Source organism: Dermacentor silvarum, chromosome 5, assembly GCF_013339745.2.
Source record: "Dermacentor silvarum isolate Dsil-2018 chromosome 5, BIME_Dsil_1.4, whole genome shotgun sequence".
Taxonomy (NCBI): domain Eukaryota; kingdom Metazoa; phylum Arthropoda; class Arachnida; order Ixodida; family Ixodidae; genus Dermacentor; species Dermacentor silvarum.
Window position 1 is genome coordinate 163226833 of NC_051158.1, and position 60948 is coordinate 163287780.

The window sequence follows — 60948 nt, forward strand, 5'->3', positions numbered from 1 at the left end:
GATAAGGTGTATCAAGCCGAATTTGCCGTACTTGCTCAATCCACTCACAACGTAATTCTTGGCCTCGATTTCCTACAACAGTGTGGTGCCACTGTTGACTGCGGTACTGGCGAGCTGTTCCTCTCTTCGCTTGCCGACCAACCTGCTACCTGTTCATGCACTCTCGCCGTCATTGAAGATGCAGTCTTACCGGCACGTTCCGTATCCAGAGTTCGGGTTGCTGCTTGCGGTGTCGACGCCGATACATTTGATGCAATTGTTGAGCCTGTGCCTTCGATGGTAGTGAAGAAAAGTGTGCTCGTACCTCGATGCGTCCTCTCTGTGGCCTGCGGAACGACTACATTGTGGGTGTCAAATTTAGCCTCCCAGTCTGTTGTGCTACCCAGCGGTATGCGACTCGCCTCTTTTGAAGTGGACACCAGACTCAGCATAGGCGCTTTAACTGATGACACGTCACATGAATCCCGAGAGCACGGGGCTGGCCCCGGTGTCCCTGAAGACTCGTTGCCTTTTCTCGGAATGATCAACAAGTCACTGTCTTCAGAGAAGCGTCAAGCCCTGGTCAGCGTCCTTAGCAAACATGTGTCATTATTTGATTTCGCGCAGAACGCTAACAAAGTTCGCGTTCCAACTACGCGGGCGCGCCACAGGATTGACACGGGGTCCGCGCATCCCATAAGGCAGAAGCCTTACCGCGTGTCCGCGTCAGAGCGCAAGATCATCGCTGAACAGGTCGACGACATGCTAGCCAAGGGCGTCATCCAAGATTCCTCTAGCCCTTGGGCTGCGCCGGTCATCCTCGTGAAAAAGAAAGATGGGTCCTGGAGGTTTTGTGTCGACTACCGGCGTCTCAATTCTGTGACGAAAAAGGACGTGTATCCACTTCCCCGGATCGATGACGTTATTGACTGCCTTCATTCCGCATCCTACTTTTCATCTGTGGACCTCCGATCAGGCTATTGGCAGATACCCATGCATTCAGCTGACAAAGAGAAAACCGCTTTTGTGACCCCAGACGGCTTGTTTGAATTCAACGTCATGCCTTTCGGTTTGTGCAACGCGCCTGCAACATTCGAAAGGTTTATGGACACGGTACTGCGCGGCCTGAAATGGGAGATTTGTTTGTGTTATCTTGACGACGTCGTCATTTTTGGCCGCACCTTTGCAGAACACAACCATCGACTGGACGTTGTTCTGACGTGCCTTGAACAAGCTGCCCTTACACTCAATTCAAAAAAATGTCACTTTGGCCAACGAGAGGCGCTAGTACTAGGACATCTGGTGGACAAGCACGGGGTACGACCAGACCCACAGAAGGTCGCTGCAGTTAGCGGCTTTAAACAACCGCAGTCACAACGCGAGCTGAGGAGCTTCTTGGGTCTTTGCTCGTACTTCCGACGTTTTGTGCCCAACTTTGCCGATACTGCCTACCCCCTGACTTCATTGCTGCGCAAGGATAACCCTTTCACCTGGACAGCAGATTGCGATTCCTCGTTTCGTCAACTGAAGTTCCTGCTCTCTTCTGGACCCATACTTCGTCATTTTGACCCCTCTGCCACTACAGAATTGCACACCGACGCGAGTGGAATCGGCCTCGGCGCCGTCCTCGTGCAGCGCTTTGGTGACGCCGAGCATGCCATTGCCTACGCCAGCCGTTCGTTGAGCAGGGCCGAACAAAATTACACCGTCACTGAGCAAGAGTGTCTTGCCGTCGTCTTTGCAGTCCAGAAGTTCCGGCCATATCTCTACGGGCGTCGCTTCACAATCGTTACGGACCACCATTCACTATGTTGGTTGGTTGGTCTCCGCGACCCGTCTGGCCGCCTTGCTCGATGGGCGCTACGTTTACAGGAATTTGACTTTGCAGTCCGTTACAAGAGTGGCAGACATCATGCGGACGCTGATTGTCTTTCGAGGCTCCCTCTACCAACAAGTGAATGTGACGCCGACAATTTCGATGAGTTTCTGGCCGCCATCGACGACATTCTTTTTCCTGATCTGGCCACCTTCCGGGAAGAGCAGCGTGACGACCGCAGCCTGGATGCCCTCTTCGCCTCAGCTGCTCAGCCAACAGGCAACAATGGCTTTGTCATCCAAAGTGGCCTGCTCTACAAGAAGAATTATGCGGCTGATGGTGCCCGCCTCCTCTTAGTGGTCCCTAAAAATTTAAGAACCCACGTGCTCCGTGCTATGCACGACGACTCGACCGCTGGGCACCTGGGTTTCACCAGAACATACCACCGGATTCAGGGCCGATTCTATTGGACCAGTATGCGACGGGATATAGAGAAGTATGTGGCCAGTTGTAACAAGTGCCAGCAATTCAAGCGCCCTAATACTGCTCCGGTCGGACTCCTTCACCCTGTAGCGCCACCATCATCTCCTTTCGAAATGGTTGGAGTGGATCTTCTCGGCCCATTCCCGCGCTCAACAAACGACAACCGTTGGATTATAGTCTGCGTCGACCATCTGACGCGCTATGCTGAAACCGCAGCGATGCCAACGGCCACGGCTCTTGATGTTTCGAGCTTCCTCCTATCCTCCGTTATACTCCGTCATGGACCCCCTCGTGTTATTGTGAGTGATCGCGGTCGCCAGTTCGTGGCCGACGTAGTCGAAGAGCTGTTGCGTCTCTGTGCTTGCCAGTTTCGCCACGCGACCCCGTATCACCCACAGACAAATGGTCTCGTCGAGCGCACTAACAGAACTTTGACCAACATGCTTTCGATGTACGTGGATTCCAGGCACAAAAATTGGGATGACATCTTGCCTTTTATCACATACGCCTACAACACCGCAAAGCATGAAACTACAGGCTACAGCCCTTTCTATCTTCTTTATTTTAGACCACCCCGCAACTTCCTTGACACCATTCTACCTTTTACTCCTCATGGGGACTCTTCTATTGCCCAGACTCTCTGCCGCGCTGAGGAAGCACGCCGCATAGCTCAACTCCGTACGTTGGCATCCCAGGACCGCTCCAAGATCCGCTACGATTCAAGACATAAGAATGTGTCATACGACAAAGGGGACATTGTATGGCTTTGGACACCACTTCGCAAGCGCGGCCTGTGCCAGAAGTTTCTGGCTCGTTACACCGGGCCTTTCGTCATCACCGATCGCCTAAGTGATGTAACCTACTCGATTGCTCGGCTCGTGTCCAATGGCTACCGGTCTAAGAAGACGCAGCTTGTTCATGTCGCTCGCCTGAAACGCTGTCATCCACGTGACTCCGAGTGGACGTAACAGTTACTCGCCCAGCGGGCTTCGTCTGTGAAGGGAGGAGTGTTACGCAAAAGCTACGGCAAGGACGGAGGAAGAGGAGAACGAAGTGCGCTTGTCTTGGTAGCGGCTCGGTGTCGGCGCGGCCCCTTATCATCAATTCATCTGTAAAATAAACGCACCCCATCGTAACAATATGTACATAACCGTGATCCGCCGCGTTCATTTAATTAAGAATACACATTGGACTGGTTTTTACGTTAGTAAATTAAAAAATGTCACAGTTTCGCCCTAAGGGCGAAGCAATGAATGCGATAGCAACACAGCAATGTCATACGAAGTAAGGTGAGCGGCTTTGGTAGCAATATGAATTGTAGTAAACATGAGCTGATTAAGTAAGCAGGTGTGCTGCGGCGTAAGTAGACCGACATGAAGAGAGACTCGATGACCACGAGAAGGCGCGTGTGAAACGGTGGTGTTGATGAGAAGCGCTTCCCGTGGGCAGCGCGTGCGAAGGGACACACCTGTAGCGCTGCACTGCCGATCCGGGCAGCATTGCGTGTGTAGCGTGCGTTGGAAAATGTGGCCCGACTATTACGAACTGAATGAACAAGCGTGGTGTGAGCGCGCACAAACACGAAGAGATCACACTGAATGACAGCAGACAACGACTGTCAAAACGCTGGCAGCAAGCATACGCCGCAGCGGGCGAAGGTACGTGCGGTCTATCGCTTCAACGGAAACTGAGCGGCGAATGCACTTAAAGGTCAGAGCCGTGTGGAGATGAGAAGGTGCGAGCGAGCGACGAGCGCGGTTGTTGGCAGAGAAGTGCGCCCCCCCCCCCCCCTTGCTCCTTCCGGCGCTGGCTTCCTGCTTCCTTGCTTGCGCGACGGCGACGGCGACGGCGACACCGACGGCAGAATTACGGTGGAAGTGTCCATATAATTGCTATCGCAATAAAATCAGCGCGTTAGAAATGGTGTCAAAGAGACGCTGCGCTAGCCACCCTAGCTGCGCGTTAAAAACAAGCCGACTGAGGCCGCGGCTCTGTAGCCGCCTTTAGGCCAACAGTAATAAAAGGTCCCAACAGATGGCGGGAGAGCAGGGCGAACGCCCTGCTCTCCCGCCAGGGCGTACCGAGGTGTTCGACTAGAGGGAGATGAGGCAATGGAACATATAAGAACAATGATGACAGAAAAATTTAAAGAACGAAACATAGCATGTGCTCAATCAGGTGAGGATGGACTAGTCAGTACAGTGGCTCCAATGGCACAAAGCGAGTGGGAAAGGGCAGAGAAGAGGGTTCCTAGTAGCACGTCGACAGGTCCCGATGGCATCCCAATTATGTTGATAAAGACATTGGGCCCAAAATCTAAGAAAGCATTAAGAGAGGCAGTGAGCAAAATGATAATAGACGGTAAAGCCCCCGACGGGTGGAGACTGAGCAGGATGAGCAGGATATATAAGGGAAAGGGGGACAAAGCTGACATAAACAACTACCGTCCCATAATAGTGACGTCAGTGGTTTACAGGGTGGTGATGCAGATTATAAAAGACAGACTGCAGGCATGGGTGGAGAGCGAGGAGGTGCTGGGGGAACTACAAAATGGTTTCCGAAAACAAAGAAGGTTAGAAGATAATCTGTTCTCATTGACGCAGTGTATTGAAATAGCAGAAAAGGAACACAGGCCCCTATGGCTTGCATTTCTGGATATCAAGGGAGCCTATGACAGTGTAATCCAAAAGGATTTGTGGGACATACTGGGCACTCTAGATGTGGAAGATGGAGTAAGAAATCTTTTAAAAGATATCTATAAAAGTAGCAAGGTGCTTATAAAATGAGAAAACAAGGTATCTGGGCCTATAGAGATACAGCAGGGGCTTAGGCAGGGGTGCCCTCTGTCACCTCTGTTGTTCATGCTGTATTTACAAGGATTAGAGAAAAAATTAGAGAGGAGCGGACTTGGCTTCAACCTTTCCTATTTCAAGCAAGGAGAATGGATTAAACAGTCATTACCAGGACTGGTGTATGCGGATGACATTGTACTTATGGCTGACAGCAAGGAAGACTTGCAGATATTAATGGACATCTGTGGTAAAGAGGGAGATAGCTTAGGTGTGAAGTTTAGTAAAGAAAAATCGGCAGTCATGACTTTTAATGATAATCAGGGCAGCGAACATAGGATACAGGAGGTTACGCTGGAGGTGGTGGATAAGCACAAATATCTTGGAGTGTGGATAAACAATGGGGCTGAGTACCTAACGGAACATGAAAAATATGTGACGGCTAAAGGTAGCAGAAATGCAGCTGTGATGAAAAATAGGGCACTGTGGAATTACAATAGGTACGAAGTGGTGAGAGGGATTTGGAAAGGGGTGATGGTCCCTAGTTTGACTGTCGGCAATGCGGTCCTGTGCATGAGATCAGAGGTTCGAGCAAGGTTGGAAGTTAAGCAGCGAGGGGTAGGTAGACTGGCTCTGGGAGCACACGGAAATAGACCAAATCAAGGGGTACAGTGTGACATGGGATGGACGTCATTCGAGGGCAGGGAATCTAGCAGCAAGATAGAATTTGAGGAGCGATTGAGAGAAATGGCAGAAAAGCGGTGGGCAAATAAAGTCTTCAGTTATTTGTACATGAGGAATGTTGATACAAAATGGAGGAAGCTGACCAGAAAACTGTAAATCAAATATTTGGACTGCAGGAGGGGTGCAAACCAGGAAACAGCGATTAAGAAAAAGGTTAAGGAAACAGAGAGGGGTCTGTGAAAAACGGGGATGCAGACGAAATCAGCACTGGGAACATACCGAACTTTCAAGGAAGAAATTGCCAAAGAAAATATCTACGATAATTCTAGGGGAAGCTCTTTGTTGTTTGAAGCCAGGACGGGAGTATTGCGGACTAAGATGTACCGAGTCAAGTACACACACAACGTGTCCACACGCACACGCTGTGCTGTGCGTGTGGAGAAGAAGAGGAAACGGCTGAACCAGTAGCGCACCCAGGATCTCTGCCAGGGGGGGGGGGGTTGACAGTTTGCCAATACCATCTAAACAGCAATAATTTCGATTTCTTCACGGGAAATTGTCAAAAAAATGCCCTTTTTGCGAGTGTGCAGACGATTGCGCGTCTTTCATCTTAGTTGCAGTACTCCAATGCGTAAGGAAAGAAAAGGTGTTAAACAAAGGGGCCTCAGGGGGGGTGGGGTTACAACCCCCGAATCCCCCCCCCCCCCCCCCCCCCCCCGTCGGTGCGCCACTGGGCTGAACACCTCATACTTTTCTGTAAAGGGCTTAACCCTACAGTGCAAGGCAACGGGGCTGATTTTTTCAAAGCATTGGGGTTTAGGGACAGTGAAGGCAAAATAGACTTTAGGCAGGTAGAAATAACCAAACAGAGGTTATCTGATTGGTGGATAAAATCAAGGCAGGGGTGAAATTTCACCCACCACAAAGTACAAAATAGGTTAATAGTCATGGCTAGGTGGCGTATGCCACCGCCCGGTTTAAAGGGTTCAGGCTCATCCATCCATCGCGGGAAACTTGAATTGAATTCAGCAAGCCTCATCCATCATGGGAGGAGTTAGCGGGGAGGGAAAGATCGTGAGGGGTGGGAGGGGAGAAAAGAGAGGGTGTTACGCATCAGGGACGGCAGAAGACTATCGTCTTTCGACATCATTTGCAGCGAAGCAAGCAGATATCCAGCAATTTTTTTATGATGAGCGTAGGCGACAGAAAAACACGCATTTCCTTGTTTTCTTTAATATATAACTGATGCCACCCACTGGTTTCGAGGCTACTCCTTTTCGGCAGTAAAAGAGATCGACGAACTCCGCTTCCAGAAAAGACCGCTTCTGAAAAAGAGATCGCTCCCTGTCGTGTCTGCGGGCGAACTTTTTCGGGAGAAGTCTTTTTGCTCAAAACACTTTCGAGGGCCCATGTGACAGGGGTATAAAGAAAAGTTTACCAAAGACACAATAATATGCTGCTTCAGCTCCTCTATAATATGATGCCCGAACAATAACAGCAAACATTATTTCGGACTGTGATCACACGTCATTATGACCGCGAACCCTAGGAGAGATCAGAGCAACACGCTGCAAATGAACCCTGCCCAAATTACGACGTCATGATTTCTGTGCTGGCACTTGCGGAGATTGTCATCGCATAACGCAGTAGCGCACCCAGGATCTCTGCCACGGGGGGGGAAGGGGGGGGGGGGGAGCAAGCACTTTGAATAATATGCAATTTCCTTGCTTTAGCCACAGGAATCCAACAGCAAATAAAATGCCTAATAACTATAATAATAATGACACCAATAATGATGTTTCGTTCTTCAGCGTACTTTACTCAAAGTAATTTAATAGTGCATGAATAATTACAAGACAATGATAGAGTGTTTTTGTTAATCGGGAAAATTCCATCCACCTCCTGAATTGTAACGACAATGTGAACATAGCACTGAAGGTACACGTTGGACTGGTGAGGCTGGACGCGGGGGGGGGGGTTACAACACCCTAAACCCCCGCCCCCCGTCGGTGCGCCACTGGCGTAACGATGTCTACCAAGGCGAAAATGTGAGCCAAGTGGCACGCAAGGCGCTTTCGCGCGCCGGCACGCGCACGTGTAGTTTGGCCTTAGCTCGTTCCGTACCGCGCCGATTGGGCATCGTTAGCGCTCCATCGATGGTTTGAAACGCCGCTTTCGACACCTTCCTCGGCGCTCACGGACACACTGCGCATGCGCTATCAGACGTGAAGGAGGAGAACTATACTTTGTTTTCTAAGCAGTTCGCTTTTTTCCCCACGAGGCGGTGACTTTTAAACGCGCTGCGAAGATTCGCAAGCGTCAAAGGAGAACGAAAAAATGAAAAAATGGCCGCCCGCTATCGATGGTTTGAAACGCCGCTTTCAAGACCTTCCGCGCCGCTCACGGACACACTGCGCCATCGAACGTGAAAGAGGAGAAACTATATTTTTCTTTTCTAAGCAGTTCACTTTTTTTCAACCCGGCAGTGATTTTTAAACGCGCTCCGAAGTTTCGCGATCGTCAAAGCAGAACTCAAAAATGTCCGGCTCCCGAAACGGCGCGTGCGCTTCCAGAGATCGTAGTTATCGCAATTGCGCTGCCTCTGCGGTTGATCTTATCGATACATCGAATAGCAGCTAGTCAGAGGACGCTGACTTTTCAACGGACTTTGAACGAGTCTCAAAGCGACGACGACGCCAACCAGCCCAGAACATTCGCGGCCGCAGCCCGGCACGCCAACTGTGGTGCTTGCAATTGAATTTTTGTAGCGGAATAAGTGTTCAATTAATAAGTTTGACTTTTTTCGGAGATATTTCCTACTAGACGGCAATACATCTTGTATATCTCATAATTTGCGTACCATTCCTTTCTTAGTAGATACCAAGCGTGTCTTTACAAACTTTGTTCAATTTTAACACACAATCTTAATTTTAAGAATTTATATCTTTTATGACATAAATCTCGCCAATAAAACATTTATGCGTGAAAAATGCATTCCTTTTGCTTTCTGTTTATGTACATTAAATATTGAGTGCAGTAGTTCCTACAGAAAAAAGCAACTGCCGTAAAATACAAAAAACACCTATTTTCCTCATGGTAGGGAAACAGTTAAGGGGCATCTTATCTAGCTCCCTGGGCAGAGACCTCATTGTGCAGTTAAAAAGAAACGGGGAGAGCACTACCTATGCAACTGCTATATGGTGTGCCACCTGGTGTAATAATATGCAAATTCAATGCAAGTGACGCACGTATAGACGCTACGCGGTACGCATGTCACATAGTGTGTAAAGCCCCTTTAAGGGGAGACCCGGGTCTTGGACTAAAAATTTTGTAGAATCTTTATTCTTTGACTTATAGGGCTGAACACTTGTACATATATGTAATGTTATGTGCTTATTACGAATAAAAGGTCAATTTTCATTTATCTCTTTAGGGGTAAAATTTTATGCATGTTTCCTTTATCTTCCAGAAAGGTTTGCCAATTATGTGTTTTTTAGTTATCACTAAATAGGGTATCAGCGGCTTGTGTATGATTCAAGGAGTGCAACAAAACCAACCTTATTGGTCTGCCGCACCTAGAACACGAGTTACAAGGTATTGAATTAGTCACCAGAAAAACTTTTTCGAGTTTCAAGCTTTGAAGTCTCGCAACTTTTGTTCTAGGTAAGGCAGAGCAATAAGATTCATTTTGTTGCACTCCTTGAATCGTACAGAAACCATTAATACCCTGTTTAGTGATATCTAAGAAACACATAATTGACAAATCTTTCCAGAAGATAATTGAAGGAAACTTGCATAAGATTTGAAACAAAAGGACATATACGAAAACAGACCTTATATTGGAAATAAGCACATAACATTACATATATGTACAAGTTTTCAGCACTATACGTCAAAGAATAAAGATTCTCCAAAATTTTTAATCCAAGACCCAGGTCCCCCCTTAAGGGGTCATAGTGGTGGCGATATTCCAGCGTTTTGAGTGCGTTGGCTCGTGCCTCAAACACACTCCTACCAATGCTATTGTCGTAGAAGTCCTCCCGGTGGATCTCTCTCTTACAGGCCCTGTACAACTGCAGCGTAGACTAGGTGTCCATGGCCATTCACCACATACCTCTTTCTCATTGGCGCACCTCATTACTTACCCCTTGGCCGACGTCCGGGCGTTTTCCGCTTTCATAGAGAAAAAAAAAAACTAACTGTCTGCGCAGGTGTCGCAGAAGCTTCATCCACCTTGTTCTCAAGTCATTGACACTCATGTCGTCGAACACCTCGCGTGCCCACCGGGGCTTTTCCATCGCCCGCAGTCGACCATCACGAAATCTTGTTGCTCGCCTCGCATGCCTCAAAGCTTGACCAGCCAAGGTCTTCTCCCTGGACGGCCTCGTTGGCAACGCTCCTGATGCGACTTCATTAGCGAAGCCGCTAGCTTTGTGGTACACTGGTGTTACATGGAAATAGAACACTGAACTTACGCACACAAGTGAGGCACCGTCAGCACACACCGACGGATATTAACCAGAATGTCCCAGTTGCCAACCGTCCAGGCCCAGCACACAGGGTCGCTGACACAACACTTCCCCCCCTAGCCGACATAGTCCTTCAGGTAGCTCGGCCGTCGTCTGATGCACCAAGGACGGCCAGGCTGCTCGCGTGCCTCGGATAGTTTCACCAGGTGTGAGACAGGTGGCGATAAGGGTGACTCGGCCACTGGTTCCTCTGTGGTGTCAACACCATCAATTGGCAAATTTTGCTCCTCAGATTGGTCACGAGGCTCCGGAAGCAGTGGCTGCTGGTCAATGGTCTTATTTAGCAACACAATTAGAGGTTGATCCGAATATTCATTTCACTATCGGCTCGTTATCTGATCCACATGATGCTTCCAAAGACGACTGTCTATGGTAGGAGCCTTGTAAAACAGATGCAGTGATGTCACATACAATACCAGACAGCCATTTTGGGCCTTCCAGCTGCAGGCAATTTCGGATGAACACAGGATGTTGATATTCAAAGTACCACACCTTCTGGTTGCCTTGCTGCAATAGTTTTTCTTGTTTATCCACCATCTCCCTCAGCAGCTAGGTCTGGGTGCAGTTTACCCAGTGGTGGGGAGTCTTCTGCCCATCAGCATTTCAGCAGGACTCTTGCCTGTTGTCGAGTGTGGAATAAAATGTTGGCTTACAAGAAAACGAGCCAGTTTTGCGGCCATGTGCCCGCCACTCATGTGTCTTAGAACCTGCTTTGTCATTCCATTATTGTCATTGCATTGTTGTCATGCAGCCGTTACGCATTACTTGTCGTATCGTCATTGTGATGTCATCGTGGTCGTTTCATCGTCCTCATTCCTGGTTTGTCATCCGATTCTCGCCGTACCATTGTCGTCATGCTGTTGTGGTCATGCATTTATCACACCACTGTAATCATACGCTCGTCATTCCATTGTCGCACCATCATCTCACTGTGGTCGTTATACTACTGTCAGCATTTCAGAATCATCATTCCATTGTCATCATCACGTACTCGTCATACTGTCATCATTCCGACTTCATTCTTCGTCATTATGTTCATTCTTCATCATTCTATGATCACTGCGTCGATGTCATGCCGAATTCTGGTGAGCATGTCATAGCGAACTGGGCCAATCCCGGAGACTGTATTTAGCATATAGCCGACACAATGGAGATCTCAGAATAACCACTACAGATCGTGAATAAACGTATCTTCAGCAATACGGTGTGTCGCTAAACTGCTTGAATGCTGATCTAATCGCATTAACATTGAGTAATCATGATAATGGTTCTCCTGAAATTTTTATTTACTCATTTTGTACTTCAATCATTCAACTGCGCCATCAGAGGTTCATTTTGCAGTTGTATGTGGGGCCAATGCCATGCACCTCTGCCAGGCACCTAAGTCAGAAAAGATAAATTTTTCTCTTTCTGAATCCCAAAATGTTACAGCAAAGTAAGACCAGAATTGAATTCTGGCGTTTTACATGCCAAAACAACCACTTGATTATAAGGCACGCCGTTATGGGGGGACTCCTAATATTGACCACCTGAGGATCTTTTACATGCCCCCAATGCACGGGACAGGGGCGTTTTTGCATTTCACTTCCATCTAAATGCGGCCGCTGCGGCCGGGATTTGATCCCACGATCTCGTACTTAGGAGAGCAATACTATAGCTGTTAAGACGCTGCAGCAGGCGATGGTACGACCAGACAGTGTCCAAAAAGGTAGGCCATTTTATTTTTGATGTGTCTATTTCAGAAGCACAATACACAGTTCAGGGAATGTGTGGTTTTTTCCAAAGCAGAAATTTTAGCTTTATTCAGTGTCATTCGATTACTTTACATTCCTGAACAATTTGCTAAAAGTGCTTTGGCATGCAACCAACATAAACAGTAGAGAAAAAGTACTCCAAAATTTAGAACAATGGCGCTGTTGCCAGTAAACTGCAAATTGTTGTACTATTCCATATAAATGTACCAATGATAGTGCATTCGACAGCAGGCATAAAGATGTCGTACAGTATAGAACACTTATAACGTAACCTGGCTACAACGTGGCCTTTTCTGACTCCCGTTTACCCTCCCATAGAACTCCATGGTGTTACACATACGCATACCGCGCATACCGATTACAGTGCAGCCCCGCGAGATGAAGTACTGGTTATAATGGGGCTTTTGCGGGAAAATCCCACTGACAAGCACGGGAGCGGGCACGCTTCTCAACAAGGTGCGCCTGTCGATGGTAGAGGACAGCAACGGGGGCGATGCGGAGGAGCATGAGATGCGGAGCGAATGAAAAAAACAAACAAAAAAAGCAAAGTGCAGATATTGTGCGTGCAATGCTGTCAGTTTAAGCAGTGTTGCGCAAATTTAGATTGGAGCTATTAGGCTTTATGTGCACTTGTGAGTTTCTGCCGTTTGTACCAGTCTGCACACATACAAACTTGGTAGGCATTTGCAGTAGTTGCTGCGGCTGGTCGCCCGAGGAACCAAACTCCGCTTTGTACGCATTGCTGTCAGTTCAGCCCATGCACGTTATTGCGTGCATAGTCTGTATGTAATCATCTAGGGGTACGAACATATCAAGGGCGAGCGCCCTGCGACAGTATGCTGTCCAACACCCCCGTCGGCTAGGCCTAACCAGCGCGCCTCGTCGGCGACCAGAGTTGTGGTTTGGTGTCGAGCTAACGAAATGTGTTGCAATGGCTGTACGGCACATAGAAAGCGGAGAAACCACCTTGATAACGAAAGTGAGCGCACGGGCAACACTCGAATGGTGGCAACTTAGCCTGAGGTCGCCATGTTTTCAACACCATGTATACGTCAATCAGTGTGAGAAATCGGATGAGAGACTACTACGCCCGAGATTTCAGTCGCCGTCATTTATTTTAAAAAATTATTATTACTTTGCCTGCTTCATGTGAAAACCACGGGTGCATGAACATTAGCCTTTCAAAGTTCGTAAATTTAAACGGATGCAAAACTCCCAGTCGCACACTTCAATTCTCGGTTACACGCGGCTGCTTGGTCTACATGTTTTGCATATGTGCAGGCCTTGAAAACAGTTGTTTCGGTTATAGTGCAGATATACACGACTCACGCGACTTACATTATAAGTGGTCTACATTGTACATTGTTATGCTTGAGAAAGTTTATTCAGAGTATTATTTAAGCCAGAAAAACGTTTTGAAAGTTGGCTCCCTGCTTTAATTACCTTTACAGTGTCATTGATCAACAGTACATTTTCCCTGCAATGCCATGCGTTTTTCCTGCGCGAACACTGCAGGATGTGTAGGTTTCACTGCAATGCAACACAGTTCCTCCTACCGTGTTTTCCAAATAAGGATTAGTAAGAGCATATGGGGACACTTTGGCTACTGGTGCAGCAGAACACCATGCAGCACACTACACATGGCTGTAGATTCTTAATTCAAACTCTAATTCAACATAGCTGTTCAATTACTTTGCAGTACCACGGTGCTGTGTTCTCTTATGTCTTCTCAAGTAATCAGCCCGTGCAAAGGACTCAGTGCAGACGGTACAATGGTATGGTCGGTCACCAGTATGAATGCGCAGGTGTTGTTTCATGCTGGGCTTGCGTGCGAAGCTCCGAGGGCATGAAGAGCATTGAAATGGCTTCTCGCCCGAGTGGATGCGCAGGTGTGACTTCATGCCGGATTTGTGTGCGAAGCTCCACGGGCATGAAGGGCACTGAAATGGCTTCTCGCCTGTGTGGGTATGCAGATGTTCCTTTAATGTGGACTTGCGTGTGAAGCTCCGATGACATGAAGGGCATCGAAATGGCTTCTCACCTGTGTGGGTACACAGGTGCCTGTTCAGGTCAACCTTTCTTGAAAAGTCCCGAGGACATGAAGGGCATTTAAACAGATGCTTGCCAGTGTGGCTGAACAGGTGCCTGTTCAGGGTGTTCCTTTTTGAGAAGCTCATAGGGCACAAGTGGCAGTTAAACAGACACTTGCCAGTATGGACCTTGGTGTGTTCTCCTGGACGAAACAGTTTATCAGCCTCAAAGTCACAAAGACGACATCGGTGCAGGCATCCTTGCTGCGAGTTGTCACCTTTGGCAGTTGATGGAGAAATAGAAGGCCTTGATGCTGCACAAATAAAACAAAAGTACAAGTTATTATGAAATGCAAAAAAAAGAACACATACTAAAGTTAATATCAAGCATTTTATTTTTTTTTTTATTTGGGAGACTTGAGGGTGATTTCAAGTATGATGGAACAAAGGACGCCTAATGGTTCTTTTTTATTGACCTAAAATGGTGCACAATTTTGTTAAATTGTGTTTAATATCCTCTGAACTGACTAATGTTCAGTCGATAAGAACATATGGTCACAATTGTACTCGCTGCATACGCGCCAACTCTCCCGAGTTTTTCATTAACGAAATCTGCGTCGTTTTATGAAAAATAGGTTCAGTTCGCCGAAATGCCTTAACCCTTACCCACTTTCCGGCTGTTCTGGTCCGAAACTATTTTGCCAGTTTATAGCGGCGCGATGAAAACCATAAACTGTGGATGAAAAACTCATAGAATATTTATTTTTTCTTTTGCATTCTGCAGGCAACTTCTCTACCGATATTTAAGCAGCATGTGATACCGCCCGAAGCATTCTCCTGGATGCAGGCCAGGGCTGCTACTGCAGGTTTTGCAGAATAACACAGTTTCCCTCCTGCCTCTGTTTGTTTTTCGATCGCTACAAGCAGCACAGTCCTTGCTGCTTCGGCCTGGGAGCTTGTAGATGAAATGGATCCTTCGATCTAGCCTTTCCTCGCACTCCTTCTGCGCAGACAGGCCCTGCTTTTTGGCTCTAGCCCTCACGTCACCCACCAGCTGTTGGAAGAGGTTGCGGCGGTACTGCAGGTGTCGCTGTTCTTTCTCAGCATGATTCTGCAGCTGTGTGCATCTCAAAATAAAGCTATTGACAATGGAATAAGCTTTCATGAATGAATAAGCTTTCTCTATAAGCTTTCACTAAATGCGCCACTGTAAAACGCATGCAATGAAAAAGTGGTCATGCTTCTCAGCGAACCGCGCGAACATGCTGTTCCGCACACAAGTGAGAACGCTCTGGTATCCAGAAGCCTTGCTGAACATTGTGCTGCACCCTAGTGCAAAGAGAAGTAAACTTCAACAAAGTTTATTTATCCCTCAAGAGATGGCGCATCGTGTACACAAAGAATGCACACGAATTGCAGTGAGAAAAACTGCGAAATTTAACCCCCGAACCTCCTTGTCGGGTGATTCCCGACAGCGGACTGCTACGGCCGTGTTGCGTTGTCGGGCCCTGCCCGACAACGGACCGCAAAGGGTTAAAGGTGCTGAAGAAAGGGGCAGTGCCAGATGACAAAAAATGCATATAAAAACGTAATTGTGACAGTATCTGTGTTGCTGTTTCGTGGTAGAACTAGTCGACATATTAGTGGGGCACTTGCCTCAAGCAAGATTATTTGGAAGTTCCTGAAGCCGTAGAAGCCCTCAACAACAGTCACTTGCGAGTTTAAAGGTGAATTATTGTTAACAAAGTGTGTAAGCATTCCATAATAGGCATTTGCTCAGGGCACACTTACAGTGGTGGAACAGACAATTGCCTACTTGGAGCAGTTCTCGGAGAAGGAAGAATGCTGATTTGGAGCAGACTTTCCAACACTTGGAGCAGGTGATTTTGGCTCACTAAAATGTCTAGCAAGAACTAGTACTCAGAGCCATCCAATTCCGAAACGTGCAAATGAAAAAAAAAAAAAAACATTGAGAGAGCAGTACAGACTATAACAAGCTTGTAAGCTAGATTTTCTGACAATTTATTTCAAATGCAGAAACACCAATTCAACAGAAAAATATAGCACAAGCATAACATCATAGTTGTCTGCTTGAAAGGTTTAATACTCCTTTTTCTGCAAGGACTGAAAGTTTGCAAATGCTTCGGAAAGCTTTCTCTAGATTTCTTTAGAAGAGCCTGGCCACTCTGCACATGAGCAAAACACTTTTTGCCCGTGCCTCTTGAGATGAGAAGTTCAGCATTGCTCAACATCATCCAGTCTATCTGAACGGTGATAAACAATGCTTTCAGTTGCTACAACGCTGAATTCATCCATTAAAGAGGATAACCTGATGAGGTGGAATTACTTAAAGTTCCTTTGCAGTGCCTCATGGATGCAGCATAAGTTTCTACCCTCAGAAGGATTGGGTTAGGGCAGCCGAATTCCTTCAGCACAGATCTTCCAAGTGGAAGCTTGGAGTGCAGGTATCCAGCTGCCTCGATGTAAAAGCTCCTTGCGCCAACTCAAAACAGTTTCTTTTCATCCAGTGCCCAGTCCGATAGAGCAGCTTCAGTGTTGGAGCCAATTTCAATGTGTTCTTTCCAGTTTGATAACCGTTCAATACCAAGAAGCTTAAGTGCTTCCCCAGAATTTTCTTGGTAGACTTCCCTGCGTGAAAAATGGCCAAGGACCTTCTTGACCAAAACTTCCATTTCGGAAAAGAAGATGTGTAGCAGTGGCTCTGTCTTCTGGAACAGGGTCAAAAACCCAACAAACAACTCTGTAGAGTTACGCAAGAAAAGTGCCTTGGCCAGAAAAGTTCCATCTGTGAGAAACACTTTCAGGCGGTTATACAGTACACCACCATAGCGAGCATTTTGATCGCACAGTGCCACTTCTTTCACTTCTGGTAGCTGTTGAATCAGATGGTCAAGAGCCAGGCCAAGTGTCAGCCAATGTGAGCCAACGTGCCGAAGGAAAACATTCTCAGACCGGTTTAGGGCATTCTAGTTGGTTTTAGAACACTCACTTTGCGATACAGTTTGTGGGGTCTCACATGTGCTCTTGGGACAAAGGAACGACAACGCAGTAGTGCAGACAATCAAAAGGGCATACATACTAGCCGAATTACAACCAATTGAACATTCACACGGGCGCGCGACAAATCAAGGAAGTCCGACTCACCGCGACCCGATAGCGAGCGAATACGTTCGCCCCATGCTATGACACCATCGCCTAGTCGTTCACGTGTACAGTCACGCGAACGGTGGCGCGCTCGATTGATCCGTGTTCGTCCATACCGGTGTCCCGCTCTTAGCCTCGCGTGACGGTCGCGCGAAGCGGGCCGGCGCACGCGCGAAGCGTTCGTGCGTGTTGGCCGCCGATCCCCAGCCAAAGAGAGAGCGCCTCCGACCTTTTTCCCCCAAGTGACCCCGCCGTTCGGTGGCGCCAGCATCGCGACACTAGCGCAGCATCGCGACACTAGCGCCATCTCTCGCAACGCGCCGCAACCACCGCCGGGCTTAGCCACGCAGAGAAGCCGGACTACAGGAGACATGCCGGGAAAACAACATCATGGGACGCGTGAGAATCGCGCATCCCCACAAGTTTCTGAAGTAATAGTTATCTACCAGTGCTGCTTCTACATCACTGCCAACTGCAGCCAGTGCATGTCTAAAAGCATTGCGCACTCTATGCAGTGAACACTCCCTAATATCAACAATGTTGGGGCTCATATGTTCTATTGTTTTATTTGTTTTTAGGCTTTTCATGACATTAGGCCCGTCGTTGTACAGCACAACTTGTCTCTGGGAAGATCTTAAATCACTTCCCTCACAGCAATAAGTATAACGTCTGAAGTTGCACGCCTGAAGTTGAAATGATTGCAAATGTTCAACAACTCTTCTTTGTTGCCCAGAAAAGTATCTCATGAGCACATCAAGCACTGTTCCAGAATTGGCGTCTTGTCAATCTTAATTGTGAAAAAAAACTTCAGGTCCATTCAACTCCTTGACTACAATGACCTTCAAACAGGGACCAAATCCATCACAAACTATGCAAGAAACTTTTTTTCTTCCAAATGCGAAGTTCTTGGAAATCTCCGAGTCAAGGAACATAAGCAAAAAAATTGCAGAGGCCGTGTCTACCGAACAGTAAGGTATACTGTACAGCACAGTGCCAAGGACAAAGTAGGCATCTGCTGCTGCAGCTTAAGCGATATCAAGCAATGGAGCTTTTTCACTGAAACACGCAGCGAGCAAAGCTTGCGAGGTAGCTGGTCGCTTCAATGTTTCGCCAAATTTCCATGTGGTGCTTGGCATGTTGTTGTATGGCACTGCTGCCATGGTTAGAGCTGTTGATTGTGGAGTTGCAAAAAATGCAGTACACTTTTTCTTCACTGCAGCCTCTTCTGCACCAAATAGAGATCTTGTCCGCATTACTTTCAGTTTCCACCAGCCAGCCTGGATTATAAGCGCTATGGCACCCTACAGGGATACAAATTGAGGGCATTAAAAAGTAGATGAATGAGAACACAGAGTGAATAAAGCTAAGCAAAGGTGACCGGTTCAGTTTTGAAAGGAAGCTTTCTATAAAAGTTGAACAGTGGTACAGCCAGGCATATTAAAGCGCAGAGCCATGCTTTTGCTGCGTGGCCTAGTAGGATGACAATCTGCAGCTGAGCAGGATGATGATGGCCACAAGCAGACCTTCTTACACCAACCACCAGCACCTTAAATCGCTTAAACTCATTGACCGCAAATGTTACAAGCGTCGCACTTCAATATAAAGTGGCGGAAAAAAAAATAGAATGCTATTAGTGTTTTATTAAAAGCATATTTGATTGCAAATATGTATCACGGCAGGCATAACAAATGCAGGCACAGTCCATATGGCAGGCATTACCAAATCCTGACAGGGAGCTTACCATTCTCGTTGAAAAGTGTACAATCATTGCACTCTACCGGTGCTAACATATGGGGCAGAAACTTGGAAGTTATCAAAAAAGCTCAAGAACAAGTTAAGGACTGCACAAAGAGCGATGCAACGAAAAATGTTAGGCCTAAAGTTAAGAGACAGGAAGAGAGCTCTGTGGATCAGAGAGCAACCAGGGATAGCCAATATTTTAGTTGACATTAGGAAAAAAAATCGAGCTGGGCAGGCCATGTAATGCATAGGATGGATAACTGGTGGACCATTAGAGTTAGAGAATGGATACCGAGAGAAGGGAAGCACAGTCGAGGATGGCAGAAACCTAAGTGAGGTGATGAAGTTTGAAAATTAGAGTTAGAGGTGCAAGTCAGAATCAGCGCAAGACAGGGGTAATTAGAGATGACAGGAAGAGGCCTTCGTCCTGCAGTGGGCATAAATATATAGGCTGATGACGATGATGTATCACGGTTATCGGGATTAGGTGATTTTCAGCGATTTCAGGCGAGATAAGTACACAAGCTAGCAGGCATGACTATTTTGATTCTCACTCCCAGCTTACAGTCATTGATCAAAATGAGCTCACATTGATTGGGTTGTGTCGTAAGATCCAAAGCCTAATCCGCTGTACTACTCCTTTGCGTAGGCTCCCAGCAGTGGGCCTCTTTGATTATCCGTTCCCGACAGTCCTGGACTGCCCGAGACAGTGGTTTCAGCCGATGAGCGTTGCATATGCAGTCTTTCGGACAGTCCGGGACTGTCAGAGACAGATAATCGAAGAGGCCCAGTATCCCAGCCAGCGTTATGCGAGCACATTGTAAAAGCTGACACAATGCAAACGCAAAAAGCTAGTTGCAGCTCCGTGAAGGGGGCCAGATGCACGCTTACTTTTCACACTTTTGTCACGTGGTAATTCTGACCAGAAACTACTCGCCTTTCAATTTTGACGGCAACATTTCGGTCACATTTGCGAGGGTGGCTTACAGCAGTGGACGACAGTTTCGAAAAACAACACCTAGTAAACTTTCTAGACACACAATAGAGAGGATGGCTAGTCAGTAAGATACTACAGTCATTCACGCCCATCATGCTCAAACAGGAAACAGAACATCAGAAATGCCCAAGCACCACCTCAAGGAGAATGACGGTGCAACAATCCTGGTTCCCGGTATCGTTCCCGGTAGAAGTTGTGTTTATTTCCAGCTTTAGCCCAGGGTCTTTTTGGAGAAGACATGGAGCTATTATTTAAAGAAACCAGCTTTTGGAGCAGCATAGAGCAGGTTGTTCCTTTTGGTGCAGCTTGGCGCAATTGGCACAGCAGTTCCACCACTGCACTTAAAAGCGCGATGAGGAAGTGTCATGAGGTTTTGTTGGAAATGTGAATAACACAGAATCACACATGCTGCTTGCGGTGTTAGTAGGAATCCCAATGTTAAATTGGTAGAAAAAAACGGTTCGCTTTGCGGTGGCAATGCGGTACTAAGGCTGAATTATTACCAGGTCACCACAGAGCACAATACATAAGTCGGTTGTTATTGAGTGCTCCATACCTATTGCTTAAAACCACTTCCTTTATATTGTATAGGAACCTGCACTTTATTCTAAGAGTATTACAATTCAAGGAAAGTTCACGCTTACAAGCATCGCTACATATGCGGCAACGAGTAGAACAGCAGAAGTGCGGCAGCTCTCAATTCATGGCAGTGCACATAACGCTGCTTCCCACGCTAGTTCGCAGGAATCTAAGTTCTGATCGCGCATGCGAGCTAATGTTATTTGCTTCTGCTCGCTCACATTTTCAAGAGACAACATGCTTCCAAACGACAACACGCTGAACTGTACCACGTGTGCAAAAGTACAGTTCACCGTTTTGAGTGTCATTTCAAGTTCAAAAGGTTGGCTTGGCGAAAAAAAAAAAAAAAAAAACTTGGCTTAACTTGTATATGACCAAGGGAGCTGGACAGGGAGAACAGGATGTAGCAGTTATTTCTCAAATAATGCAGCAGTTCAGGAGCCATAAACTGCATGAACATGACCTTAACAAACAAAAGATTATGTGCTACGGCCACACTCATCATATGCTTCTCACCAAAGCCCTTGTACGATCGCTATCACATACACCTCTTACTGTTTCAAACATGGGGATTGAGAATTACAAACACAACTTCAGATAGAAATATTCTGATAAAGAATGCTCCACTACATTTACCGCACCACCACTGCAGTATTGGACACCGAGTTTGGTGAGCTTTCCGTTGGGAAAACGAAAAAATGGGTACCATAAATACTGGTTGTCGGTCCTGTTCATAAAATGTTAGCTCTCACCTCTGCCCCCCCCCCCCCCCCCCTTGTTGTAACAGCATAATTTTTATGCATTTCAATGTTCACGAGTTGGCAGGTATTTATTTCCCTGAAGGACCAGAATGCCGTGAGCTTACTGCAGACACATTTAGAATTCTAGTTTCAGTTCTTTTGTCTCTATCCGGCATACCACGATGGCTAGATATTTAGGGCTGCTCACTTTCAGGTTTTATACATAATTTTTAATTCGGGAGGTAAAAATCGGGCGCTATTTTGGTGAGAAATCAGTTTTTTTGTGGCACCATTCCGAAATTCAGGTTTTTTGGGTTAAATTTACAAATGTACTAAGTAATACATTACATATGAGTTTTTTGTTTTTTTCATCAGACGGTATCACCAGCTCCATCACCGTGGTAAAACCACGGTATCACCAGCTCCAGGGATCTGTTTCAAGCTGGTTCTCGATGGGACAATAGGGTTTTCTAGCAAATACTCCGAAGATCGCCGTTTGTTTGGAAATTAATAAGTAATAACGACAGTAAGGAGCATTGATAACTTCTAGGGAATGAAACATTTTATTCACCAAAAGCTGGTCGTCGATTTTTCAAATATCTTGGCTGACATACGATATCTGCATGCACAACATGTCGATCTCCATCCGAGATCTGTCCGATCTTTGAACGCATGTCAGCTGAGAGAAAGTTTTCCATTAGCTAGGTGCACCAATGTTAGAGCAGAATTAGCCAGCCTGGGGTAGCGAGCAGTATAGTAATGCCAATGCTCAAAGAGCTGGACAGCTGCGTTAGTGAGGCTTGTTTCCAGCAAGTACTGGTTAAACTCGTGAAGTGAATTCATGTCGTCAGTTACGGAAACGAAGAGAGGTCATAGTCATCAAATGACTGGCTCTGTTGCACTCTAAACCAACCGCAAACTCCGTGCACAGTAAAAAAATAGGTTTGTATGTGATTTTGTGATTCGGGGAGAAATTGGGTATAATTAGATTCTCCTGAAACATGTTCAAGGTGTAAAAATTAGGCAGAATCGGGTCTTACCCAAAAATGAACAACCCTATAAATATTCCATGACAGTGCCCCCTTTCAACTCAATGCGCTTCACCGCAATACTTTGTGCATGTTTCACTGCATAACACGACTCTATTGCAGCAAAGCTGAATGAAGGAAACCGTCGATTTTGCACCCAATTTAGACCCATGCAGGCCCCAAAATAAATGTATCCCTATGCTCAGTAGATCTGGCACAGTGTGCGTGGTTCTTGGTAGGTTTTCACTGTTTCACACTTCTTCGGGTGCTTCACCAACTGCTTTGTGCATGCTTTCTCGAATATGCTTGTGCAGCACCTGGCTTGTGCAACTTCGGTCGCTGATTGCAAACTTCGGTCACTTGTAACTCACGGGTCACTTGTTGCAACATGTCGGATGCTTTTGGCAACGTACTGGCCGGCTGCATTGCTACATTTACGTGACCGCTGCCTTAAAAGGCAATGTAGGATGCGGGAGCATTACAGAATGTCAATACTGACGCAGAAATAAACACTTGCCATAATCAGTAAAAAAATTTATTTTTTTAATTATCAATCTTTTCCTGATTTTGGGGAGTTTATTTCTGCTTCAGACTGTATCCTCCTCGCCAGACTGTAGCGGGCACGCATACTCGATTGGTCTTGCGGTGAGCCTTTGCCCGTAAGCGCCGTGACTGTCGCACTGTGCTGCATCTTGGGTAATAATAATATAGTAAACCCTTGTCTGTTGGCGAACTGACTCCAGAGTCTTCTCTGCGCCGTGTCAGAGAGTTGACGAACCGTGCCGTAGCGCCTCTGTGCATTGTGGAGTGGAGGAGCTTCGTGCCCTTCTTTCTGGGGTTTTACGTGCCAAAACCAGTTGTGATAATGAGGCACGTCGTAGTGGAGGGCTCCTGATTAATTTTGACCACCTAGGGTTCTTTAATTTGCAGTACAACGCAAGCACATGGGCGTTTCTGCATTTCGCCTCCATCGAATGCGGCTGCCGCGGCCGGAATTCGATCCCGCAATCTCGTGCTGAGCAGCGCAACATCTTAGCTGACTGAGCCACCGCAGCGGGTAGCATCATGCCCTTTCCTGACCATCACTCGTAGCGTGAGCCTTGTGCAAACCGATCTCCATAGGTGCTATTGATGGGAGACCATCAAAACAAGTGTACAGCCAGCAGTCACCTCATCAGTCCTACATGTTGGCTGCAATGATCACTGGCCTGCACCTCCAATGCCCAGTGTGTGCTGCTCATTGCCAAATGACAGTGTTGCACGTGCCTAATCCTGCTTAGTCATGATCAATAATGTGCTGTAGGATGTCGTGACTCAAGGCTACCCCAGAAGAAGAATCCTGACAGTTCCCGCGCAGTTTTCGCCTCCCTCAATGAATAAACATACTGATAAAATAAAGTATGTTTTGTAGTTGCCTCCATTAAAAAAATTGTTTTGTCAATTTTATTCACCTTAAACATGGGGGTTGATTTACATGCTGTATTGATCTATATTTAAGTTTTTACTCTAATACACTGACTTAGGCATAACTAAGAGACTCACTGGGTTTAACGTTATCATAAAGCAACACAAGGGCTACAACAGACACCAGGGCAAGAGGGCTCTGGATTAAGCTCTACCAACTAAGGTGCTTCAATGTGCTCAGTAGAGCAGTATTTTTGCATTTTGCCCCAATCAGAATGCAGACAAGAACTGCAAACCAGCTCATTTGTCCTCAGCCGTAGAATGTCACACACTTGAGCAGGTCATACCAAAGTAGGTCGACTTTGCCATTTACTACAAACTCACACAAGCAAGTAAAAATAAGAGAAATGCCGGTCATTGCCCACCTGAGGTGGAGCTTGACTGATCCACAGTCTCTACAGTCTGCACGCTCCTCGACTGGCTGCCTGCTTTGAAGGAGCACCCGACGGACTTGTCAGTCAGAGGCAAGCTGCACTGTGTGCCAACCTCGACCTGACCGACAACCTTGGAAGAGGCGGGGCATGCCGCTTTGGCAAGAGTGATGCATTCACCAAGGCTCATGGCATTTGTGAGGCCTGCAGAAAATAATTGGAGTGATTGCAGTCCTGTTACAGCATCGAGAACAAGAGGTAAATACAACAACAAAAAAGATGCAGGGGCAGATTACAATGCATAGCCATGGAACACAATATAACCCTTTCGGTTAAAGGGAAACTGAGACATCCACCCAAATGTAGCAATTTGCTACAATGGAAACCCAACCGGATTTCCGCTGAACTATAACATCAAACCCTTTCGGTTCAGTATTCCTAAAGCGCTATAGGCTACAATCCACATAAAATACCTGAAAGCAGGGCAACCTTTTTCTGTGCAAGGTTTATGACAGCAGAACATATCTCAGATTTGTTTTTCATCTCATACATTTTAACGCTATTTGTGGAGTCCAACATTAGCAAAGTGATTGCAAGATCCTAAGGCCATCGCTATCGGCCTATTTAATGTCCACTGCAGAATCTCCAATTGCCCTGTCTTGTGCATACCATCCCCCCTACGCTTGCAAATTTTATACTTGACTTGGAATGGAGTCCTGGTTGAGTGATGAAATGCCTGATAATGAAATGTTTCCGGTAGGCTATACGTACTACCGTAAAGATAGGAATGCTCATGGTGGAAGTGTACTTATTCTAGTGAAAAGTGACATTGTATCTTTTAAACTTCATGTTAACGTCGGGATATGCAAGTCTGTCTGGTCTCAACTAGAATTGGCAAACAAGAGATTATTGACTGTGTGCAGCTGTTATCGGGCACCTGATTCGCCAGTGGGCGTGACGTCGCAGCTAGCAAGCGCCACTGATGCAATCCAATCGGACTTCCTGATTATCGGAGGGGACTTCAATTTACTAAATATTCAATGGAATGAGGATGCAACTGCCCTCTCGGCTTCTGGTGCTTCTGCTCAAGGAATGAATATTGTCGGTCTGCATGCACTGCATCAGATGGTACTGCAACCAATACGTGGAAATAATATTATGGATTTATTCCTTACAAACCAACCTAGTTTCGTAAGGGCTACGTCTGTCATACCTGGGATTAGCGATCATGACGCCGCGTTGTGCGAAATGAATATACATTACATTAAAATAATGTGCGACCAAAAGAGCGTATACAACTATAATAAAGTTAATGTTGAAAAAATCAACAAATCGCTGGATAATTACTGTGTAGTTTTCGAAACTCTTGCTGAACATGAGAGCATTTGATGGTTTATGGATCGTTTTGAAAAATAATATGATTGAGTTGCGAGATGCATTTGTTCTATGTTGGTAGCTAACGGCAAGGAAAGCAAAAAGTAAGCTGTGGTTTACGAAAGAATTGCACAGACTTGCGCAAAAACGGCCGAGAAGTTATCGTGCTTTTTGTGTTAATTTGACCGACGTTAATAAGAGATGACTAAAAAATCTAACACAAGAAGTTAAAACATGTACCCCATAAAGCAAAAGCAGGTTACACTGAATTTTTACAGTCCTGTCTCAAAGATAAACCAAAAGAGTTTTGGAAACATGTTAAAAGAAACGGTAAAGACAGCGTGTCTATCCCATTGCTTCTTTTAGGTGATGACGTATTCCATGACGACATTGATAAAGCTGAGTGCCTTAATTGGTATTTCAGTTCTGTTTTTACGCCACTGATAGCCCCTGGAGACGGTCGTCACCAGTTAGACCTTCCAATTCATAAATCTGGCCCACGGAGTGATGTTTCTAATAACCGACCAATATCCCTCACTTGTGTAGCATGCAAAATACCCGAACCTGCATTATATACTAGTATGGTTGAACACATAACTAAGTATTCAGTATTTGTGCCACGGCAACATGGGTTTCGCCAGGGATTCTCATGAACTACACAATTTACCAAATTTGTGCATGACATAGCGTACGCGTTAGGCAAACGAAAAACAATAGATTGCATTTTTTTAGATTTGAAGAAGGCATTCTACACTGTACCACACAGCTTACTTCTGGAAAAAATGACCGCGTATGGCAATAATTATCAAGTCATTTCATGGATCGCCGATTACTTGACATTGCGCCAGCAGTTCGTTATTGTTAATGGTCAGCGCAGGTAACGTCGGGCGTCCTCCAAGGCTCGGTGTTAGGACCGCTTTCATTCCGAATAGATATAAATGACATAACTAAAGGTATAGAATCTCAACATACGGATGTTTGTGGATGATTGCATTTTGTACTAGGAAGCTGGTGTTGCACAGTACAAGCTTTTTAATCAAGGAGACTTGGATAAAATTAGCGACTGGTTGGCACATGCAGTTGAACCTAAATATGACAGTTTACATGGAATTCACTCGTAAAAAGCTACACTCTCAAACTTCATATTCCATTAACCATGTTACTATAATTAAGGCTACAGAATACAAATATTTTGGAAATTATTTTATGTCTAATTTAAATTGGCAGCGACACGTAAACTATCTAACAAGCAAGACAGGGCAGTCAATCCTTTGCCGGAATGCCAAGAGCTTTAATATGTCAACTAAAGAAGTGCTTTATAAAACATACGCGCGTTCTGTTCTTGATTATGCGCGTGTTGTTTAGGACCCCCCAACAGTGCGCAACAGAGCAAAGCTTGAACGGGTCAGGAATTTAGCTGTTCAATTTGCTTCTAGACGTTATGAGAAACTTCCGTCCTATGCCCATGAGAGAATTATTGCAATGGGACACGCTAGATTATCGACGAAGCAGACTTCGATTGAAGTTCTTTCTCAATATCTATCATGGAAAAGTTGGTATTAACAGGCAATTTTACATAAAGGAACCCAATTATAATTCACATAGAGTTGACCACGAGTATTAGGTATTGGAATTCGCATGCAGAACAGAGTTATTCCACGTCTTTTTTTCCTAAGACAATGGGTGAATGGAATCTATTAGATAAGTCTGTAGCATCGTCTAATGAAATCTTTTTCGCACTTGTCAAATAATTCTTTCTGAATTTCAGTCATTGAGCATTCGTGCTGCTCCCTAGGATCGCTCTGTATTTATTAGGTTTTCTCGCGATTTATTTTTGTTTATAGCTGTTGGTCTACAGTAAGCTTTTCATTGCGCATTAATTTATATTTGCTTGTTATATTGGTTAGTTTATTGTAAGTTTAATGATGTACACATTTTGCTAAAGCACTAAGTAAGCGCCATGCCGGGATTGAATTGGGCCGAAGTCGACGCTGCCACCGTCGCATGCTTCAGCACCGAGTTTCTGCAAACTGAGCTCATTCGCCGCAGAATCGACGCTACCGGGTCAAGACACGACCTGATTCAACGTTTGACAGCGTGCCTAGAGGAAGCTCGTGCAGCGATTCCGAAACAAGCACCGAGACCGGCCTTCGCGCCAGTTTCCTCGACCAGCGTGCAGTTCCCTGTCTCGCACCTTACTCCGACAGTTTGTCAAGCAATACCAGGTGCAACGTCGCAAGTGTATGCGCCCACCTCGTACGTCTCACCGCCACCGTGGTCCTACCCCGCGCAGCCGCTTGTTAGCGACGCCGCAGCCATGCCTGCGCATGAAGTATTTTCGCCGCCACAGGAACCACAGCCTTTTGTAACAACACCGAGCTTTGTAACGGCTCCACGGTACCCCCAGCCGCCATTTGGAGTGCCATTTTCGCCAATGTCACCGCAGTACCAGGCCCCTTCCTTGCCACAGCTGCAAGTGACAACCATGCCCGACTTGTCGTCTACCCTGCCATTGTTCGAGGACTGCCACAAGCAAAGTGCGCGTTTGTGGATTCAGGAGATTCAACGAACACAGCAGCTAACTTCGTGGTCGCCAGAAACAACCCGCCTCATCGCAGCAAGCAAGTTGAGAGGCACTGCGAAAAACTGGCACCTGACTCTTGGCGCGCAGTTCCCGACTTGGGATACGTGGCGTAAAGCTTTCCTGGACGCATTCGCCGACGAGCTGACTCTACTGCAATGGCAGCAGCAAATTATGTCCCAAGTACAGTCCAGCTCTCAGTCACTTCGCGACTATGCCTATGCAAAGCTTCGAGTAATCGAGAAATGTCCAGCGCCACTGACGGAGCCTCAGAAGGTGGAATATCTCCTGCACGGCATTCAGTGCGCGGGAACCGCAACAAGCATAGCAGCCCAACGCCCATCGTCAGTATCCAGCTTCATTGATATATGCACCCAGCTTGACAGGGCTATGCAACATATGCAGATCGCAAGGAACTGGGCTGATCGTCCTGAGCAGACTCTTCGCAGTCAAAATAACGGGACTGCACCTACCAGACAAGTCTCTTCTGCGTCGTTAATGCCTTCAACGGCACCTCCAACAGTCAGCAGTTTCAATAAAAGCCTTGTGCCCCTGTCCCGCCCTGCCAGTCTTCCACATAGCCGTCGCATAGCAGATCTACCGCCTGCTGAACAGGAAGCTCGGTACTCGGCTCTGTCACAGCGTTATGGTGTCCCTGCGTTTCGCCCGGGACAGTCATTTAGCGAAGCTGTTTGCTTCAAGTGTCGCGAAAAGGGCCACCTAGCACCAAAGTGCCCAACAAAGCAAGAGACTGTCACACAGCAGCCAGCCACAGCTTCATCACTTCATGCAGCAGCCCCTGCGCTGCACACAAGCCCTTTGGAAGACGTCCATGGCTCCCATCTGGAGAGTTCATTCTTTACAGCTGACATTGCACTCTTGGGCCCCTACGACGCCTTCCCGGACACAGGGTCCAAGATAACTATAGTGACCAAGTCTGCCATCAAGAATCTTCCATTGATGCCCTGGACACGCGAGCCCTTAGCGGTTGTTGGTGGATCAAGTGTGCATCCCGAAGGCACAGTCTGCCTGAAAATTACAGTGGGCCCCATAACAGCTGTAGTGGAAGCCGCTGTGATCAGCAATAATGTCTTGCCAGTTATACTGAGTGAAGATTGGTTTCGTGCCAGCAATACAAGACTTGTGTTTGAGCCTCCAAATCCAGCTGAAATCCACCATCTGGCCTCTGGTACAGTCATTCATGCACACCAGAAGCTGTATCCACGTGCCTCATGCGCAGTAATTCTTCGGCAGTCTTTCCTAGCTCAAAGTACTGAAGTGCCATGTTCAGACGGTCTCCAGGAAGCACCTCTCCCAGGAATGGAGCCCATTTGGAAGCCTTTGTGCAAAAGCCTGCCAGAACAAGCCACTGTTGCTCAAGAAGGTACAGTAGCCATAACCATTCATCCTGACCTTCCTCCCGCTTTTGTTGCAAAGGACCTATCAGAGATACAACAAGCAGCTCTGGCTACGGCCCTTTCGGATCATCATCGCACATTTGTACACCCTTTGGTCCATGCTGATGATATTATGCAAGACGCCGCCGGAGCATCATACTTTGCATGTCTGGACCTGAAATCTGCCTACTGGCAAGTCAGCCTGTGTCCTGCAGATTATGTCAAGACAGCCTTCATCACACACAGTGGGACATACATGTATGCCCTTTGGACTCAAAAATGCACCTTCAACATTTCAACATGCCATGCAGCTTGTCCTGCAAGACCTTCAACCTCCTATAAGGTTGGACATCAGAGTCTACTTGGACGACATCCTCGTGTTTGCATCCACCTTTGAAGACATCTCGCTCGGCGTTACGTAGGTCAGAAACTGCATCTGCTTTTCAGCTGAACGAGCAGCACCCAGTCAGACAGCGCAGACTGCCCACCCATCTTCAGGTCTATGAAGTGGACTTTTGAAAGTGTTGTGCTTGTGCCTGTTGCAATTTCTTTAGAGTTTGTCGTTGCCTTTAGAGTTTGTCATCGCAATTTTGACTTTAATACATGTAGAACATTTATTGCCTTGCCTCGTCTGTTGATATTTGACTGTCGTATGCCTGTGTTTTCCTGCCTCGCCATTCATGCTTAGTATTGCCATACATTGCCTGTTGTCCATGTCTCGCGTTTTCTCCCCTTTGCCCAGCCTTACTTCACAATTGTAATCAAAGAGGACTTTGATCATAAAAGTGGGGCCGGATGTGAGGGGCCTCCGAGACTCCCACGTCCACTTCGCCAGCCGCCCGACAGATGGCAGCACCTGTCTGGCGTTCTCCCCGCTTTCCCGCGTTTAGCTTGGAGAGAGACCTGAGAGAGTCCGCCCCGCTGCCATGTAGGACTGTTGTGTTGAGTCGTGCTGGCGCGTGCTATCCCTTGTATTGTTGAGACGTCGACCTGCGTCGACGTTACTGCCTTCGTGTCAAGCCTCAAGCATCTCGCCCCAGCCTCGCCCTCACACTAATACACTCTAATACGTCCCCTGGTAATGCGACGAACCGCATTTTACGACGAATTGGTTTGGTCCCGGCAAAACCCCCAAATATTAAAAACCTCGATTATACGATGCAATTTGACGCCAACCCCGCCTCGTATGACGCCTCTCCGGTACCGTCCGAGGGGAAAATATATGGTTGATCTCTCTTTCATAGGAATCGGTGGAAACGAAAGTGAAACGTGTCTTCACAGAAGCATGTCTGCATCGTGAACTCACAATCCGCTGCAGCGAAAGGCGCACGACTTGCGGGTCGGCGACCATGTTGCAAGTTGGCCTGGCGCACGGCGTCCTGCTGCCGAGTCACTTCAGCAAAGGTTCGAGCATTTTGGTCCGTAGTGTCTTGGGCAGCCAGTTGAGCTTCGGGAATGCGAGTGGCAGAGTTCGCCGCGAACGCGCGCAGGCGTTCTGCTTCACGCTGGAGTGTCTCTTGCCGGAGTTTCGCCCGCCGACGTCGTTGCCTTTCTGCGGCGGTTAGCGCAGCAGTTTTCTTCATCGGTGGCATCAAAGTCCCATCGCAAGAGAAGCTGTAGGCAGCGTGTAAGCACTGCTGCTGATGCATGTTGACCGTAGTGTCTTGAGCAGCCAGTTGAGCTTCAGGTATGCGAGTGGCAGAGTTGACAGCGTGCGCCGCGAACGCGCTCAGCAGGCGTTCTGCTTCACACTGGCGGGTCTCTCGCCGGCCTAAAGCAAGTTTCGCTCGCCAACGTCGTTGCCTTTCTGCGCCGGTTAGCGCAGCAGTCCATCAGTTTTATGGTGCCGTCGCAAGCGAAGCAGGGTGGGAGCACAGAACACGCGGGAGTAGCTAACGTCCGAGCGAGCACACTTCGAGAGTTCAAAACGCAAGTGGATTCTCCCACAGAACACCCATAATCAGCGCTGGCCTGATTCTCCTACCAACGCCTCCTATTTTTCTATCTTTCTCCATGCATCATTATCATCATCACGTGATCATCATATGCGTAGTCGAAGTCATGATCGAAGCCATCACCGCGGTCGAAGCAGAGCCGCGGAAAGCCAGCTGTTGTCTGGCCAGCTGTTGTGTATGATGCCGGTGTTTCAAATAATTGGGAGTTGTGGTTCTTGGATTTGGTCCTCATAGGGAGGTGGTGTCCCGGTGTTCTCCCAAATATGGGTCCGAAGCTCATATTAACAGAAGAAGAAAAAGAGGCTCGTAAGAAGCGTCGCGCAGAGCAGGCGAGAATCCGTTATGCAGCAAAATGCGGCGCCGCGCGTGAGCAGATGCTCCAAGCGATACGGGAAGCAAGGTGGCGTAAAAAGTCGGCGTTGGACGATTCGCAGCGAAGAGCGATGCTCCAGGCGAGATACGAAGCACGTAAGAAGAAACGGGCTATGTTGGACGAGGAGGGACGAGAAGCGATGCTCGAAGCGCACCACAACAAGCGGGCGACGTTAGACGAGAAGCAACGGGAGGTCATGCTCGAAGCGAAGCGTCAAACAAGGTGTCATAGGAAGTCCGCTGAGCAATGTAACCACAGACGAGAAAGTGAACGCATGGCGGCGATGACTGGTGAGCAGCATGACGACCACAACAGGAAGAAACGAGAAGCGGAACAACGACGCGTGGCGTCCATGACGGACGAACAACGCGACGAGCATTACAAGCAGAAGCGAGAAGCTGAACAACGACGTGTGGCAGCCATGACGGAGCAGCAGCGCGACGAGCATTACAAGCAGAAGCGAGAAGCGGTACAACAGCGGGTGGCAGCGTTGCGGCTGCAGTGCGTCTCGTTTGCAGCCCAACAGACACGTTCACCGTGCGTACAAAACATGTGCATTTGTGTCGCGTTTGCACTGGCGGCGAGCATACATCCAACACTAATCGATTCAAGGCCACTTTCTATCGCGATCAAGCCCAATCCGGATCCAAATTATCGACCGCGATTGGCTCCCTCCCGCAGCTTGTGCAAAGAAGCCAATCGTTACCGAGAAAGTCAGTCCATACGGATTGGACTCGATCGCAGTCAGAAAATGCGCCGTGTGATACTCATATAACATTTGTCTACAAAAGATTGGTTACCAGAATTGTAGTGCAGCAAAAGACGAGAGATGACTGAAGCAACATGGGCAGACGCACTGTTGTGACATGTTGTTTGGGTCGTCCCTCTTCCTTTGCTGCACCACAATTCTGGTGATTAATCCTGCACTAGTAACTAGCCCAGAAAGGTGTTTTATTGAAGCATCGACGAAAGCGTCGCTGAACACCGATTCCCAAAGGTGCATGGGATCCACTAATTTTTACTAAGTTATGTATTTATTTATTTAGCAATCGCAATTGTACTGATGCTAGAGATGCATTGCTGCCACCATTGTGCTGTAATAGTATCGACATAACATTCAGTGTGTTTGGCTGTAAGTGAGGAAGCCAAGAAGTGCACCTTCATGCTCCGCTAAATTGGCTCTGCAGCGGAGGCAGCGTGTTGTCTACCACTGCTGCCATGAGTGTGGTGTGCACACACTGCCTAGGTGACGCATCATAGCAGAACAATCGCGTCTCTCGCGACAGGTTGTCTCAGCACTGGTGTGGACGGACTGCTCTGCCCATGTTGTGCTAGCATCACGACCGCACGTGCTCTCTTGCTTAGAGCAACCACAATGGCACAAATTAAGCTTTTGGACTTGAAATCGATGGCATAATTATTCGCCTCCCCCTTGCATTCGTCCTAAAAGAGAAGTGTAGGCTGGGGCACGTTCACCGCATGAAAGTCACCAGAATCTTTGTGCTGGAGTAGTGGCACTCCCAGCAGTGGAAACGCACCTACAGCATGTTATGACCTGTATTTTCATATAGCGCTTTCTCTGAGCTGTTCAATAGAATCTGCGTACACAGCTCGTCACGGTAATCGAGTAGCTCACTCTTCTGTGACATTTCTTTGACACGCTTGCAAGCCCTCCATGTTTGGGTCACTTTTTCACGTACAGTAGATTAGCCGCTCCTCCAGCTAATGTGCGGAGATAAGGATGAAGTTTACTGGGAAAATTCCAGTCAAGAAAATGTCGATATATTTTGCCAGATCACTGCTACAGCGATGCTTTGATGAAAGGCCACAGTGGACATTTGGTGCATTATTAATGCGATTAGCATTCTCGGCATACATTAAGCACTTTCCAGTGTCTGTCAATCTCAGCCTATGTTTTTAAAACTGTTTTCCAGCTAACTTGGATCACTGGGTTGTTCATGGTCTAATGGGTAGAGCATTGGGCTGCTGTCTTGAGGGAGCAGCATTTCAACCGAACCGTTGGACCAACTTGGGCCGCTCACCAATGCCCCCCCAAAAAAGAAGAATGTTGACAAATTTTTTTAGGGCTGGCCGAAATCGAAGCCATGTGATATTTACTCTGGCAATCTTGTCTGTATTCACAAAAAAGCCACGTACAAACTTCGCAGAGACATGGCTTTGTGTTGCAGCATGTTCAAAGGGAAGCTATAGAGAGGAGCCTGGTTGTACACAACCCTCATACATGGTGTTCTGGCAGTGGAAGTACGTTGTGTCACTACGTGACTTGAATTCTAATCACAATAACATCGACATTCATGGTAAGATGGGTTCAGCGAAGTATTATGGGATGCAACGCTGTCACGAGTCGGTGTCCGGACATCACAATTCGACATCAACGATTGAGAAACTTGTATGGGACTCGTCTCAAGTAGCAAATCGCAGTGAATCGCATCAACATGTCGTTGAGCAAAAAACAGTTGCGCTCTTTTTCATTGCAGATTATGTTTACCAGTGTCCCCTTGCGTACCCATTAATGAGAACCGATATGTAATCACGGTAACAGTTATTTCTCGTTCAAGTCAGTGGCCACGGTGAAGTTAACAAGTTTCATTTTTGCAGCTGAACAAAGCTGATAGTGCTCTGTAATGTGGAACCTTTAGTTACAGATGTGGAGCGTCTAGCAACATTAAACACTGTGAAGAAGTTGTGATCTGCATTATTGGAAATGAAGATCAGTCGGCAATATTGCAATTACAGTAATTAGGGTGTTCGTTAACCCGTTCGTTTTATCATTTCACCAAAAGTGGCCTTACCTTGCTTTCTTTTTGAGGCTTATCATTTTACTTCAATCAATTCAAAACCCTTCTAAAGCTTTTTCAACCAATTTGCTTCATGTTTTAAGCGCGAGAACCTCTTTCTATCTCTTCACTATTGCATATACAGGGCATTCTTTTTTTAGACAATACGGATTTTTATAAAAAGGCGAAAAACACATTGAACTTGGCGTTTTTTCAAACAACTTCCTAAGTGAGGCAGACATATTTTGCTGCTAATAAAGTGAACTGCAGAAAACTAATAACCAAAATTTATTAACTCTTTTATTAGTGCCCTAGGGGCAATTGTTTAAATGGCAAGTTTGAAGGCAGTCACATTTTAATGCGCCCTTATTATTATTATTTCTTTTCAATCATTGAAGTCGCACCTAATTTGGGATACTTATCATCGAATTTCAAGGGTAAATCCAGGCAATATCGAAACTGATTGCTGCGGGAGCACAGAAAAGGTGGCCCCGCTATCATATCTGACCGAAACATCCCATGACAGCAAGCGCGAGGAAGCTTGAAACGGAACGTCTCAGCCAGTGGGCGGCACCTACTGATACGGCACATTTTGCCTGGCAAGCATGTGCCGCTGTGTGCCGGGTCAGGATTAGCCGCTGCATGCTATCATTCAAACTTCCCCCCACACTTCATGATGGGGCGTTGCTGTCTGACGTGCAGCCGGATGCGTTCAGTCTCGATATTGCCTGAATTCAGCAATTTCAATGATCAATATCTGAAATTGCGTGCGATTTTCTGTATTTCTATAAAATGGGTATGCCATAAACAACAACTTAATAAGTTGTTCCTTATAAACAACTGCCCTTAAGTTAGTAAAAAATATTAACTGTTGGATAATTTTTTTAGAGTAACTTGAAGAGCAGCGAAGTATTGCCGTCTAGCCGTAGAGCTCATATGCATAGATGACAGGTGTCTCACGGTCATAGCCTTATAAAAAGTCTGTATTGCTTAACAATGACTCCCTATATATGTACTTGTCATTGCCACAAACGATAGACTTCATCGTCACAAATCTGCCAAAAAGTGCTCAATTCCAAAAACGTGGTCTTCGAGCACCTACAAAGTGCTGCCTTTATGTAGTAGAAAACAAAGACCCCAATAAACGTGCCCCTCCATCACTGACGAAATGGCTGCCATCTATGCTGTAGGGCATAAAAACAATCAACATGGCCTTTGAGGCAATGATGAGGCCAAGCAATTGTTAAGAACATGTCACCCCTGCATGTGCTTATTTATAACTGTCTGAGGATCTAAAAATCATCCTATTGCTTTCAATGCTTTGCCCTTCGGGTGAAACTGTTCGATTTTTAAATTTAGAACACCCTCAAGGCCAAAAGTCATTACAGAGGGAAGTGGTAACACAAAATAGTCATAACAAAATGTGTTATCGATGCAAAGCAAAAGGTCACAGCATATCTGTGAGAATTATTTTACACTTGCGGACAACTTTTGCTGCCAATGAAGGGAAAGCTACGGAGACAAAGTGCGGAAATAAGGGTGCTCCTGAAAAAAGGTCCCACAGTCACATCCGCGTTAACCTAAACTGGAAAACAGGATACATAAACATCTTGCTTACAACAGCGACGTAAGACAAAGTACATTTCTGGGTGGTAAATTTGAGTTATTTTTTTGCTTTTGTCTTCTGTGTTTGCGTAATGGGACACATTCGCATGTGGAAGCCACACTGATTCATTATCTGTTCCAAGTAACTAAAATGCTGTCATACCGGACTACTTGACGCAGTGCAGCCACATGTGCAGAAGCTCCGCCCCTGTGGCTTTTCTTTCATCGCCACAGAAAGGTGTCCGTGTGTACTGAAAGGATCACGGTCATGACGAGAAAACCACAGGCGAGCTTAATAACTATACCATGTTAGACTAAGTCAACAAAAAAAAATATAGAAACAGTCGTACAGGTTACAAACGGTAGTTTCATACAATGTTAGCTAGTACCTTCACGAGTGCTACGTGGCTTTCACAAGTGGTAAATGATGCGGGTAGATTATTCCACTCGTATGTTTGTGGCGGATATGAATTTAGAAATTAAGTTGGTCTGTAATGTGGAACAGCAACTTGAATGTAATTATGTGTTTGTGACATGTTCTGTGAGGGAAAAAGCAGTTGCTTGCACAGACTATAGTGATGACATAACCTATTAAACAGCCCTTAACTTGGTGTATTACAATTGCTAGGTTCTACGAGTTGCGGTTGCTTGGAGTTGCTAGGTTCATTAGGCCAAGGCTAAATTTCATTGGACTTTGTTATATACACAGCAGTACCCCTCTAGATGTTGTCTTCATCTCTTCTTTGTCTCGTGCAGCCCCAAAAGTATCAAAGCCTACAATGTAAAATGGACATCGTTAGCAGAGGATAAGGAGCCAGGAGTGCTTCGTCGATGTAAATGTGAGACTAAGCAACAGCAATTGATGTGGCATCATCACTGCACCTGCATAGTTGCACCTGCATAGTACATCTTTCACACTGCATATCACAGTATCCTAATAGTGATTTCTTTTTACAAACAGGTATGATATTCTTCCAGTGGGCAAGGCAATGTAGTTGTGCTGTTTACATGCAATAGTAATCACTAGAAAATGGTTAACAATGCGAGAATCTGCATATATTGCATGATGCTTTTATGTTTTGATAATGTTTGCAATCAATGCCATTTTTTTGCTAATTGTCAGTCATCGGACTAAGATAGGAGCAGCTAGCCCAAGTCTCTCCTCTTAAGCCCAAACACTCGACAAAAGCCAGAAATTTGTCTTGGCAGTGACATGAGTTGGGCATGATTGCCAGAGTTTTGCTATAGCACACATCCATTTGAACAGCTGTGCAGATGCTGTGCCGAGAACTCCACAGTGTGTCGTGCCAGGCTGCAGCTCGCGGTCGGCACCCAGTTCCATCCTATACCCCTTGCCGGCCAAGCCGTCCCAGCGCCAGGCTTGGATTGACTTTGTGCGAGGGTGCCCCTGTGGTGGTGCCCGCGACTGGAACCCACCGATCAACGAGATCAGCTTAGTGTGCTCGCTACACTTTACGGCTCGCTGCTTCAGGTTCCAGAGACTATGTGACTTCAGCGTGGGCTATAGCAAACGTCTGATAGCGGGTGTGGTGCCAACGCTGTACCCAATTGAAGAAAGGTGCAGTTTAGTCCCCAACAAGAATTCTACTGCAAAGAGTGCAGCACTTTTGGTGAGTCATCAGACTTTGTGGGCACATTCTGCAAGAATCGGCTCACACGTTTCTAGGACCACTGAATCTATGTGATGCACACACTTAGAGGAACATCAAGGGTACAAGGCTTGCCTTTCTTCAAACACCTGGTCGTCCCTTCGCTAAAGTAATGGCTGCTGTCCACATTGAACCTTCACACTCGAGCAATGGCACCATCAGCGAGATGGCCGCTCGAGGCACTTTGCCTGTATTCGCGTGCTTCTTTCACGCTCGGAAAAACGCTTCTATGTAGCACGTATTGAGCAACAGAAAGCTGCATTGGGAGTTTTTCATGTTGCTCTACAATTTTCTCATTGACACTTTGATAATTAGGACAGTACTTCTCGAGTTAGATAATTAATTACAATTACCTAGTAATTAAATCTCAGTAACAAAAAGATTACTGGCGGCTACTCCACTGTACTGGAAACAATACACACTAGGTTTGCTTCGCGTAATGCCATCCCTCTATTTTTAAATCGTGCTGCGTGATGGCTTGGACACCCTGTATATATGTACATATACAAAGAACGCTCATCCCGTTAAAGATCAAGTAATACATGTATGACATCAACTTTCCACTTTACACATAGACAATTTAAGGTACATAATATATACACCAAATACAAGTACATGCTAATTTTCAAGATAGATTAAAATGGCACTTCAGGCATTATACACTGCATACACGGCTACTTACACAGAGTACAACAACATGCTGGTTTGCATGATCAAATAATAGCACTAGCAATATTAACCTGCTACGAATTTTTTTTCAATTTTTAATTAAAACAGACAGTGACTCAGCATTAGCGGTGACAGGCGTTAACATATTCCATTCACGGGGATGGCAACCGGAAAAAAATAATATTGAAACACATCATTATTACATTTATACTCTACTAAGGTATTTGTATGTTTGTGCCTGGTAGGTCGTGTTTGTCAATAGGAAATGTAATTTTAAATATCATTTTGCAATAATTATGCAGGACTTGATAAAGAAATTTTAAACGTGCCTGTTTTGCTTGTGCTTCTAGTGTAAGGAGCCCAGAAATAGCTAGAAGGTTAGTGGGAGAGTCTTCCCGTCTAAATTTGTTATTGATAAATCGAATGGCCTTCCTTTGTACTGTTTCTATTTTCTTTACGTTAGTCTGGGTATGAGGAAACCATAGTGCTCCCGTATTCGAGGATCGGCCTAACGAATGTTTTGTATGCTAGGAGTTTTGTTGACAAGGGTGCCAGTTGAAGTGATTGCGAAGAAAAAATAACTTTTGCATAGCAGATGAAGTAATGTGGTCAATATGCTCGTCCCACCTTAGGTCTGCCATTATTGTTAAAGCTAGATATTTATATTTCTGTACTTTAGTCAAAGCTGTGCCATTTATAGTGTAGCAAAAGTCTGAAGGTTCTTTTTTTCCTCATTATCGTCATACATGCTGATTTTTTTACATTTATTATTATCTGCCAGTCTGAGCACCATTCTGTAAAAGTACTAAGTGATTTGTTAAAGGAGTAGTGATCTTGATCATTTTTAATTTCTCTATAAATGATACAGTCATCCGCGAATAACTTTATTTTACAGTCTATATTAGTATTTATATCATTAATATACACGAGAAATAACAAGGGCCCGAGCACGGAACCCTGGGGCACTCCTGACGTAACTGGAACTATATCTGGTGCTATATGTTTGAAAATAACAGAGACCTATTAAACAAAAACCCACAAACCCAAGCAACAATTTCTCCTTCTCTGATAACGTTTTTTAGTTTAGTTATTAGCCTGGTGTGACAAACACAGCCAAACGCTTTAGAAAAATCAAGTAGGATTACGTCCGTTTGGCTGCGATTGTTAATACCCAGCGCGAGATCGTGTTTTACTTCGGTTAATTGAGTTATGGGTCGTTAAACCTCTGCGAAAACCATGCTGTTTAGGGGACAGGATGCCTTCATTTTCAAAGAAAAGAGTTAAATGTTTTAGAATTATATGTTCGGAGTAGTTTGCATGCCATGCTCGTTAACGATATTTGTCTGAAATTTGATTCAGTGGATTTATCTCCCGATTTGTAGATCGGAATAACTTTAGCTATTTTCCAATCTTTGGGTAGTTTTGATGTTGAAAGGGATTTACGGAAAATAAGGCTGAGGTATCTGCTGCACCACTGTGCGTGCCTTTTAAGAAATTGGTTGGGTATATTGTCCAGACCACATGCTTTTTTAGTGTCTAGGGCAGGAAGAAGGTTAAGAACACCACCGTCTGTGATAACAAGTGAGCCTCCGTGGAAACAGTCCGTGGAACTAAGTCCGGCATGATGCCATTATCTTTTGTGAAGACCAAACGAAATAATTGGTGATGTTGAAACAGGTACTAGTTAAAACACCGTTTAGTGTAGCTCAATAATTGTTAGCCTCTTTAGCTGAAAGTTGCAGTTCGTGCGCTTGGGCCAGTAGGTATGTGGATCAAACTACGTTCTGCATAATTACACTGCCTCAGCTAGAAAGTGTGGGCACTGCTCTCCTGATCATTGACTTCGCATTGTCTGCTACAGTTGCTCAATGGCTACGGTGTTTGTTCTCAGCCTGAGCACAAGGTTGAGAGTGTGATTTCCGGCTAAAGCAATCACATTTTGTTGGGGACAGAATGTGAAAAATGATTGTGTGCAGTGATTTTGTTGCTTATTAGAGAACTCTAGGTGGTCAAAATCAACCATGAGCCCTGCACTACGGAATCTCTCATGGCTCCTGTGTTGCTTTTAACCATCAAATTAATAAACTCGTCAAGCAGCCAATTTGCAAATCAATCGGCTTGACATTTGTGAACTGTATGACTGCAATGTGAAAGCGGTCCGTCTTGACGACCGACCGCTTTGAGAGTAGGACATCTTGCAACGCTGGCCTCTACAGTCGTTACGCCACAACTCTATCAAGGCACTCTTGGAGTTTTTATGTTCGAGTGGCCTATTAGAGAGAGACTATAGTTCTCACTATTTATTACATTATTAAAAAAATTTCGCACCTTTCCTTTTTTCTCCACTATTATTTCCATATACAGTATAGACCACTTATAACGTAACCGCTTATAGTGCAGGACCGGATATAGTGCGGTCTTTTCAGACTCCCGTTAATTTTCCCATAGCACTCAATGTATACGCATACCGTTTACAGTGCAGCCGCGTGAGACGAAATACCGGTTATAATGCAGCTTCCACGGGAAAATCTCGCCGACAAGGGCGGTAGCGAGCACGCTTCTAAACCAGGTGCGCCCACCGATGGGAGAGGAGATCAACAAGGGCGATGCGGAGGAGGAGCACGAGATGCGGAGCAAACAAACGGAAAAAATGCGCGCGTAGGTTGTCTAGGCGACGGGGAAACCTTTTGCTCGGCTGCTTATCAGCGGTGCGTATTGCACTGAACACGGCTTCAGTTTCTGTGCACCCATCGCGATGCGTGTCGTGAAGTGCAGATATATCGCACCAGCAACGCTGTCAGTTTAAGCAGTGTTCCGCAAATTTAGTTTGTAGCTACAGTAAAACCTCGTTAAGTCGACCCTCGTTAATTCGGAAAACAATTCGGACTCGTCCTCTAGTCCCGGTCGGCGTATGCATTATTAAATGCAATCAAACTCTCGTTAGTTCGGACTTATTTGGTCGCACTTCGGTTAATTCGGACTAGTTTCGGAGCTCGGTGAGCGAGGAGCGCCGCAAATGTGCAACGCAGAAGAGCAAGAACGGCGCTAGCATCCGACCGAAACAAAGCGGCGGAGTCCGCATCGCCACAGCCATCAGTTGAAATCGTACGTGAATGACAGCAACGCCAGACGCCGGAACGCTTCGAGCCTATTTGAGTCTTTAAAGCATGTATTCTCGCGTTTACCGCCGCGCATAACACCGCGTTGGCCGCGGGCTTTTGTAACCGCGTAGTCAACCACGATCGCGTCGATAGCAACCGCAGTTTTCTCCGCAGCGGTTGCGGCGAACAGTATATAGCTTCGTTTTTACTCGGTACGTGCGTCGGCCGCGTGCCTAAAAAACTGCGTCGTCGCCATCGATGATCGCATAGATAGCGACCGCAGTTTCAACTGCAGTTGTTGCAGCGAATGGTAGTTGACTCGTCCAGACTTGGTGCGTGCGTCGGGCGCGTGCCTTCAGCACCGCAATGTCGCCGTTCATAATCGCGTCGATAGCGGTCACGGTTTTTTCCGCAGCGGTTGCAGCAAACCGTTTCGATTTGACTCGGTGCAAAGCTGTCGAGCTTGAAGAGCACCGGCTACATCGCGATTAGGTTTTCGCCAGCTCACGGGCGAAAACGTAATCGCGATGTGCGCGCGATGGTACAAAGCCTGTCTACATGCTTGATCTACATGTTTTGCATACGTGCCGGGCTTGAAAATCGTTGTTTTGGTTATAGTGTGGTACCGCTTATAGTGCAGATATTCGCGACTCCGGCGACTTACGTTATAAGCGGTCTACACTGTATGTTTTTCCCGTTACCCTTCCCCCAGTGCAAAATAGCAACCCAGAAGCTCTTCCAGTTAACCTCCCTGCCTTTCCCACCCCATTTCTTAATTTAGAAACTTTAGTCCCACGATAAATATCTACAGCGGAGAACTGAAAACAAAAATGTGTTCACATCCATCTAACAAAAGATGTCTTAAGTGAATCGACAAGGAATGCAATAAAATTTCAATGGTTTTTGAAGCGTCACTAAAGAGAAACACTATATTAGATTTGGCTGGTGAAGAGTATTCTCAAAAGTCCATTTTCGTTTATTTTGCTCGTTGATTACTGGAGAAAGTGAATGTCAGACTTACATTTTCTGAATATGCTGCCAGAGCCCCAGTGGTGTTACGTTCGTGTGATGTCAGTGTACTTTTTCATATTCGGGCCATTGTGGCGCAGTAAAAGTTCTTTTAAACTTGATTTCCTTGAGAAGGTCATGTCGACCATATTTACCTACAAAACTGGTCCTGCGCAGGTGCCGTCGAAATCTAGCATGTCAATGCAAGGTGGTACAGGAACTTCAAGGCAGTGTCGCCAGCTATTTTTTTGTTTTGTTGTGATACCAATTAGTATAAGGAAATCCAGGCACATTTTTGGCATCGCCTTGATGTTCCCTACATATTTATGTATATGTAAGTCGTACGTTACTTATGGCTATATATGCAAGATGGATGCCATACCATTCATCTGCCATATTTGCTCAAACCAGGTCTCATCTTTTTTGACTCATTCCTCAGAATTTTTTAGGGTTGCAGCATGTAAAAGTTACGAAAATTTTCATTTACAACGCTTGTCTTTCATCTTAAATATTCTCAGAGTACTAAAAAGAGCAAAACAATGTTAGGGCTCAGAATCCTAAAGTGATGTAACTTCAGTGGCGTCGCTTTTGGCAGGTAGCATAGTGGCACCTGTCCAATGCCATCGCAGGCTTTACACGACATGTTAAAGCTATTAAGGGTGCCAGAAATGTTGGCACGCTAACATAAGTCGCCATACGCTTACGTTCGCATTCACGTACGCTTAAAACACCGTCCGTGGAATTCAAGCACAGTGTTAAACCTTGCAATCACTGTCAGTGCTTCACCCTTTGGGTGAAACTGCGCATTTTATTATCTGGCGTCCTGGCTTTTCTGGTATCTTAGGAGTTTATCTTTGTAATACAACCCTACTTATTTTTCTCTTTAATTATCGTGTAATGAACACGAGAGAGCAAGACAAGAAGGCATGCCTGGTGTCGACAGCTGTGTGTGGTGGCATCGGGAGTCTGGCACGTGTCTCTAAATAAACAACTTAATTTTGTGTTTCTTTGAGGGAGTAGCTATAAAGCCAGCACGAATATAGATATGTGTGCTGAACTATGTGTGTCATGGCAGTGCTCATTCAATGCCCTTTAATGTCAGTCCAAGCTTGTCAAAGCAACTTGGGGTGTATCGTGTGAATGCTTTCAATGGTGTTTTGAGGTTGCTTGTGACCACTTCTGCCTTGCAGGGTTCCTCTGATGATGAAGATGTTGAAAGGAGGACACGTGATTCATCGGCTTCTAGTCAGTCAGTTGCAGGTTAGTGACCAGTGATCAATATTTGACTCTTTCTTACAGGCTACAGTATAGTGATGTGCATGTTTATTTTAGCAGCTTTAGAAGACCTTGTACTTGGTTGTGCTTTCACTTTATTTAAATTTCATAAGATTGCTTGGCCCACATTATTCAATCAATAAAAAAAGCAAACTATTCACATTGAAACGAGCACCTAAGCAACTCCACATCTGTGTAGCAGCTCACTTCTCCGGTAGCAAGGTGCAGGTACAATGGTATTTTTTAAGTTTTAATGAATGCACTAGGCAAACAAGGAAATCAAGTGCTTCTCTGGGCAATGTGCATCAGACCAATGCGGTCTTGTAAATTTGGAGTGAGAACAGAGCAGCAGCCAGTGCAAAGTCTTCCACTTTCTTTGTATCAATAAGCAGGTCACTTTGTCATAAAAAGCTGCATATCTTTTGCCAGAAGTGCGAACATCTGACTGGCGAAGACCACCATTTGAGCGCTTGTGACTGAGTGCATTCTGTTTCTCTTATGCTTCTGCTCCATCGATCCCTGTGATGTTCACTTTTGCTTCTCTAACCCCCACCCTGTTGACTGTACCATTAGTATTGTACTCAAACCTCTTAATACTTTGCTGTTCGTGTAAGTGTTCCCTGGTCTGTCCATTCTAGTTCCGTGTTCTCTGCTTTTGGAATAGCAATTTCCCTACTCAGTTACCTAAATGTACGAGTAACGTCAAAAGTGTTCTACTTGGTACGCATATGCTCGTCTGCAGACCCGGGTACGTCTTGTGGTGTAACACAATTGACAGCTTACCTGCGGATGAAAGGATGTTATACATCCTCCCACTATGGCCGTGCGTGGCACTGGCCAACACACTGTGGACCAGATCTATTATGAATATGCAAATATTGAGTAAAATGCATAGGGCAAGGGGGGATGGCTGGCGAGGTAGCTTAATGGTAGAGTATTGCTTGTGTAATGCCGAATCTGTGGGTTCAGCTCCCAGTGGCATCAAGCTGTCTTATAAAGCGAAGCTTTCTTTGCCGCTTCCTTCGACTTTTCCACTGCTGCTGCTGCTGCTTCTGCTGTCACTGTCTTGCACTGCGCATCTGGAGGTGGTTCAGAGTTTTCATATACATGGCAGGAGCGTCCTTATTCATTTCAATTTTCTTTAGTATTTCTGCATTTCAATCAAGAAAGAATAGTTAACTTCCCCTATGCCTTCTTCAGTTTCATTGTCTGTTGGCTTCGTGTGCTTGTAACTACCAAAAAATGTCGCTTCACCCAAAGGTGAAGCATTGAAAGTCATAGCAAGGGATAGCGATGCGCTGTAGGCCTTTCAAAATGCTGGCAGTGTGAGGAGCGTGCCAGCAGCCCTGCAGGTGTCATACTTCAACGATGCTCGAGATGAGATTGAAGGAGAATCAACAGCGTTGTCAGCGCCTAAAGAAAGGATTACAGTACAACTCTGTTGATATGTTTTTCAAGGGACCGCGGAGAAAAAAAAAGTAACAGTGCGCAAGGCCCCAAGTCGGCGCAGCAACGACAGGAGCAGCTCGGAATGGCTGCCAGCACAGTTATTAGACGTCTCAGTGCTCATACTGTGACTGCAGACGGCATGTGCGCTCATGTATAAGGGAGATGTACTGTGTTCCATGAGAGTAGCTCCTTCCCACTCTTAAAGGACCCCTTACCAGACCACAAAGCAAATTTTGGTTATACACTGGAAGTTCTTACGTGCCCTCTAAGGAGTCTTCTACTGTAAGAATTTTTCAAATTAGTTCATTCATAGCAGAGATAGAAATATTTCAAGTGCCACGAACCCATGATTTCAGGAGGCGAGCATCACCACCAACATAGACACTCTCTCCACTTTCCCCATCTTGCCTCCGGAACCGAAATTGCTTCCCTGTGTTCCTCCGTACCAGGACCGGAGAATTGCATGACGTTTATCTTTCGGGCCCTGTCTTCATCTTTTACAACGAAGCTGTTTCTGTGGACCCTGTGCCGCCGTTGTCGGTTCACTAAAAACTAGTTGACCTAGCGGGGGAGGAGAGGAAAAGAAGAGCTCAACCCTGTGAGAATGCTGTGAGGGGGTGCAGATAAAAAGGAGAATGGGGAGGTGGGTTGACATAAGTCGCGCTGTCCAATACTCGCGTTGTAGGGAGAGAGCTTGGAGGTGCGCCAACCAGTGGCGGTGTACGAAAAAAGTAGGTCAACGGAGGAGTGGGGTGTGACTGGAGTTCGCGTTAGCATTGGTTGTATATATGGAGCTGTGGTCAGGGACTGTTGTCTGGGAACGTCATAAAAAAATGCGAGGAACGTGCTAAGAATGCCGTCCACCCGTAGATGCCGACACCTCCCATGCCCCGCAACGTGCTAGAAGCGCTGTGGACGCCGACGTGGCCCAACTCCCGCAAGTAGCGCCGTTCGGGCCAGCCAAGCGGCCGCGAATGCTACTTAAAACTTGGGCGCTCGCTTCCATTGCAGCCAGCCTGACGCGGCAGGCCGACTAACACAGCCTCACTGTTAGACCATCATCACGGAGTGGACAAGGCGGTGATCTTTTTCTTTCTGCTCTCTTGCATTTTTGCTCACTGGTACACTTCCGGTGACGGTCTCGTGCGTGAGCTGTTGCGTTTGTCACGTTTCACCCAGCAGACTGATTTTGTGTGTTCTGCACGAGAACACCTGATTAACGGTAAAAGTCAGTGCCACAATCACGAACACTGAGGCAGGTGCGAGAGAATGAAAGAGCATGATCGCGGCACTGAAACACGGTAGAAAATGAGTTTCATTCTCTGCGCGTGCGACTGTATGCATGGGAACAAGCAGACAAAATGGAAGTACATCTCTCTTGCTACGTTGCTAAGTAAAACAAAAACACATAAATTCTGTTTGTGTGTTTTATTTCTCTGAACTTTAATTGGTCTGTTGAAGCAACAGATTGAACTGATGTTGCCTTGAAAAATTCTCGAAGTCACGTGTCACTCTGCACTTGTTCGATTGTCATCGACTCGCTGGCTGGGAGCACGGCGCCTGTTTAATTTAAGCTCTTTCCACGGCACGTATGGATGTAATAATTAGCAGACACAATCGTTAGCATACATTATATGCACTGTACTTGTCAGCTCGAAATGGCCAAATAAGCTGAGGGCCTTAAACCACCCTGAGCTTGAAAATTACTTAGTGGCTGATGTGTACTAGTATTTTGAAATGGTGCACCGTTACAGGCGTTTGATGAACTAAAACCATCGCCGGTTCGCACTCTCTTTCACTACCCTGTCCACTCACTGCTCTCTTCCCCTTGCCACATGGGCTCGTCAACTCTACACAGTGCAGCGAAAGCTACGGGTTGCGTCAGCGTGGCAGAAGAAAGGCTCTTCTATTGTCCACCCCTAATCGCACTGCGTGCAACGCCGACTGAATGGAAGCATGATAAACGGTTCAATGGCGCACAGTGGCTAAACCCCCCTCCATTTTCGGAACACACATTCGGCTCTCGTCATGTTGGCACTGTTGTTCCTCGAAGACCAACCAATCGAACGCTTTTTCCCCTGCTGACGTCGCCTGGAGCACCCTGTTGGCATCACGACTCGCAAAGGTGGCACCGGATAGGCCAGGAGAGGAGTGCGAGATCCTGACGATCGTGCCAGGCATAGCACTGCTGCATTCGTGAGAGATGATGGTCACGGCTTTATCTACGCGATGTGCGCATTTGTTTCAAATGTGTAAAATTATTTTGAAGGGTTGTTTAGGGTTCCGTTTATATGCTTCAAAGCATGACACGGCTGTATTGCGGTGAAGTTGACTTGCTTAAACTACAATTGAGCCGAGACACGCTTATCGGGAGTGACAATCGCATGCACCGGCATTTCGGGGCAAGGCCTTGGGCAGGGCTGGGCAAGCTTAGCCCCAAGTATCCATTTTTCGTGTTCGTGGCAACATGCGAGAGCGAATTCGCCACTGCAGCTATAAATTTGTGCGACTGCCGCATTCAAACGCAATGTGAGATGCAGGAAAATTGTACAATGGTGACATATAAAATGGGAACATAATACAGTGGAGTCAATGAGCTTTAGGATAGGACCACGAAAATGTGACGCAGCAGCAGCGAGGAGCGTATCAACAAGGTTTCACTGTTCGTGTATATATTTAGCTTGACGTTCACCACAGTGCTGTATGCACCAGCTGCTCAGCACGAATGCTTATGTGGTTGTGCACAATGCTCATATCAGTATTTATTCATTTATACTAGAGGTTCCAGAGGAGCATTGAGTAGGGGAGGGGGGGGGGGGTGTTACAGAAAAATGACATTAAATAAGGCATAAAAGGAACTACAGTTAAACCTGCTTATAACGAACCTCCATATAATGAATTCCTGGATATAACGAAGTTTTTGTATTACCCGCCGTGACTCCATAGAAGCACATGTATTTGAAACCTCTACGTAACGAAGTGGCAGCGGGAGACCCCCTCGATATAACGAATTTTCCCCGCCGACAACCTAGAGATTTCGCCCCAAATTTTGTCATTTTTGCTCGAGCAGCAACCGGAAATACCTTCTCCACCACGCTGGAATGCGAAGCAGCGGCGGCGGCGCGCTTGGCGCGCTCGAATTCACGGCACGAGAGCGAGCCCACATGTGCGTGCGTGCGCGAGGCGGGCCTGCATCCCTCGACCCGGCGATCTTGCCGCCGCGGGCGTGACCTTTCCCCTTCCCTTCATTCAAACCTGACCCCGCCGCTTGTTGCAGCTGGCCCAGCCCGCAAAGCCGGCACTCTCCTTTTCCTGTTGATGTTGCCAAAAAAAAAACGTGTATTTTTTTTTTTTTTTTCAACGCACTAGCTGCGTCACTCTATGGTTACTGCGCAAGTCTCTGTGCTTCACTTCACTAACTTGACACTAGGTGACACTATACAATGCCATCGTGTCGCTCGCTCTACGTTTCCGACGCCTCGCGCTTGTGCAAAACGACACGCGTCCACGCATCCAGTACCTGGTATGACATTCGAAGGATGAGTGCTTCGACGAAGAAACGCGGGATATTGACCTTGTCTGCAGTTTGCTTTGAAGATAAACCCGCACGGGTGCACACTTTTTCCACATCGCAGATCACATTCAAGATACGGCGGCCGCCGCCGAAGCAAATGCCTCCCTTTCTCGCCTCCCCCGCCGTGCCTAGCGCGGAAGCGCACTTGCGCCCCCCTCTCCCTTGCGCGCGCGAGATTGAGTCAGCTGACCCCCGCAAGCTTTCACTCGCACACACAGCATACGGCACGCGGCGACGATGTTGCCGTGTTTGGACTTTACACGGAACCTCAAAGCGACGTCCATGGGGACGGCACAAATGCGCTTCGCAATAAAATGTACTTCTGCGCGGTTACTACTCCGACGGCGACAGCGAATTCGCACCCCCTACCGGCAGCTTCTCCGCGTTACCGGGAACTTATCTCGAAGGCCATACTTTTGGGCGCGGCAATCGGCAGAAAATACGTGATGGTGGCCATGTTGTTAGTTCACTATCGCTGGTGACCTGTCGTCCAGGCGTCGCAACTCGAGAATCGAACGTCTGCGCACATGAGATTTTGCAGATTTTGTGCCTGTGCATGTAGAACAAGAAAAATAGTACGCACTAACCATTTGGTGGGCATTGAGCGACTACGGCGGTCAGCCAATACGTGGGGTTCAATGCGGGCTGGGTGGGGGAATCTTCGCGACTACGTAAACCGCAATTACACTTTAAGCGGATACGTATTAACGAGGTTTGACTGTACTATCCTTACTTCGTATAGCTGTCTGCTAATTTGCTGTCGCAATCACAAAGACCTTTGCCTTTTGGGCGAAACTGGGATTTTTTGGTCATCGCAACTTTATTGGGGGTAAATCTTGAGCAATAGTACATACGGTAAGTGTTTCTTTTTCGAATTTTTGTGCCGAACCTGCATATAACGAAATCCTCTTTATAACCAAGTTTTTCGGGAATTTGTCAATTTCTTTATATCCAGGTTTAACTGTACATAGTAGGAGAAAAAATTCAATTTGTGCATTGGAAGGAAAATAGGAACACCGGTAATTATCCAAAAAAGGACATTATAATACAAAGTCAAGAGAACATATGAAGTTGCAATTGTTCACGAAATTTTGCAGGATCTTTTAATAAAACAATATCATTTGGAAGGTTATTCCCTAGTGCGATGGCGCGCGGCAATGCAAAATTATTGAATGACTGTCTGCAGCCAAAAATGCGCCTGAAGTTGAGATGATTATGAAGTCGATTAGATGTGCATAAAGGAATTTCAAGCGGCAAACGGCTGGACCACGAGTTATAGTAGTATTTATGAAAGAGGCATAGAAGGGCAACAGAGCGGCGGGAATCCAAGTCAGGAAGAGAAACATCGCATTTAATTTGGTTAATGCTAGATTGATGTCTGTAATTAGAAGTTATAAAGTGGGCAGCATGTTTTTGGATGGATTTCAATTTGTCTGTTAGGTACTGTTGATGAGGAGACCAGATGGATGAAGCATATTCCAATTGAGGACGTGTAGGCCTGTTGACAAATGGTAGATCGGGAAAGGTGCAGATGGCCACATAAAAACCCTAAAGTTCTGTTCGCTTTAGCGCATATTTTCTCGATGTGAGTGCACCAGGCACGATTAGTACATAAATAAGCGCCACGATGTTTGTAAGTAGTGCCACGAGGAACTTCAGCCGAACAGATTTTGTAAGGAAACTCAAGAGCTGATTTCATACGAGTGTAGGAAAGTACGCAGCACTTAGATGTGTTAAGTGATATTTGCCAATGATCACACCACTGATTAACTAGGTGGAGGTCATTTTGTAAAGTTAGATGGTCACCATGACAGTTAATCGTTCTGTAGATTATGCAATCAAACCGTAAAAAGTCGTATGCAGAAAGAAATGTTGCTGGTCAAATCATTAATAAAAATTAGGAAAAGAAGAGGGCCTAATACACTATCTTGGGGCACACCTGACGTTACAACTGATGTAGATGAGCCAAGTTATTCACAGATACGAACTGCTGCTGATTAGATAAGAAATTGCGAAGCCAGGATAATAAATAATAAGTCAATCCTAAGAGCAGTGAATTTAGCTGTTAGGGAACAGTGAGCAACTCTGTCAAAAAAAAATGCAGGCAATAATTTTGCTATTATTCATGCCAAAATGTGAATCTGACGTAAATTCCTATACAGTTGAACCTGCTTATAACGAACCTCCATATAACGAATTCCTGGATATAACGAAGTTTTTCGATTCCCCTCCGTTACTCCATAGAAGCACATGTATTTGAGACCTCTACGTAACGAAGTGGCAGCGGGAGACCCCCTCGATATAACGAATTTCCCCCTCCGACCACCTAGAGATTTCGCCCCAAATTTTGTCATTTTTGCACGAGCAGCAACCGGAAGCACCTTCTCCGCCGCGATGGAATGCGAAGCAAGCGCACGTGTGCATGCGTGCGTGTGCGAGGCGGCCCTGCATCCCTGACCCGGCGATCTTGCCGCCGCGGGCGTGACCTTTCCCCCTCCCTCCCTTCATTCAAATCTGATCCTGCCGCTTGCTGCAGCTGGCCTAGCCCGCCAAGCCGGCACTCTCTCCTTTTCCAGCTGATGTTGCCGACACGCTGGTACATGCTGTGGCACATCAGACTCGATGAGCGCGGACACGCGCTGTCAAACGCTGGCGGCGTGTGGAAGCGCCGCTGGAGAAGCGAGCGAAGTGACCTTCGTGCTGTTGTCTATCGCTTCAACGCAAACTGAGCGCCAAGAACACACAGCACGCAGAAAGCTACGAGCCGCCGACGCACCTACTGCTAGACTTTGCCCCAACGCAGATCGCTTTCAAGATACGGCCTGCGCGACCGCGCGCCGCCGCGCTATCCCTCTCCCCTCGCTCCCTCACCGGTGCCTCGAGCGCAACGGAAGAAGGCGCGCTTCCTCCCTGCTTTTCTTGCGCGCGCAAGATATAGACACGGTCGTCGGCTCGGACGGCTCCCCTCGCACGTTTTCACTCGCACATACAGCATACGGCGCGCGGCGACTGCGTTATCGCCCTTGGACTTTAGGGTACGGCCACGCTAGCGGCAAAAAAAAAAAAAAAAACACAGCAAAAACGCGCGTCAGAAACGCGCGGCAATGCGTCATGCCGCGCGCGGCAATAGCGGCAGGAATCGGGGGTCTTGCGGCGTGCCGCGCGAAATGGGTTTTGCGGCAAATGCCGCGTGCCGCGAGATGAAGCACCAATCAAGAGCGACGAGGGTGACGTCACGGAGCCATCACAACCGGAACGCCGCCGGTCCGCGCCGGGTTTTCAATCGACGATCGTCGTCTCTCGCATGAAACAACAAGCGCTCGCGGTGTTGCTCGCCCGTTCGGAGAGCGCGGGAGATCTTATCACGTTGCCGCGCGGCGAGACGCGCGTGCCACGGTGGCCTCGCGGCAAGGCGCTGACGCGCGGTAACTTGCCGCTCGCTGCATGACGCGCGCGTTTTTTGCCGCTAGCGTGGCCGTACGCTTATATACGGAATATCTATGAGCCAAAACCAATTTTAGGGCCACAACGCGTCATGGACACCATCTTTATATAGCAAATACGGACCACAAGGGCCATACTTTTGCTGGTGGAAACCGAAAATACGTCATAGTTGTCGCCCCCGGCACTTTGGGCGGCTAATGCCATCGTCAAGCCACCAAGCCAAGCGACATGAAAAGTCAAAATGGACGCTCGGGCCGGCGCGGGGTGGCAGTTCGCAACGTATGATGCGGGAACGGTCCCACAGTTGCGACGCAACAGCGGAGTTACCAATGCATTGAGTTCTATGGGAGCTGTGCCAGGACCGGACGAAAACGACGTAACAGCCGGGAAAACGCAGCCCCCGGGAACGTAACAGCGAGGTTCTACTGTAACACTATACGACGCTACGACGCCATCGTGACGCTCGCTCTTCGTTTCCGATGCCTCGCACTTGTGCGAAACGACACGCGTCCACGCATCCGGTACCTGGTGTGACATTTCAAGGATGAGTGCTTCGACGAAAACGGGTGCGCGTTACAATTGAGGGCGCGTTAGAATCGAGTAAATATGGTAAACGTTTATTTTTCGAATTTTCGTGCCGAACCTGCATATAACGAAATCCTCTTTATAACGAAGTTTTTCGGGAATTTGTCAATTTCGTTATATCCAGGTTTAACTGTAGTTGTGTGTCGCAAGATAATGCTTTACAAACACCATGTTGCTTTTGCAAGAAGAAGTCATTAGATTCAAGATAGCTGAAAATATGGGAGGCTGTGCTCGAGAAGCTTACAACAAATACATGTTAGTGAAATGGGGTGGTAATTACCAGGTGAGTGTCTGTTTCCATCCTTGATTATTGGAATAACTTTTGCTATCTTCCAGTCAGCAGGAAGAGGACCAGTTGATAAAGACTGCTGAAAAATGTGGTATAAAATCTGACTGGACATAGCTGGCGTGTTTTTTTAGGATTTTAGAATTAATATTGTCAATGCCACACAATGTAGACACCTTTGAATCGCGTATTAGTTTTGGAATGCCTTCAACACTAATATTTATAGGGGACATGAAACAATAATCAAGGTCGGAGACGCAGGGAACGGAGGAGAAGTCTGAAAAACGGAGCAAAAACACTAACTGAAAGTTGAAGCACACCCAGATGCAGAGACAGGAACATTGTCAGTGTTTTGTAATGTAAGTATATTACTGCCACGATTACGAGAAATAGCTCGCCAAAACTTTATTAGGGTTAGTGTGTAAAAGCAAGGACAGATCGGTGGAAAAAGACTTCTTTTTCACTTCAGAGATTGCAAGATAGTTAGATTTTAAACAATGTTTATATTTAGACCATGATGAAGGAAATGATAGCAGTTTAGCAGAAGCGTATAACCTTTTGTTTTTATTTCTGAGTGATCTAAGTGATTTATTAAACCATGGGTTATGTTTATCATTAGATATTGTGACTAGTGGCTCATATTTATCTAATAGAAGTGTCATAATATTTCTAAATGAATTTGAATTTTCTTCAACAGACCTGTTGGTGAATGATGGAAGAAACGTTTTGTGAAAGAAAACCTCAAGCTCATTGTTCATTTGTTCGTAATTTGCCTTTTTATAATCCCTAATAACCTTACGTTCAACAACAGCAAAATTCAGTGGAATATTAATTGAGGACTGCAGTAGTTTATGGTTACTAAAGCCATTTGGCTGCATGACAGGGCTAATGCTATGTGGCTCTGTTGTGAGGATAAGATCTAATATATTAGTGCCGCGAGTGGGTTCTGTAACAATCTGGGTAAGATTAAACTCTAAACACAGTTCAATAAGATCACTTGATTCACTTCTCGATGAAGACGAGCGAGACCGATTAATATCAGAATAGTTAAGATCCCCAAATAGGTAGATTTTGTTAGTGGGAAATTATTCAAAAGCCCTGGGAATACTTTTTTGAAAAGCAGACACGAACAGGTGGTCAGAGGCAGGTGGGCGATAACATACACCCATCAATAACTTTCCGAATAATCTAGGACAAGCCACCCAGATTACCTCAAGAGCAGTGTCAGTGTCAACAAGAAAGGAAGGTATAGTTTTATTGATGGCCACCAACACGCCACCACCTTCTTTATGTGCACGACCATGGCGATGAATGGCATACTGATTAGGGAGTCACATATATCAGCGTGAAGCCAGGTCTCGGTTAGCAATACAACATTAGACTTACTATCTTCAAGATATGATTCAAGCAGGACACGTTTCGGCAACAGACTGCGGATGTTAGTAAATGATACTGAAAGTGAAGGTGTACGTGAAGTTGGTAGCTGCTGAACTTTAGTACTGCGCACATCGGCAACTAGCTATCGAAAAGTTACTGCGGAGTCAGAACAACTGTTGTAAATAGAAGTGGTATTATCGATGCAAAGTTTGTTGATATTAAGTTTGTAAGGACAACTTTCTTCTCTGGCAAATTGAAGCAATTTCTTACGTGCCTGCTGTGTAGCTAGCGAAAAATCTTCTGTAATAGAGATCCCAGTAGTTTTCAGCTTAGATGCACCGGTGAGAATAGCCTGCTTGTCCTTAAAAAACAAACTTAGCAATTATTGGCCTACATTTATTTGAAGCAAATTTTCCCAGCCGGTGCGCACGTTCAAACCAGTGTTTTACGGAACGGGGTTCCCGGATTGGGAGGAACGGAGTAATGCCACCGTTCCATTAAGGGTCGGTGGAACTGTAATGGTAACTCGTTGCGTTTGTAAAGGAACGGCAGAGGGAACGGCATTTCTTCTGTAAACGTTCCACGGCATTGAAGAGATGCACGCACGTACACAACACGTCATGCAGGAATGTGTACAACACTGGTTCAAACTACGAAACTGAGAACTAGCTGTTGTGATTTCCAACTTACTGCACAGGGCAATAACTTTTCTTTCTGTAGTTTCCCAGCTCTCTTTATTCTCGTCTGGAATTCCAAAGAGCAACAGGTTGCACCGTCGCATTCTGTTCTCAGCTTTGTCGCACCTTGACACTACTGCCTGAAGTTAATTGGCGAATGAACCATTAGCATGATCAGAGAAGTTGGATAGTGTGGGCACATATGAAACAAGTTTTGCTTCCAAAGTGACCACTCTCTCGGTCAAGCCATTAATTTATCGGTTGCATCTTGCGTTTCTCTCAGCCACCTAATTATACAGAATAATGTATTCTGACCCACTTCTAGCCTACGCACAGTTTCAAGGACAATTTGTAGTGTTTGTTCGACGCTAGGGACGGTATTTTATTCAATATCACCTGAAAGCAACAACAACAAACATGCATATTTCTTGCGCAAGCATGAAAAGAACAGCAATAAATGACGCATCATATCACGCAATTCGGTCAGGCATGACACCGCAACAAGGTAGTAATGGCTGCTTTTTAGACAGGAAGCATCTTTGAAGTAACCAACCTGGAAGTACAGCAATGATAAGCGTCCCATCCCTTCAGCGGCGTCGTGCCCAAGTGAAGTGGTGCCTGGCTGGCCTATATATCCCGCACAATATCTTGCGAGGGGGTCAGTGGATGAATCATGTTGCTAGCTGCCAGTAGCCAAAGGAACCAAACTTGGCCATCCTTGCACTTTGGAAAGCAGGAACAGAAACGCTTGACCAAGACAGCGCGGCCAAGGTTCGAGAATCCACGGGGATAAGGCACCGAAGAACGTAAACTGGAAGTACAGCAACGGTGAGCGCCCCATCCCTTCAGTGGCGTCGTGCCCCAGAATTGGAAGCCAGAATGCTGCCCTAGCTCCGGAAGAGCCAATTGAGCAGAGAGTGACAGTGCGTCCACTTGGCTTTGTCGCTTTTGGAGCAAAACGCAGTTCGCATCTCCGGAGGACTTCTAATCTTCCATGCATGGACTGTGCGTGTGTTGTTAATGCTAATGCCAACAGTGACAGCACATCTGTACAATTGCTATCAGAATGGAAAAAAGAACTAACACCTGTTTTAGTCCTCATATATGATGCTCAGGTGAAAATAAAAGTGATAGGCGTAACGTTAACAGACAGAAATGTGGATTAGGAGAGCATCGAGAGGTAGCCAATGTTTTAGTTGAGATTAAGAGGGAAAATGGAGTTGGGCAGACCATGTAATGCGTAAAGCTAATAACCGGTGGACCGTTGGAGGTACAAAATGGGTTCCAAAAGAAGGGAAGCACGGTCAGAGAAACTAGGTAGTCTGACGAAATAAGGAAATTTCCCGGCATAAGGTGGGTCACCGGGTGCAAGACAGGGGTAGTTGGAAATAGCTGGAAGAGGCTTTCATTTTGCAGGGGACATAAAATAGCTTGATGATGATAATATAATATCGAAGTAATCATGATGTAACCTTAGGGGTTGGTGATTGCCTAACGCTCAATTTTGCAGCCTTTAAATATAGCTGCTTGACAGACAGCATGGGTACCTAGTTGGAAGGGGGTTTGACAGATATACCAGGATAATGCACACATGCTGACATCAGTGTCACTCCTGGGTGCCTCAGCATATCACTCACTCAGTGTCTCCATGTTGTGGTGGACACTGTTTCCTAATGTTCTGGGCTCTGTGCGATTTCTGGCAAGTGGTAATGGTGGCACTCTGGTGGCCTTCTTTGCGTCTTGCTCTGGGTTTGGCATACGGTCTCATCTTGCCAAGTAGGTGTGGCAGGGAGTCTCGCACGAGTACTGTCACGTTTGAGCAATAAAATCAACTGTGTTGCTCACATTGCAAGGAATGTAGGAGAGGGAAAGTGGTCTGGTGAAATAAGCTTTTTTTTTATCTCACCTGCATTGTGCCTCTGTGCTTCAATACAGTAATTGTGTTTGATGGTGGGATTCGAACAGGATCCACCAGCACAATAGCCCAATTCTCCACCCACCATTCCACAGAGGCATTCATGCTATCAGTGATTAACAAGTGGTTGTTTAAAAATTTCCTGTTGTCTCGGTTATCCAATGCCTGTCTCACTGTTTGGCATCTCTCCTTCCAGGACAAGCTAGAGGACACCATGCAAGTGACCAGGACGGAGTGCGGAAGTTTGGACGTCAAGCGGCATTCGAGCTCATCTTCCCCAAGGACGTCTCCACCCAGTGCAGCATGGAAGTCGCCTCTAAAATGGCCAGTTGTGTTGTCCGAACTGCGTCCAAGTCTGTGCAGTGCAATGGGTGAACGCTGTTCAAATCTAGAGAAACTTTCAACGGAGAACAAGCGATGCTAGTCTAACCATATCTACATGCACACACATGCACACATTCAGGACAAACGTGTATATGTGAACTGAATGAAGCCTACAAGACCTTGCCAAAGATATTGTGACGAATATTGTCTCTGAAGAATATGAACTGGGTGATTGAATGTTTAACCCTTTCAGTGCCCCTCTCGAGATGACTCGGGCAGCCACCCTCACACAACTCCTGCAACTCCCGAATATGCTTCTTGAGTTTTCAGAGCTCCGTCTGCCTCTCTAGAAGCAACTTGTGCAACAAGAAGACCTTGCATACCCATTGTGTCATATATGGAGAGGTCATCTGAACACACAAGACATCTGGAAGTTTAAATTCTGACAGCACATGAAGCAGATGTCTCGATGCTCTGTCTTGGCGGGGCAGCCAGGGGAGCTGGTCCCTTCACACTTTCACAGATGGAAAGCTTTATGAGCTGTTTATGAACTTGGCATTGGAAGAAAGTGATCAAAGGAAAAATAAATGCAGATCCCATGCACTATGGGAATCAATGTAAGCGAAACTTTCTGTGCGGTTTGTGTTCATCGACGATATTTGGCGGTGGCGTTGACGGCCTACGACAGTCATAATGTGATGTTAAATGTTACCTTGCATACACCACTTGTGTTTGTCGACGTAGTACACAGAACACGCAGTGAGACGTGTCTGCCTGAGGCATTGTTGTGCGCCATTGTTCCTAGCCTGCGAGGAAGTTAGCGCTGCCATTCCCTCACACGGGCGCATCATATCGTGGCTGAAGTGTTGATTTGCTGGACAGCCGCTTGCGTGTTGTCGTCTTGACGCCGCGTTGCTTTAGTGCTGCTTTGCATCTGCACGCCCTGCGTCAGTTGTCCGCATGAACAAACTTGCACAGTATTTATTTTTCAGAAATAGCAGAAACGTGCCATATCATACCTTGAATTGAAATTTTTACCGTTTGCAACTTTTCCTATGTCTACTGGTAGCGTTTTTTTTATTGAAGAGACCCCAAACGAAGCATGCTTTCTGAAAGTGTCTTTCCCTTCTCCCGCGATTATCCCGTGTATGTAAGCTGTCATGTGCGAAGAGTGACTATTATTCACCCGTTTCGTCAGGGCGTTGGCTTTTCACATTCTCTGTCTCCTCATTCTACCATACTATCTCTCCTCTGGGCTGTGGCACGTGAGTACAAAAGTAAGCGCTGCAGCTCCTGCAAAGCTTTTGTGGGGAGCTCACATGTAATTGCAGCTGTCCAGAGGGCATTGTGTCAATGGCCAAGGAGTTCTTGCTGGAAAGGGCTCACAGATGCCTCTCCCGCATCCCTACCATGTATATCATACACATTCTCAACCACCCCACCGATGTGGCGTGCAAGACAGATCTAGCAGCAGCAGAGGAAAAGTCGAGGGACGAGGCAAAGAAAGCTTTGCTTTAAATTCAGCAGCTATGTAGCGTGAAATGTCCACAGAACCAACATACGAAAAAGCCTGGCATGGGCTCAAGAGCACTTGGAACAAAAAAAAAAAAAAACATTCAAAAGGATAATAATTCAAGACTTGATCCATAATCCAGAACTTCCATGTCTGCTGTTGAATGCATTTAAACACAGACAGGGATATTTGCCTCAGTGTTTTAGAATACTGCTTGGCATTAAGACAAACCCAGGCTGAGAGTCGGTGTGTAGAGAAAGAGAGAGAGAATAAACTTTAATCCAAAGTGTGTAGATCGGTGTGTAGATGTTCAGCTCAGTAGCCTCACTGTACAATCCACATTCCTCGATTGCATTGATGTGGAGTTACACTATAATGCAGCGTCATCGGTAATCACTTGAAATGTGCTTGTTTTACAGGCCACGTTTATTGGCCATAGCGTCCGTGTTATGCTGCACACATCTCTATGACGCACAGGTTATTTGTATATTTGAATATAGAGGGTGATGCAAACTTAAAGGGACACTGAAGCCAAATAAGTCAACGTGGAATGTTAAAATATGATCACGGAAACCTCGAAACCGTTAATTCGTGCCAAGAAAAGACATTTTTTGAGAAAATTGCGTCTGAAGCGTCCGCGTACCTTTGGCGCCATTCAAATCTCCTGCTTTCCCGAGCGAGGAGTGGTGACATCATGGTCTCGTAGTGACGTGGATGAATGAAGCTAGAGTGTACTAGAATATGGTCGAGTGGGACGAGCGGCTGGGGCGGCGCATGCTTTGCAGTGAGGCGCCCGACGTGGAAAAATACTGTGGCGGCGCTGCGATCGAACTGGATTGGGCCGCATCAAGGTCGCGCCGTTGGAAACTGCTGGCGATACTGCTCGGCAGGGTCATTCGCACTACTTCGCGCGCTGGTATTTGCGTTAAGACCTCTCAAATGGTGTTCATAATCGAATATGACATGTATATATGTCTTAAGAATAAATGCCTTTCTTTCTCTTCATTTTATTTTTTAATGCCGCTCGGTGATGCGCGTGCATTGCGGCCGCAGTGTCGGCTTTCATTCTACTATGTTATTGTACGGTTCCCTTTGGAGAACAAATATTTTTCTCGTTCTTCAAGCAGCATGTATCTCTCGTGTGTATAGTTCCGCATATAGTTTTCCATCAGTAGGTCTTGCGAAATGCAAACGGAGAAACATATGTAACCTTCCTGCTTGCCGCTTCAAACAAGTAAAGCATATCTGCCGATCCGGTACCTTGTACTCAGATTTTTTTCTTCTTTTGGGTTTTTTTACCTGCCAAAACCAGTTCTGATTATAAGTTACGCTGTAGTGGAGGGCTCCGGCTTAATTTTGACCACCTGGGGTTCATTAACGTCCACTGCAACGCAAGCACACGGGCTTCTTGCATTTCGCCTCCACCGAAATGCGGCCGCCGCGGCCGGGATTCGATTCCGCGACCTCGTCCTCAGCAGCGCAACGCCTTAGCTAACTGAGCCCCCGCGGCTGGTACTCAGATTTACGGGAAGCATTGTTATTGAAAAAAAAAAACTGCAGCGCAACATTCTATTCAAGTTTCCGCCTTACTCGCGTAACAGAATGCGGAGTAATTGGTACGGGGTCCTTTATCGGCGGTCAGTGTCATTCTGGAAATTCATTTCAAGTGGATGCGTTTTGCAACCTCACCGGCTACAATTCGTAAATTGCATTATGTGTCGTAAAGTAATTAACTAAGAAGCTCATTAATCAATTTTGTTAATAAGTTGAATAGGTGTTTCGATTTCTCGTGCTACTAATGTCCGCCTCTTCGAATAACCCAGCTCATCAGTGAGAATTGTGCTAACTGC

General features: G+C 46.3%; 2 protein-coding genes across 3 annotated transcripts; one reads left to right on the forward strand and one right to left on the reverse strand.

The window, feature by feature from the left end:
- Positions 1-11979: 11979 nt before the first annotated feature.
- LOC119453841 (zinc finger protein 425) lies at positions 11980-31505 on the reverse strand. Its single transcript, XM_049666879.1, has 3 exons — positions 30807-31505; positions 24143-24352; positions 11980-14378 (listed from the first exon to the last, which is right to left on the reverse strand). Exons 1-3 carry the CDS (start codon positions 31147-31149, stop codon positions 13723-13725), a joined length of 1209 nt encoding a protein of 402 aa, XP_049522836.1. The 5' UTR covers positions 31150-31505; the 3' UTR covers positions 11980-13722.
- Positions 31506-31598: 93 nt separating this feature from the next.
- LOC119453840 (uncharacterized) lies at positions 31599-58212 on the forward strand. Of its 2 annotated transcripts, XR_007466708.1 has the most exons (5): positions 31599-32365; positions 37499-37862; positions 43870-43939; positions 53519-53651; positions 57458-57587. XR_007466708.1 is itself a non-coding variant. In XM_037715889.2 (4 exons), exons 1-4 carry the CDS (start codon positions 31719-31721, stop codon positions 57634-57636), a joined length of 1260 nt encoding a protein of 419 aa, XP_037571817.1. In that variant the 5' UTR covers positions 31599-31718; the 3' UTR covers positions 57637-58212. The 2 variants fall into 2 exon arrangements, 1 of the variants encoding a protein (XP_037571817.1); XM_037715889.2 differs by lacking the exon at positions 53519-53651 and having other exon boundaries at positions 57458-58212.
- Positions 58213-60948: the final 2736 nt, after the last annotated feature.

What these genes read in the sequence shown, in the direction of transcription:
- LOC119453841 (XM_049666879.1), bottom strand. Translation starts at nt 31,149, where the DNA reads ATGCATCAGCAGCAGTGCTTACACGCTGCCTACAGCTTCTCTTGCGAT. An exon ending in GCCTTTCGCTGCAGCGGATT is followed by an intron (nt 24,353 to 30,806) that starts GTGAGTTCACGA and finishes TATTTTCTGCAG; the next exon opens with GCCTCACAAATGCCATGAGC. An exon ending in TCAGTCAAGCTCCACCTCAG is followed by an intron (nt 14,379 to 24,142) that starts GTGGGCAATGAC and finishes TTATTTGTGCAG; the next exon opens with CATCAAGGCCTTCTATTTCT.
- LOC119453840 (XM_037715889.2), top strand. Translation starts at nt 31,719, where the DNA reads ATGGGTCCGAAGCTCATATTAACAGAAGAAGAAAAAGAGGCTCGTAAG. An exon ending in CAAAGAGTGCAGCACTTTTG is followed by an intron (nt 37,863 to 43,869) that starts GTGAGTCATCAG and finishes TCTGCCTTGCAG; the next exon opens with GGTTCCTCTGATGATGAAGA. An exon ending in TTCTAGTCAGTCAGTTGCAG is followed by an intron (nt 43,940 to 57,457) that starts GTTAGTGACCAG and finishes CTCTCCTTCCAG; the next exon opens with GACAAGCTAGAGGACACCAT.